Below are 61,511 nucleotides of genomic sequence, written 5' to 3' on the forward strand. Positions count from 1 at the left end.
CTTAATCCCAACTGTCTTCCTCCCTACATTCCCACCCCCCCAAAAAAAAATTACATAATAATATGGGCAGAAAACCCTAAGATGTTCAATGCAACAAAGGGGACTTTCTGATGAAAGAAAAATTGAGTCTGAGATTATTGAAGGGATAAATGAACTGAATCTAGCACATGCAGGAAAGAGAATCCCAAATCACTATAAATACCTCTCTACTTATCCATTTGCATATATTGAATACATATACACATAAATATGTGTATACATATATGCACATACATACATACATACTGCATCAAAGTGTATGTGTTGAACAGCAAGGTGTACGGAGGTGAGAGTTAAATGATAAAGTGTTTTGAACACCAGAGGATTTTATGTTTGATCCTGAAGACAATAAGAAGCTACTGGAGTTTACTGAGTTGAGCAGTGACAAGTCAGATCTGTGTTTTCAGAAAATCCCTTTTGGAATTTGGCAATATCTTAGATATGGGAAATGAGAGATAGTGAGGATACCTAAGTTGAGGGACTTGGAGGATTGTGTTGCTTGTTAAAATAATAAGGAAATTAGGAGTGAGAGGCAATTTAAGGGGATAGAGTGTACCTGTTGAATTTTAAATATCATCCATTTTACGATCTCTGAAAAGCAGTTGGAGAGAAGGTAATTAGAGGTCATCAAAGTAGTTGAGGTCTGCAAGATAGGTGGATTTAAGAACCATAAATATAGAGATGGTCATTCAGTCCATGGGAGCCGATGATATTATCATGTAAAGAGAAGAAAAAAATGGCCTAACAGAATTCAGAGACACCTATGGTCAAAGGGCATAATCTTGTGTAGGATCCAAAAAAGGAAACAGAAAAAGTAGTGAAATAGGTAGAAGAACCAAGAGCGAGCAGCACCCCAAAATCTAGAGAGAAGGGAGTATTAAGGAGAATGATTAATAGTCTCAAAATTACAGCTTGAGAAGAAAAAAATTGAAAAAAGTTCCTTTTGCAGACATAGATGTTTAAGTTGTAGCAGAGTTTCTGAAGTACCATATAAATATAAATGAGGACTACTTCCTTTGAACCTTATGATATCCTTATTTGGCAGGGATTAGGCCCAAGTATATATAATGTGGCAGCTAAAAATGTTATTCAATTAGGCAACACTCTTTCTTACTGTTAGGATCATCTTGCTCATCTATGCCCTTAACAGACAGATCAAATCTCAAGGACTGTGTCTAGTGTTTTAGAAAGGATACTGATAAACCAAAGTGTCTTTGGAGGTGCCAATATGACTTTGTTTTGCCTGGGTTCAGTCCTAGCCTTTTTGAGTTTCAGAATAAATTTCTAAAAGGGGCCTTGTTTTCTATCTTATAATCTCCAATACTAATTCTCATCCGGAATAACTTACTTTCTTCTTACATATCTTGTGTTTCAATTCCCTACTGAGACTCATGATGGCTTGTTTCACAAGAAGGGAAGTATCTATTTATTGTTTCTTGAAAGGGTCAGACTATAAGAGCATTTGGCCACTTGGGAGAGTGTAGAGGACCCTGGTACTGAGTCATGAATATGACATAACTAAGGGCTTGGAATATATGTTCCTACCTGGAGTGATCTAATTGCTTAAAAACTAGATTTGAGTGTTTTAAAAACATTAAAAAAAAAGTGTTATAGAAAGAAAGAAGATCAAAGGAGGGAGCCCTGAAAGGGATAGATAAAATGATAATGGACAATTGAAGACAATTTTTGACTTTTTCTTTTTAGAGAGATGATCTCTGGACCCGAAAGGACAAAACTAAACTATAATTTGAATCATTCTTATATGGGGAAAGTGAACCTAGGGAGTTGAAGATACTGAACCAGTTAATGGCCGAGATGCATTCAAGGAAATGAGAGTCAAAAGTACTGAGCTGATATAATGATCATAGTGGCTTCTCAGAACAAAGAGAAACGGGTTTTGTTAAGATGTGCTAAACCACAAAAGTATGGATTCAGTGAATAATACATCAGCCAGCTTTGTTTAAAGGCTGCCTTATCTCTCCAGGATTGGACAATGGGCAGTTTGTCAATCAGGCATAATCAATTCCCATATTGGCTTCTGGAATCCAATGGATGAGACAAAAACATAATATGTATCTTTCAGGCCCTAACCCTATTTTAAAGAGAAAGTTATTCTTTAAATGATTTAGTTAAAAGCAGGGAGAGTTAAACAGACAGATTTCTCACTATACCCTCTGAGCAAAAAGACTTAAAAAAAGGATAATTTTGTTACCTTACAGTATTGGGAGGAAAAAAAAGATCAAAGAAGTGACAGGACCTTTGCTTGAAGTGGATTAGGCAATCACCAACAATAAAATGAGTTCTTCAATTCTCAATTTTCTCTGCAAAGGAGAATGACCTTTACATTGGAAATGATGACAGAAAAAACGACTAATAGGAGTTGATAGTCAAAATAAGGAGCTACTAGGAAGCACCTAGATACAATGAATTCAAATCATATGGCTCACATGAACTATATTTCTGGCTCCTGGAAAGAAATGACAAATATTGCAATCAGATATCATTATTATCACTTATATCTCAAGACTAGAGGACACCAAATAATGTCCCAATTTATTTAAGGAAAAAAAGAAAGTAAAGATTAACAGTCTGCAAATTGCAAAAAAGTAAGCTTGACTTGGGTTTCTCATTAAAAATTGGAAGAGATCATAAAAGAGATGATTGGTCAACTATGATAGACTTGATTCTTTTTAACAATGAGATGATCCAAGGCAAATTCAATAGGCTTGTGATAGAGACATCCAGAGAAAGAAGTATGGAGACTGACTGAATGTGGATCAAAGTATAGGATTTTTACCTTTTTGTTGTTTGCTTGCTTTTTTCCCTTCTTGTTTTTTCCCTTTTGATCTGATTTTCTTTTCTTTTTCTTTTTCTTTTTTTTTTTTTTTTTTTGTACAGCATGATGAATACAGAAGTATGTATAAAAGAATTGTACATCCTTAACCTATATCAGATTGCTTGCTGTTTAAGAGAAGAGGAAGGGGAGGAAAAAAAGTTTTGCAAAAGTGAATATTGAAAACTATCTTTTGTACACAGCAACAGCAAGATTATACAATGATCAATTCTGACAGACATGACTTTTCAACAGAGGTGATTCAGGTCAGCTCCAATGGTCTTATGATGGAAAGAGCCATCTGTACCCAGAGAGCTATGGGGACTGAGTGTGGATCACAACATAGTATTTTTATCTTTGTTGTTGTTTGCTTACATTTTTTCTTTCTCATTTTTTCCTTTTTGATTTGATTTTTCTTGTGCAGCATAATTGAAAAATATGTATAGAAGAATTGCACATATTTTAACATATATTGGATTACTTGACATTTAGGAGAGGCGTTATAGGTAGATACTTGTTTGAAAGAAATCTGAGAGTTATAATAGATTGCAAGCTCAATGTGAGCCAGCAATGTGACAAAGCAATCAAAAATGCTAAAAGACTATAATCTTGGGCTACATTATTAAGAGGGACATTGCTTCCAAAAAAAGGGAGGAAGATAGCCCTTTTGCACTCTGTCTTCCTCTGAAGCCATATATTTTATTCTAGGTATCATGGAGCAAGATGCTAACAAACTGGAGAGTATCTAAAGGAATTCAACCAGGATGGTCAAAGGCTTTGAATTTGTGATATATGAGAACAGATTGAAAAACTTGGGCATATTTAGCCTGAAGAAAAAAATGGATCTTGAGCATGGTAGCTGTCTTTGTATTTGGAGGACTTTTATCTGGCAAAGAAATGAGACTTTTTCATTTAGGCCTCAGAGATCAGAACCAGGAGTATCGTATATACATTCCAAAAGCATATTTTGGGTTCAATGTCAGGAAAAAACTCCTAACAATTCAAGGTGTCCAAAAAATGGAATAGGTTGCCTCAAGAAGTGGTGGCTCTCCTCAGAAATCTTCCAAGCAGAGACTGAAGAATGTCTTGCTGTATATATTTTAGTAGGGAATTTTTTTTTTTTTTTTTTTTTGCATAGATGGTTGTTAAGTACCACCCAATACAAGTTTGAATGTGCAGCTACAAAAGAACAGAAGAAAAAAAAAATGGAACATGACCTCAGGCCCCTAACTACAGAATGATATAGAAAAGTTATCCTAATATTTACAATTTTTACTTACCTTTTCCTCAAAGACCTTTAAGAAATAAATCTATTGTTTCTGAATGCAAACTGAGGCTATTTCTTTTGAATAGATTTGATGATGAGTCACCAAGTGTAGTATCCTTGGCATAAGCCCCAAATCCACCCTAAAGCTTTAGCACACAACTGTGATAGACCACTGAGCCCATCTCAGTTTCAAAGAATAATTAAGCTCATCTGACCAGTTTAGCAAGTAGGCAAGAGCACAGAAGTGTGAGCAGAAGCCATGACAACAGATGAATCCTCTAAAGGAGAGAGCCTTAGAGGGAAAAAAAAAAAAAAAAAAATCTGAAGTCTAAAAACTAAGCTTCTCTATTTTCCAAATAAAATAGTCCTTATAAAATAGAACTAGGATTTGTTTAAAAAAAAAAAAAAAAAAAAAATTGTGTCCCAATCCCTTTTAGAAGATCCTTTTGGAAAGTGATACCTTCTCAGCATAAAATTTGAAAATACATAAAATACACATTACAAAGGAAACCTATTATACTGAAATACCAATTATATTAAAAAAGTTAAAAATGAAGTTCACAGATCTCAGATCCCTGCTAAACTTTTGCTTCAGACATTTCTTTTGTTTGTTTCCAATTTTTAGTTTTTTAATTATCTTTAAAGTTCTCTCCTAGACCAGTGGTGGAAAACTCAAATAGAAATGTTCCTATTCCGAACATAAAGACTCACTGCAATGTGTTTGGACTTTGGTTTAAAATATAATGTTATCTATGTTTTACTGTATTCTTATTTATTTTGTTAAATATTTCTTAATTACATTTTAATCTGGTTCAGGCTGCACTTAGGAATATTGGGTATAACTGGCAGGCTGCATATCTGATGTCTCTGTTCTAGACAAACTCAAAGTTTTCTCATTCCTAGCAAAGTAGAGGAACTGGAACACCGTGTTCTCAAGAGAAAGTATATAGTTCCAAGACAATGAAAGTCTTTTAGTTCCTACATGACCTATTTAAAAATGATATAAAATAAAATGACTATAGCAATGGAAATGAAAAGACCATTAAAGGGAACCAAGCTCTGAGCAAGTGTAAACCAACAATATTGTAGGAGGGTAGATGAAGAAATATGTCTTCTTCGTCCTGCTGGAAGTGGGAGCCTGTGAAAGCAGAACATTTGATACATTGTTAATTGTAGTCATTGTTTTTACTTACCATGTCTTTGTTAAAATAAAAGCTTCAACTGATCTAGGGAGGAAGGAAGGACACAACACAGAAAAATGACTGCTGTTAAACAAAAGGTATTAACTCTTATTTTTAATTATATGGAAATGTTATGGATGTTATATAAGAAAGCTAGCATGTACTGGGGGGCATAAACTCGAAAAATGCTTGGGCTGAACCAACTACTGAAATAAATAAAAAATGATGTTTTATTACATTTTCCTTGTCAAATACTTAGGGCAAACCCAAAATGTGCTAGTATTTAATTTAGCTGAAAATGTCAAACTTCTAAAAAAGCAAATAAAAAAAAATCTTAAATTATATGAAAACCAAACATTCTTTCCAAGGCACAATACTGGCATTTTCAGATTGACAACAATATGAATGTTTCCTGGAAACAAAATCTTGAGTCCAAAGTCTGCCTTTGAAAAAGTTCCAAGCTTCCTCTCAGAAATTTCCCCAGGCCTAGGGAACTATGCTTGTAGCCTTTCTCAGGGCCAGGTAGCCAGTAACTACATCTGAAGGGAGCATCCGAATGTAAGCAAATTCTTCAATCGTGCTGAATCTTAACTTGCTCTGTGGGTCTGTATAGTTTGCCTGGAAGAGAAACATTAATGATGAATATAAATCAAAGAAATATCTATGCAAAAAAATTTAAAGTGCAAATTATCTTTAAATTATAAATTATTTTGAAAGTTGAATGTATATACATAAATGTTTTATGTTGCCACTGAGAAAGAACTAAATTGTTCACTTAAGTTGAGATTCATTAATCTACCCAAATCTAGTTAATCATTTAGAGCCCTGCAACAGGCTTCCAGCAGTGTTTCTCATTAGCAGAATAGGAAGCCGTTATGACCAACATCTTTATTCCCCATCCATATACATCATGTTCCTCCTCTCTTTCAGCTTTTGCTTCACTATGCAAGACTGAGATAATGCCCACTTCCTATATAGCTCAAAGGAAGTTAGCTGCTCCTAGTGATTTTATGAAAAAGTGTGTCATCCAGAACTCAGTTTAGAAAATTATAAAAAAGTGTTAATATTGTTAACTTCCCATGCATGGAATATTTGCTCCAACACAGATTATCTGTGTGTGAACAAAAGATAAGAATGATTTAGCTGAAAAAGGAATAATTGAGCTGAAACCAATAAAGACTTGTGGTCTTCAATCAATGAAAAGTCTGGTTTTTTCCCCCCTGAGAATTTTTCTCAAAATGCTTAAATTACTTGACTTCTCTGTATCACCATATCTTATCTAGAAAATGTAGTAAAAAAAAAAAAAAGAAAGAAAAAAAACTTTGTATTTTTTTAAACCAAAAATAAATTATTCTATAAATACTTCATATGAAAAAATATGGGGTTAAGATTTTATTGGGTCCAGGTTTCTTCTTTCATCATAATCTAATATCCTTTAATGGAATTTATATTAAGCAGAGCTTAACTAAAGAAATATTAACTAGTAATAAGTTTTACTAGCTTATTAGAATTTATTTTCCCCAAAATGTTAGGATCCAAGATGTGGACATAGACTCTTGTATCTGATAATTATATTTTATATGCATGTATTTCTAACTCTGGATTCCAGACATACTGCCATTTCGCTTGTGATATTGTATCAGTTTGGACAGATATATCATCATGTAATAATTAAGACAAAAACTATTATAAAGAGTTGAATTGGCAACACCCTACACATTGAAATTTTGGACAACTACATCTGGCTCAATTTCTGTCTATGTCAAGGTACAGTTTAACTGTCACTTCTATTATTTTCTAAATCCCTTGACCTTTTTTGAACTAAGCATTTCATCCATTTCATAATGCATTTACACATCATATCTTATATTGTAATGATAAGCATATCTCCCCTATATCTCCCCTACCAAACTACATGCTTTGTGAGGATAGGACTTGTGTCTTTTTCCTTCTAACTCTCAACATGTTTAGTAATATACATTTGTTGAAATCAATATAGATCCTTAGTTTAAATGTTAATAACAAAGATTTCAACTACTGTTTCATTAGGATAACCTAGGAATCATTGAGACTCCCTTTTGAATCTGGTCTACCCAGTATGTAAAACTCTGACAGAAAGACTCAAACTTCGTAACTTGTCACTTTTTAAATACTTAAGACATTTTTGTAAAGCATTCTGCTTTCTGGAGACAACTATAAGAGTAACAGCTATAAAAAGTAATTGGTTCTAAAGTTTTAATAAACATTTTTATGAGCAAAATTAGTGCCACAAATATAGTATCACATATGAAGCTTTTATCTGTATTTTGGTCATTTTCTATGAAAACAGGACTCCTATATTTACATGGGAGACATAAAATTCAGAGCTTATAAGTAATTTTTATCCACAACAAATTGGATGATTTTATTTTCTTTGATAATAGCAAAAGGATGAAAAAGTAAAATTTCAAAAAAATCTTGAAAGGAGCCTTACAAATAGTCTATTCTTTTCCGTTTATAGATGAGGGCATCAAGGACCAGAAAAATTATGGAGCTTGCTTGAGATAACAGAGCTGGTAACAGAGACAGGATTAAAATCTGGGTCTCCTGCCTCCAAGAGGCAATGTTCTTATTACAATATTACATGCTATCTCCATTAAGGAACTTAACTATCTAACCATAAACACTCAAGGATAAGGGCTTTTTAAAAACTTCAACAGTAACCTATATGCGCAAATGGTCCAATTCTCTCCTCTACTTTCATCTTTTGTATAACTGAAATGCTGATTTAATACTCAATACAAACCAGATAATGTACTCAATAAGCAATGCCAATGCAATAATGCACTTGTTTTCCTCATAAGAAAAAAAATTTAAAAGCCACTAAATGTGCAGCAATGACCAAGATAATAGTTTTATAAAAATCAGGTAAAAAACAAGAGGTAACACTATTACTAAATTACTAAAATTAAAGCTTAATTCCTTTTTGTTAACAAACAGTAATCTACCAGAGTAGAAGATGACAGGTACTTCAATAGAGAAGGAAACTGGCTTTTAAGTCCCCCACAACTACAAGTGTCTTTTCCTCTATGTATCTTGTATACATATTTATTTATGTACTTATTCTCTTTTCGATTAAAATGGAAACTCCCTAAGGATATACATTTTTTTTTTGTTTTATTTTTAAATTTTCCTTTGTAATCCTACTACATAGTACTCAGTGCTTGGTGCATAGCAAGTACTTAGTAAATGCTTATTGAAGGGGGAAGGGGAAAAGTTCTAATTAATATTTTCAAACAATTATTTTTAGGTAATACAATTTGTGAGGTATTTTCATATTAGCTGAGATGTTTCTCCTCTGTCAAAATAAAATACATCAATAAATCAAAAGGCAAATTATCTTGAATGTAACACACAGGGAAATTAGAAGATCTTTTGGTTTAGCTGCCCTCTCTACAAATAATCACAAATCTTAAAATTAAAAAGCACCTTAAAAGATAATCTGATTCAAGTCTTTGTTTTATGTAACTAAGGTATTCTTATTCTCATTTTACACAGGTGAAGTAATGGAGACTCAAAAGTGTTCCCAGACTTGTCCACAATCACACAGAAATCACTAAAAGGGCTAGGATTAATCCTCAGGTCTCACAGGAAAACAGATTTAAAGCCAAGTCATTTAGTTAATTCTCCTCATTTTACAGAGGAGGAAACTGAGGCTCGAAAATGTTTGTGTGCTTCGAAGTCCCCAACTACCAAGTATCAGGTGCAGGATCTGAACCTGTGAGCCAGACCCTCTGCCACCCTATCCCAGGTCACTGCACTGACTGGTCCAGGGGTTCACAGTGGGTCAGGAAGTGAAAAGGATACTAGCAACAGGTTTCCTGTCTCTCAGAGCAGTGATCTTTGCATCTGATTGGGCTGCCTTTCCTAGTCAAGACAATCTTATTTTAAAAAAAAAAAAAAAGAAAAGAAAAAGTTTTCAGGTGGAATGGTTCGGTTTCCCATCCATCCAGGATCTGTGATTTCAATTATGTGACTAAACCACATATAGTATGGTCAATACTCCATAGAGGCAAAAAAAAAACAATGCCGCCTGTGCCTGAGTAGGCTGTTTCATGAATTGCTGTGGCTGAAAAAAAAAAAAAATTCATCACCTAGTTAGTGGTCAGTCTTGTTGATGACTGGGCTCTCTAAATTTAGTTTAGCTGGTTCTCCTCACGAAGGCTGGACTCAAAGCCTTTCCAGACTCTGTTTCTAGGGGACAGTCTTCAAAAGCTGACCCTCGCCTCCACTCCCTAGTAAGGCACTAGGAGCAGAACAGAACAGGACCACCAGAAAAACTACTCAAAGGAAATGTCCTTTGGCAAAGTCAACAATATCATTTTCACACATGAAGGATGGATTGTCCAAGCAGATACTTATTAGGGAGTTTGCCAATTTTAGATATAGACAACAAGTAATACTCACAACAAGTCCTGAAATATCAGAATACTTCCTGGCTGGTTTAAAGGAAGGAGGAGCATCTATACTGAAGTCTAAAAGAGGGGGGGAAAAAGACATAAGTGCTTTTCAAAAAATTAACAAGACTCATAAAATTTAGTTCAATTATTACATACTTATAGGATTCTCTAGGGACTAAGAAAAATGTGAAGGAAGCACACCAGCCATGAAATTTTCTCCGCTATTATGCACTGATTCACTGAAAGCCACATTCAAGGCTGGTTTGCTCTTCTACACTGCATTCCTATATTCCTATAAAACTACTATATTCAGAAGATGAGGAAAGATTTGCTACTCTATCTCTTTTCCCATTCTCTTCAGCTAAGCTAGCCCAAAGAAAGATTTTTTTTTTAAATGAAAGATTCTATCCATCTTTAAAATGCTTTTAAAAAATCAGAATGTTCAACAGCACTAGAAATCAACATTCAATGACTGAATGTTTTCATTTTCATTCAGATATCTGGTGTCATAGGATGCTTAAACTTTGCTTTTCATTTTTAAAGATATTTTAAATAGTATTTTATATTCATATAATGATAGTTTTCAACATTCATTTTAGTAATACTTTGTACTTCAAATTTTTTTCTCTCTCCCTTATTTTTCCTCTCCCCAAGTAATTTGATGTGGATTAAATATATGCAATTCTTTTAAATATATTTTCATATTTGTCATGTTATGTAAGAAAAATCAGACCAAAAGGGGAAAATCCACGAGAAAGAAAAATAAACAAAAAGTGAAAATGCTATGCTTTGATCCATATTCAGTCTCCATAGTTCTCTCCCTGATGTGGATGGCATTTTCCATCCCAAATCTATTGGAACTGCCTTGAATCATTGCATATAGTTTGTTGGAAGAAATCCCCTATCAGACAGCCAGAGACAGAGTGAAACATAATATAAGCTTATTGTCTATGCTATATTTCCAAAAGTTATGAAAGAAGTATTATTACTTAGACTTAAACATAATACAGTTTAAGTCATGTCTCTAGGACAAATTCACTAGATACAGCCTCTGTCTGATACAACATGATTTGTTATTCTAAAAAGTGGTCAATCAGTGCTCTAAAATATCCATTAAAGTTGAGTTCCATCCATTTTGGGGCAAAATATATTTTTAAAAATAAGCTCATGTAAAATGGAGCCACATTATGTCAGTACACATTAGTCTAGGATGTAATGAAATATTAAGTCTTACAAAAACAAACCAAAAAAAACCCAACTACTAAGTCAGAAGGAGCTTAGATTTTATCTATCACTCAGAGCATAGAACAAGCTATCTTTCAAATATATAAATATTTCTAGTAAAAAAGAACTTGCGATGATCAATTCTGATGGATGAGGCCATTTTCAACAATGAGATGAACCAAATCAGTTCCAATAGAGCAGTAATGAACTGAACCAGCTACACCCAGAGAAAGAACTCTGTAAGATGAGTATGAACCACTACACAGAATTCCCAATACCCCTATTTTTGTCCGCCTGCATTTTTTATTTCCTTCACAGGCTAATTGTACACTATTTCAAAGTCCGATTTTTTTTGTACAGCAAAACAACTGTTTGGACATGTATACATATATTGTACTTAATTTGTACTCTAACATATGTAACATGTATTGGTCAACCTGCCATCTTGGGGAGAGGGGAAGGAGGGAAAAAATTAGAACAAAAGGTTTGACAATTGTCAATGTTGTAAAATTACCCATGCATATATCTGGTAAATAAAAACTATTAAAAAAAAAAAAAAAAAAAAAAGAACTTGCTAGTCACTATATAAAGGGCAAGTAATGAGTGATCTCTCTGATGAGCTTTTTGAGGACCAAAACTATGTACAAATATAAGTATATGCTTAGGGACACAAATTTAGTACTTTTATGTTTTTTGCCATACACTTTACACAAAGTATAGTTCCATGTGAATATATGCATTCTCTATATAGATTACTACTTTTAATACTAAAGAGATCTATTTTCCAGTTGCACTGTTTTAAAACTGAAATGTGTTTATCAATGATGGTACAGACACACAAAAATAATTTGGTTTTGTTTTAAACAGTTAACTTATGGGTATATCATTTATAAACACATGCAAAGTATCTAAACCACATACAGCTAGGATCGTTGAGTTGCCATGGTAATGCCCTTTCAGAAGCAAGAATCTGTTTTAGGTTCTTCCAGGTCCTGTTCTTCTTGCCTGCTACTGCTCCCCCAATGCCCGAGTGCTGGAATGACAAATGGGTGTTAGAAATGTCACATTCCCAAAGTGCCATCTTATTTGATTTTTCTTCAAACTTCCAAATATTGGAAGACATTTTTTATCCTGCTAAAGAATAGTTGTTACTCAGGTTAATTTAAGAAATAATACATTGTACGCTTTAATTTTGGCTGCAAAAACCACACTGAGGTGATGTCAAATCTAGTTTGCTGGAAATTCTGAGGAAATAAAAGTGCACAAAAAGACAATGCTTAGTCCAATACTGCTAAATTCCACACCACAGGAATTTCCATCACTTTAAAATTATGTACCACAGAGCTAGAACTAAAAGAGCAAGCAAAGTCTTTGGGTGTTAAGTATCTCACTTACATATTATTAGAAATCCTGAAAATATACATGAGCCTACAAAATGTCATTGATGGCACTTTTCTTTTGTGAATTACAATAAAAACGGGAAAAGAGTAATTGGACACAATACTGGCACACAAAAAAAATAAATTGTTTTGCATTTTCAAAGCTATCTAGTGTTGAAAATCTGGTACCAATGATAAAACTAATGTGAATTATCAAACATGATTGTTATGGATTAATTTATTATATCTCTCAAGAATCACAGAAAGAAAAACATTTCTATTTAATGAGCCATACTCTCAATAGCCTGGCAATCCTTATTAGTGGACCTTTAGTCGAATAAATACTAAAAGTAAAAGGAGCCAGGGGTTCCAAGAAACATCATTCATTGTTAGCAATTATCTCATGCCACTTGTCATAACCCATATAAAAATGACACAAGCTGGAACAAAATATGTGCCTAATGATTAGTTAAGGCAATTATTTTACTCTACTCTTAAAAACTGTCTACCCCGATTACCACAACAACTGTTTCTAAACTTCTCTTCTTTCCTTAAGCTTCCCACAGTTCATAACTCAGGCCTTTCAGCTGAGGACCCCATCTCATATATTTTGAAGGAAATGGAGTATTCTCCAAGAGCTACTTCTTCCCTCCCACTCACCGCACTATTCTTTGCTTTCATACTATTTCTTCCTTTATGCCCATCACCAGTCGAAGACATAGTCCTTTCCAGCAAGGCCAATTCCTCTTCATGCAGGATGCATCTCAGCCCTTCCAATCTTCTCCAACAGAGTGCCCCTGCTTTCTTTGTTGCACCACTCCCCTTCCTTATAATCTCCACACTCTTTCTGCAGGATCCTTCTGTTTCCTGCAAACTCTCTAGACTTCAGTTCATCCTACCCACTGCTCCCCAAATGGTTTTCCTCAAGTGAAGACATTTGTGTGTCATTCCCTTACTCAATAAATCTCGATGGCTCCCTCTTACTCTATAATCAAGGTGTAAAACTCCATTTGGTACTTTAAATTCTCCACAGCCTGATCCCTTCTTCCATTTCCAATTCTCTTACACATGGCTGCCTCTACATACTCTACATGCAGCCGTCCTTGCTAGTTTTTACTTGTTTTGCTTTACATATAGTTCCCCATGCACCGATCCATCTGCCCTCTTTGTTGCTGCACTATTTGTCCATATTTGGAATGCTTTCTCTCCTCCCCTTTTCCTCTCAGAATCCCTGGCTTTCTTTATAACTTGGCTCAAGTGCCACCTACTGTGGGAAGCCTTTCCTGGTTCCCCAGCTGCTAGTATCTTCATCTCCTAGTTTGCCTTATATGTGAGTTGTATGTTTCACTTTTGTTGTTGGATTCCTCATGCCCAATATATATATTAAGTACTCAATAAATGCCTCCAATTGTCTGAGAAATGGCTCAACATACTAAAGCACTGTCACCTAATATATAATATTAGTCAGAGGGCCTGGTCTCAGATTCTAACTCTGATGCTTACTCCCTCTGTGACCTTGGGCAAGTGTTATGGGCCAGAATCTGAACTTGAAACAAAGGATTCTTACAAGGTACTAAGACAGTGGAACTGATAGAGACAATAGTTATCTAATTTAGCATGGTTCAGTATGATTGATTTAATCCTACAAGGAGATGTTATGGGCCAGAACTTGAAACAAGGTACTAAGTGGAATTGAGGAGGCAATGGTTAAATCTAGTTTAGCACTGATTTAATCCTACAACAAATAATGGTTTCCTAGTGATGTAATGATTGGTGTATACTTAGGGTAGAGCATGTAAGCTAGAAGCCTCAGCCAGGATTCATTTGGGGAGATTCAGAAGCCAGACAAGGCAGGCAAGAGCTCAAGCTCTGGGAACCAAGAAGAGAGATAGGCCTGCAGAAAAACTAGCCAAGCCCCAAGTGAAGGAGACAAGACTTTGAAGGAGACAATAAAGGATTTGGACTTTAACCCCTGGCTACTCGTGCAGTGATTACTGAACTGAAACGAAGGCTGCTCCAGAGACTCCAAGAAAACTTCAACAGAGAACATTACATTTTAAAGAGAACATTACAGGCAAGACACCTGTTGTTTGGGACCCTAACATTCTCATCTGTAAAATGAGAAAATGATCTCTTAAAACCCATTCCAGCTCCTGAACTCTGATATTATGAGCTCCAAGGGATTGCAGATATGAAAAACTCAAGAGATATATGGGAAGACTTGTATGAACTGATGCAGAAGGAAGAGAGTAGAGGCAAATAAAAAATATATAAAGATTACAACTATATAGGAAATACACATGTAAAAGAATTTAATTTGGATCAAATACAATGGACGATGTTGACACTACAGTAAAATAACTGGCATTTCTATAGGTTTTAAAGTTTATAAAGCAGTCTATGCAGTATCTCATATGATCTTTCAGCAACCCTGTTTAAAACAACAACAATATTGCAAGGCAGTCCAAAAGCCTCCTAGTTTAGGAGTGGGATTGAGAATTTAAGTGATTTTACCATTATCATACATCTAATAAGTGTCACAGGCAGAATCTGAATTCAGGTCTTCCTGACTTCAAGTATATTACTATCTACCACTCCATATTGTCTCAACTATTAATGTTAAAGCATAGATTTTTTTTCTTTTAACAATCCATAAACTGCAAAAGTAAAAAGTGACAAGAACCATCAAACATACACAACAGCACTATTAAGCAGTTTTGCAGAACTGTTTCCAGGGGATTTGTTTTGGTATTCAGTGAAGACATCTGTAGGGTCATAAAAAATATAAGCAATAATTACTTTTTTAAATTTATGCAAAAAATTATCTTGCTAACTTACTCTTTCAAGGAGGGCAAGGTAGTGATAATAAATTAGGATCTCCATACAAAATTCTCCACTAACTTGTTATCCCACATATTGAGGAAACAAATAATGGTCACTTAAAATTCTGATTAACAGAAACTTGTGGTTGATTTGTTCCAGGGGTCATGATTTAATTTGCATTTCATGCAATCCTATATGATGATTTCTATTAGGACAAGGCCCTCTTCTACTTGAAAGGTCAGCACAGAGAAAAGTCTTATGGGTCACAGCATCTCTTGACTTTGTTCTAGTTCACTTGTTCCCTATGCTGCTCTGAAGCTTAGTTATTTTTACTGTTTCTTTTCCTTGGCTGCTCTTCTTCCAAATTTCCTCTTTTGATCCTCTGCTACAGTGATTGGCTTTTCCTGGGCCCCCTGCTGCCCTCCAACTTCAATCTTCTTCTCCCTGTTCTGGAGAGGAGTAACATCTCTTGGTTGCTTGAATGATGATTCCCCCTGGGGAGGATATCCAAGATGCCATTCTCTTCAGTCTTTCTCTTTGTCAGCTGGCCAGATAACAGGACTTTTGCTATACTATTATTGCAGATAAAGATATGCCTAAGCAGTAGAGTTTTTTCTTTTTTTTAACATGGACTGTCTAAACTATGAAATAAATTAAACACCAGCATGGGTAATATTCTTCCTAATTTAGGAATTTAAGAAGAGGCATAACTTTTTGGCACACATTTTTCACTGCACATATTTCCTTTCTTCAACCCCAGCCCTCACAAAGATTTGTAAAAGATCATCCATTTTCTCTATCTGCCCCTATCCTAAATCTTTTACCTTTTTGGGTACAGAAAAGAGAAGCTTCTGTTTGACTTCAAAAAATTTACTAGCTTAGCAAAACCCTTTTCTTAGAAAGGGATAAATAATAAATCTGAAGTGGATATTCTTGAGGCCTATAAGCTAAAATAAGTTATACACTCACAACAAAAAGTCAATGCAAACAACAATCAGCACCTTGTAAGAAAAAAAAGTTTTGAAGACAAAATAAATTCTCTATCATGGTTTCTGTCAGATCTAGAATAAAAGCACCAGAGATAGAGCAAACCAAAGGAGGCCAAAACAAGATAGACGATAGCATGGCAGTGTAGATGGCAAAGCATACAAGTAAGAAGGAGCCAAGTCAAAATAGAAGCTGGTAAAAAAAAGAGGGCACCTAGATACCAAGAATCCTAAAGATCAAGCTGAGGTCAAATAGGCTAGATACACAGCTTAAATAGATAGGTCAGTTAGCATTCAGAACTCCTTACTACACAGTATGGCATAGGAAGAGTAGAATTTGTCTATACAGGCAGGAGTCAGAGTACAGGGTTCAAGGTAGGCATAAAAAATAGATAGAAACCAAATATGTAGGCTGAGAAACTGGGACAGTTAAATAGAGTCCAGTAGAGGTAAGTGAATCACCAATAAGAGCCAGATCAATTTGTAATTAATGACCCTAAAACAGAGGCTGTCTACTCAGTCTTTGACTTCAGAAGTTCTTGTCATTGTAGACACAGGTGCTAACAGGTCTGTGCTGCTGCCAGAACAAAGTGCATGTTGTTGGGAGATAAAGCATTGATAAAAGATTAAGTCATCTGGAGAGTCTTCCTGTGCCTATCATAATGCTTTGCACATAACAGATGCTTAAAGATTTGTTGTTGCTGCTGCTATCTTCCTAGTGTGATTGGTTTTACCAAAATTCTCACTTACTGGTGGGCCTCTGTTCACATACAAGCAAGCATACAGCACCTGACCTAATCAATGCAATGTGTAGATATTTAAAGTTGTTTTTCCACTAGTGGGAATGAATGTATACTGATCCTAATTAACAGTCTTTTGCCTGGTCCCTGTTTTGACCAAAAGCACAGATTCCTGACTGCAGCTGTAGTCTCAAGCAATGGAACAGAGCCAAGCCAACTGCCACATATGGGAAATGAACATCAGTTGTCACCAGCCCCACAATCTAACCAACTGAGCTAATGCAGAACTTCCATCTTCAAGGCTGACAAAGTGATTGCTGTATACATGATTTCCAGCTACAGGCAAAATCCTATTTCAAGGAATATCACTGTAACCTTCAGTGCTATAAAAATGAACCCACTTCCAAGCCCCAGCCCATGCTGCTTTACTGGTGAGGATATATGGAATTCTATTAAATGGAAAACCCTGTATAATACATTCTCAAGTTTCTGTCAATATATTTAACAAAATCATTCTACTTTCCCTCATATTATCCAGTTTATTACATGTGGGTGGACAGATAGTACATTCAGCTAGTCCAACAGTACACATATATCTTGGCCAAACATGTCATATGGACAATAAGCTGAGCCTAGATATGAAAAGAAGAAGATTGAATCTAGGAACCTGCACAACCCTTTCAATGATCCCAAGTGCCTCCCTGCTGCAAAAGCCTTTACTTTTAAATACTGACAATCTCTTCATAATACTATAAGACCACAAAGCATAGAATCAATTTAACAACTACTATTTATTAAGCATCAGTAGGCACTGTGCCTAGCACTAGAGATATAAAAACAAAAATGAAACTGTTTCTACTCACACAGTGCTTATATTCTACTGGGAAATCAAAGTCACAGAAGAACTGAAGTTGTTGGTGACTATTCCAGTTACAGAGGCATAAAAAACAGCTAGGATTCAAACCCTGCTCTCCCGAGTTCGAGTATGCTGCTCTTTCACCCAAATCTTCCTATCTTTTTGATCCCAACAATATTTAGGAAAAGCTGTTTAGAGGGATATAAACATTAAAGTGGTGAGCAATGAACATAGAGGGGTAAGTCAAGGAAAGGTGGTTTGTCATGAAGACCAGCTCCATCAGACAGACTGAGGATGTAAGATGATAGGATATTACTCTGAAGCAGAGGCAAAGACTACAGCAATTGTGAGGAAAAATAATCACAATTATAATGTGAGATTTACATGGAGTACATTCCCTTAATAAAGTATCAGTCTAAAGTGCTCAAAAAAAGCAGGATTTGAAAAATAACATTGTTCCAGGCTAGTTGAGACTCAATAGACACCAAGCACTTCTCTATTTTCAACATCTTTTCTTCAGGATAACTTTCCAAACCTGACACCTCTGTTTTTCCTACACTGAACTATCAAAGATTCCTCCACCTAAGATACCTAAGAGATGTCTTGATTAAAGTCTGTTTCCTGCCTTCACTAGTCACTTCACCATGATGATTGCCTAAGACCCTGCTCAGCTCACTTTATCCTGCTTCATCCAATTCTGGGATCTGGCTCAGAAGATTTTTGATGTCCCCAAACCTTCAAAAGCTCAATATATTTTCCAAAACCTTTCAATTGTTATTAAGCACATATTATATACACAAGGATAGTAAAAAGAGAAGGAACAAATAAATACAAAGCACAGTTGCTCAGGCACTATCAAAAACTCTTGCCCTATCCAATCAAATTACTATTGTTACTGGCAAATTTGTTATATGCTAAATATGTAATGATAAGAGATTTATTATTTGGAACAAGACTTCCTATACAAATTAGCAGAGTCTTTCTTTGTTTCTAAGCTTGAATAAATAGTGCACTAAATCTGAGGCATCATTAAGCTCATTTTACCTGTATTTTAAAGCCTCTTATATAGTTCAAATTTCATAAAATCTGAGATGTATTTTTCCTTTGATATCTGTGGAAAATCCTCTATTTTAACAGAAAAAAGAAAATACTATAAGCAGCTAGTGCCTTCTTCTAAGGCACTAGCCTATATTTTTTAGTATCTATTTATAGGTATACATGATATGTATACCTTAGAATGTAAGCTCCCTAAAGGCAAGGGATGCTTTCTTTTTCTCCTGGCACTAAATGCTGATTGACTATAATCATTTGATACAAAACTGCAAAACTGTGGACACCATTAGAAGTGATACACTTTTCTATCCCATTTCTTTAAAGAGGTACGCAAATGTGCTATACTGCATATATTTTTAGATTTTTTTTCTCCTCCCTTTTTTTTCCCCCACCTTAAAATTTACCAGTGGGGAGCAGAGGTCTACTGGGAGAATTCTGGTGATGTAAAAAACAAAAAAATTTAAAGTGGTTTAACGAACTATGATTTCAGATTCAATCTAATTGGAATCCCATAAAACTATCCTCCAGTGATTATTAATTTTTGGCAAGGGTTTCTATGATAATTTTCCATAAGATATTCACAATCTTCTTGTCAAATTAACATTTATTTTCCAGTGAAGTAACTTTGGATCATGTATAAAATAGAAAATACTTTTTCCTTATCTACAACTAAAATATGCAACCTATGTTTATTATAAAAATCTTTAAGGAAATCACAGTTCTACTTAAACATCCATTTCAATGAATCTCTTAAAAATCAAACAACTAACACTTACCACAAAGTTGGGATCCTTAAATGGTAAAGGCTTGGGAGTGGCTTCCACAGGTCCTGTGCTAAAGTCAGGGGTCACTACCTTATTCTCACTCATAGTCTCCATGCTGACACCCTTGAAACAGAATAATAACAATTACACTTTATAATAAGTGTCTTTTTAGGTGAGGCCCCCAAATTTAACCCACTAAATACAGAAAAGGGAAAGGGAGAAAACCCTGGTGGTATTGGGCAGAAGGAATCACATGTTTGGAGCTAGAAGGGACCTTAAAAACCATCTAGACCAACCCCCTCATTTCATAAGTGAGTAAAAAGAGATTAAATAACTTCCATTGGTAACCAGCAGGAGTGGAAAGACCTGAACCCAGCTCCTTTGATTCCAGAGACAATAACCTTCTGACAGCATCATGCTGCTTCCACAGTGGAAGCTGTCTGCCAGTGAGCACTGTGGAAAAATCAGTGCTTGATGATTCCAAATGCTTACTAAGTTTAAAAAGAAAAAAAGATGAACTTCTCCCAAAGTCGTCAGCATGTGAAGTGGGGCTAGGGTCAGGGAGGTGAAGAGGAGGTTGGGAAATGCAAATGAGACCTTGCAGAGGCAGAAGGGAAAGAGGCAGTTGAGGAAATAGCCTGGAGCAGCAGCTGGTTGCTGTGGCAACTGAGCAATGTCACCGGAGCCTATTAGGAACAGCTAGTAAACAAGCTACCCTGGGTGATCAGGCATCTTTCAGTCTGCACCTGTGCTGAGGATGCAGGCAAAAATACTCCCAGGGTAGCACTCCCAAACTTGGGAGTACTAAAGAAGATGCTATCCTGCTGACATGTTTAGTGGCGAAGGTGAGATGACGTGATTCTACACCTAACTGGAGGCTCTCTGTTCTACGGATGGCCCCCAATGCTTAGACGTTACCAGGTAGTCCACAGATAGCTTTTAACAGTGACATGGAAAATGCATACCAGACATAGATCATCCAAATAGGGATTTAACAAAAATATTTTGTCTTCTCCCTAGGGGGGTGGGATGAGGATGGAGGAACTCATTTCTTGCTCTTCCAAGTGGCCACCAATTCGGGACTAAAGATTCTCCCAAGCCCAACACCCTGGAGTAAATTATACACTCAATCATGAAGGGCAGGGCTAATTAGGCTGGTAATAGAACCCTGAATACCTCAATTATTCCTCACCATTCTATAACTAGTCAGATCCCAGAACTACATTGACCTTTCCCTTCACCGCCAAGCAAGACCAAGAAATAACTACCTGAGCTTAGCACAATGTTTGATATAGTAAGTCTTTTATAAATACTTGCTTATTGAATAATTACATACTCCACTCCCTTCTACTGCTTGCTCAGAGATTAAAAATTAAATCCACATTATAAATGCTGAGGCAGACATGTCCCTTTCTGGATACCACTTCCTCATATCCCTCTCTGGCACAGCTATTCTTTCCATGTTTCTATTACATTTTACTCTCCCCATCATATTCTCTGAAACCTATATTCTTTTTTTTAGCTTTTTATTTTCAAAATATATGCATAGTTTTCAACATTCACCCTTGCAAAACCTTGTGTTCCAAATTTTTTCTTCCTCCCTTCCCTTAGACAAGTAACCCAATATATGTGAAATCTATATTCTTTTAATAAACTGCCTACAATATTAAACATGTGCCTTCTACCCCCTCCTCCACTCCCATCTCCTGAAAATTACTTTGTATCTAAATGGTATTTATTTAATTTTTTACATACATGTTTTATCACCAAATATAAATCCTTCAAAAGCAGGGATTTCATTTTTGTCTTTGTATCTCTAGTACCTAATATTATAATATTTAATAAATGATTGTTGAATGGAAAGTCATATCACCAGAATCTATGCTCAGATTCCTTCTAAGCTGAAAAGGTTTCCAATATAGAACCAGTGATGTACCCTATGATAACATCTGTCTAACAAAGTTCACCATCAGATTGACCTCAGGATAATGACTTTTTTTAATCCACAAAAGTTATATGAGATCTACTAAGTGGTAGAAGAATGGCTATAGATTGAATAACTGGATTAACAGAAAAGCATTTATTAAGTTCTCTGCTAAACTGGAATTATAAATAGAAAAAAAAAAAAAAACACAAAAATTAGACCTTGATCTCAAGGAACTCAAAATTTAATTAGGGTAGATAACACAAATAAAAATATTCATCTGCAAGAGGTTTGGAGAGACTTACGTGAACTGATGCTGAGTGAAATGAGCAGAACCAGGAGATCATTATATATACTTCAACAACAATGTTATATGAGGATGTATTCTGATGGACAGAATCAGCTATACCCAGAGAAGAAACACTGAGAAATGAGTGTAAACTGTTTGCACTTCTGCTTTTCTTCCCAGGTTATTTTTACCTTCTAAATCCAATTCTCCCTGTGCAAAAAGAGAACCGTTAGGTTCTGCACACATATATTATATCCAGAATATACTGTAACATAATTAGCATGTATAAGACTGCTTGCCATCTAGAGGAGGGGATGGAGGGAGAGAAGAGAAAAGTCAGAACATTAATAAGTGCGAGCAATAATGTTGTAAAAAATTACCTAGGCATATGTTCTGGCAATAAAAAGTTTTAATTAAAAAAAATATTAATCTGCAAGATGGATGGAAAGACTCAGAAGTCTTAAGGGTATAGGAACAGGATAAAGGGAAAGGCCTGGGGATACCTAAAACATTCCAGCCAAGTGAGATTAGTGTCAGAAGTCTGGAAGGCACAGCAGCAATACAGATGATAAGACCCAAAGGACTTCAGGATGCTGTAGCAGGAGAAATGATTAAGAATTAGTGGTCCTCTATCTCACCAGAAGGGCTGTAGTTGATGATCACTCCCAGCTTGTCCAACTAATATGAAGTCCCAAAGTCAATGGATGGAGTCTTCAGAAAAGGCAAGAGAGAAGGCTATCTTCCCACTTCATTCCCCTGACAGTAATTCCTACCCAGCTAGCCTGGACAAGGCTCTCTCAGGAGACAGAGTACTCACAGGAGTGGAATCACATTAAAATATACATACTGTCATTTAGATATTTTTTCTCTCAGAATAAAAGATATAATAAAAGATCTAAGAAGCTATGGTATTCTCCTTTTAAAAAAATCTGCTGTTTTAAATGTATTATCTTAATCTGAAGGTGGAATGCTTATTCAAAAGATATTTTTAAAATATCATCAGAAGCCCAAATAACAAAATTGCAGCTATGTACCACTAACACACACCTCAATCCCCAGTACAGATTTATAGAACTTAGTGATAATCAAAATTATAAGTAATCAGGTGTCTAACAGAAATCAAATTCATACCATCTTTAGAGGAATATAATCTTTGTAAGGGCTGAGACTTTTCTATCTGTGGTACTATACTTGATACATAATCGAGATGCTTGGCAAACCTTAAATCACTGTATAAATGCTAGCCTGAAGACTGGCCTATTTCTAGGGTCTAGCTGACAGAAATGACTCCATGTTTGATCCTTCATTGACTTGTCTATGTACCATGAAGTTCCCACACACTCTATAACTGAGGGTTTCCTCAGCTTCATTTAGACAAAGAATTCAATATTTTCCTGATCATAATCGACTTAGCAAACTTTATCTAATCCATGTATTCAATGTTATCAAATTATCCTAATCACAATGTTCTTGTGATTGAAGGAAGGAGTATGAGATTGCAGTTTGGGCTACTTTCTGACTGACTACCCCTAAGGTCTCCCTCCAACTTAATTTTTATGCCCAACCACAACAAGCGGCTATGAGGACAGAAACTCAGTGCTCTGTGCTCTCAGCTGGGATGTACGTCACTATGCCATAGCCACATAACTACTAGTCCTTGTCTATGGAAGGGATGGGGAGCCACACTCTTTCATGCCTGTGTATAATATACTGACTTGTGGTCCTTTGAGTATTTATGTTCCTTCTTAGTACCTCACTCACAAACTCCGCACAGCTGTCCCTGCTGTTGGTATGGTTGTAATAATAGTATTATTATTACTGTAGTTCCTGTTGATTGACTGAATCCATATAAGAACAAGTAGAGAAAGGAGCTGTTAAATATACCAGAATGGAAAGTGAAAACACACCAGCCAAAGGACAAAGAAAGAGAAGCAGCTACAATCATGTAGGTGAGGCTAGGTAATTACTGAAAGAAAATATTACTTTTCTCCATAGCTGGAATAAACAAAGAATAGCATGAACCACAACTCTGGGTCATTATGCTTCATTATCCAGTTGTTCAAATTGGTATATGTCCTCACAATTCACCCATTCAGGTCCTTGTGTTACTAGAATGAAGAAATGGACTCATTGGTCTGTGGGCAGTATATGATGGGCAACCATTGGAGATAGAACTGAATGCCAGACTAGGCCAGACTGATTTCTGACCGAGAAGTACCATGTCTCTATATGTAACAGGCAGCATAGTGAAATTGATGAGGGCTAGGTTTGGAATTAGAAATACTCAAGTTCAAATACCATTTCAGACAAATTTGACTTATATGAACTGGGCAAGTCACTTAAACTCCTCTCAGCCTCAGTTTTATCATCTGCAAAATGGGATTAATAATAGCATCCACCAGGGCTATTGTGAAGATCAAATGAAAAGTGCTTTTTAAACTCAAAGGTACTCGATAAATACGAGATATTATTATGATATACAATATTGTCTTTTCACATGATGCTATCATCACTGGTTCTTTATATCTTCCATGTCCATTATATTTTAACATAAGTTTTATATCACCACCTCCCTTGTTAAATGCAAGGTTTAAGAAGGGCATAAAAACTTCTTTGTTTTTAGAAACTTTCATAAGAACCCGAATTATTTTTGAGGTGCTACCATCTAACAGATTCTTCCAGAAGAGAGGTTAGGCTGTGCATTCTTAGGGTGTCACACCAACAAGTAATAAAGACCTTATGAGAAAGTTTTCCTGATTAAAGGGTAGGTAGAGTTGGGGTCCAGTGCACAAAAAGCATCAAGAAGAAAGGAAAAGAAACACAATAAAATTGCATACACCAGGCACAAATGCTTCTTTGCTTGGCCTGACCTAGTCATTTTTGGCATCATGGGGAACATTGGAAATAACACTAAAGTAGGAAGCATAAGACTACAGTTGTAATGTTCCTTCTGAAACTTACTCTCTGTAATCTCTCAGAAGCCACTTAACTTCTCAAAACTCACTTTCTGCATCAGTGAAGTGAGGATAGTAATTACTTACTTTGGCGTTATTACTTCACAGGGGTGAGGATTAAATGATATATAATGTATATACACTTGGAAACTGTAAAATCAAATTCATATGTAAGGTATTCTGAGTACTTTTATAATTTTAGTGATCATTGCTATTACTAACACAATAATGGGAAGCTCTGGAAATTATGAGAAAAGGAGTCTTCTCCTTGAAGCTCATGAATGCAGCTACTGAGATCGCCATGCAGGCTAACCAGACTTTACTGCTAGGTGGTGGTGGTACCACTCCTGTGCTGCGAGCCAGCTAAGTGACTATGCATTCACTACAAGCCACTCCTCTAGGCAATTATGCCAGAGTGGGGCGGCTGGATGGGCGGTCACTGTCTGGTATCCTGGGAGGAAAATATCTCTGCCTGTGAGTCAGGGGCCTCGCCAATGATTACAGGAAACTTTTGGCAAAATCAGGAGAGTCTGCAGCCCTACTGTCATAGGCAAGGAGGAACTCATTTGGAAACTAGAGAAATTACCAAAGAAAGATAAATATAAACCATTGTTAAAGTTCCCTAATATTAATATTCAATCTATTTTTTTTTGAGCATCTTCCATATACCCAAGATGGTGTTAGACCAGTGGTCCTCAAACTTTTTAAACAGGGGCCAGTTCACTGTTCCTCAGACTGTAGGAGGGCCGGACTATAGTAAAAACAAAAGCTCACACTCTGTCTCCGCCCCTCAGCCCATTTGCCATAAACGTCCTCAGCAGCTGAATCTGGCCAGAGGGCTGTAGTTTGAGAACCCCTGTGTTAGATCCTGCAATGAATTTTGTCTTCCTGAAGTTATAGTCTTGTTAAAGAGATAAGACTAAGACTTATGAAAGAGGTAAATGACAATGAGCCAATAATCATAATTAAATCATAAAATGGGACCGAAAGTATAACAGTTGAAAAGAAGAACTGACCATCTCTCAAACTTAGAATATAAACTACTTTCACTCAATTCATCCAATAAATATTTATTAAGCCTCTACTATGTGGCAGGCAATGTGCTAAATCCTGAGGATACAAAGAAGCAAAAGATAGTCTCTTATCTTCTAGGAGTTTACAATCAATCTAATGTTTGTGAGTAAAGGGGTGATTTTGCTTTTGTCTTTGTAATCTGGGCATCTAACACAGTACCTGGTATACACTAACCTCTTAAATGCTTGTTAGATAAAAATCTTACAGATGAAGAAAAGGAAATGCAGGGAGTTAAATGACTTGCCTAAGATAACCAGAATATTGGATGATAAAGTGGGAATTTGAATTCAGGTCTTCTACCTTCAAATACAAAAGCGGATACCAGCCCCAAAACTCACAGTGAAATAGGTCTGATGAGAAAGCCTAGAAGCAAGCCTCTGAACTGAACTAAACCATTGGACAGTCTGGACGCCCGAGGAGAGAGGTTGTCAGCCACATGAAGGGCTACATGTACTCATGGGACCTAAAGAAGCAGGGCAAGGCCAAACTGGCAGGGCTTCTAGACAAGGAGCAGAAGTCCTCAAGCAAGTGTCAGCGCAATGGCACATCAAGGATGGAACTTTCTTTGATGTTATAAAAAGACTACCAAACCACTGCAAATTTCCCTTCTGCTCCTGACTTTACTCTGGGAATTGCCTTGGATTATTCAAATTACATACCTCTGCCCTTGTCTCACCACTTGGTTTCATCATGAGTGACACAGATTGCCTGACTCTGTGATTGCTTCAGCCCTCAGGACTCAAAACTGCAGAGCTTAAGATTGACTAATATTTCCAGATGATCACTCTAGACAGGAAAAAAAAAAAAAGAAGCTAAGCATTGAGGAAAGGCTGAATGGACAGCATGAGGCTAGACTGTGGAGTCTTGGATGTCAACCCGAGGAATCTGGACTTTATGCTTTTGGCAAAAGGGAACTAGAGATTTCTGAGCAAAGGAACGACATTAGCTGGTTTTCTAAAATTAGTCTGACAATTACATTTGGGCTCTACTGAGGAGAAAGAATAGTGTCAGGGAAATTAGTTAGCAGGCTGTTGCAAAACTCTAGATGTGAAGTAATGAGGGCCTGGATTAGTATGATGGTAGTAGGAATGAAAAAAGGGATAATTATTTAGAAGGAAGAATTGTCAGCACTTATTGGATAAATGGCTCTAAAGCTGGGGTTCTTAAATTGAGGTCCACAGATAGATTTTAGGAGGAATCCATGAAACTGGATAGGAAAAATACATCTTTATTTTCATTAACATCTAACTGAAATTTTGTATCCTTCAATTATTTAAAAATTTTATTAGCCTGCTATTGGGTTCCATGACACACAAAGGAAGGCTAAGATATCCTGACCTAGTGGATTAACAAGAAGAAGAATTAAAGATCATTATGGTTCTGAACCTATTCTCTGTAAGAATGATGCTACACTGCTAGAAACAGCAAATTTGGGAGAAGTCACCTCTGGGAGTAGCCAGAAGCACAAAAATGTGAATTTAAGGTGATGGAAGAGGCAATATAAGCAACTGGAAGATATGATACTGGGACTTTAGTGAAACATCAGTGCTGAAAATATTTTAGCATTGAGATGATAGTTATGTGGTAAAACTGGCTTAGCTCACCATAGAGGAGAGTACTGAGAAAATTACAGGATCCGAAGTTTTAGGAAAACCCACAGCAAGGATACAAAAGGAAAGGAATCGACAAAGATGAGAGAAACAGTAATTTCAGAGGGAAGAAAAGCAAAAAATGTCAGGAAAAAGCAAGGAAGGAGAATTTGAAAAAGGAAAAGGCATCCTACAGAATCCAAAGCGGATTGTAAGTCAAGTAAAAGGAAGTCTTAGAAAAGGCCTTTGCATTTGGCCAAAAGGGCTCCCATCAGTGCAGAGAATCTTAACTTGGGATCTGTGAACTTGTTTTTAAAAATGTTTAAAATTGCAAAAATCTAGAAATTGAGGGGAGAGCCATTAATTAGGGAATGGTTGAAAAAACTCTGGTATATGAAAACAAAAGAATACTATTGTGCAATAAGAAATGAACAGGCAGATTTCAGAAAAACTGGAAAGACATATAACTGATGCAAAGTGAAATGAACAGAATCAGGAAAGCATTATACACAATATCAGCAACATTGATCAACTATGACTGATTCAGCTTTTCTCTGCAACACAATGATCCAACACAAATACTTACTTACTTACTTATTGAGTAAAATGCTACACATAACCAGATAAAGAACTGATGGACTCTGAATGCGATCGAAGCATATTTTTTTCCACTTACTTTATTCTTTCTCATTTTTTTGCTTTTTTTTAAATCTATTTCTTCTTTCACAACTATGGTTAATACTGAAGTGTATGTTACTTACTATCTGATAGCACATGTATAAATTAAATCAAACTGTCCACCATCTTCTGAAGAGGGGAGGGAAAAAATACTATTGTGTTAAAATAAATGAATGCATTTCTTTTTAAAATTAATTTTATAATTATAATTTTTTGATAGTATATATGCATGGGTAATTTTTTTTTTTAACAACATTATCCCTTGTATTCATTTTTCCAAATTTTCCCCTCTCTTCCTCTACTCCCTCCCCTAGATGACAGGCAATCCCATACATATTTAATGTGTTACAGTATAACCTAGATACAATATATGTATGTAAAAACAAATTTTTTGTTGCACGGTAAGAATTGGATTCCGAAGGTATAAGTAACCTGGGTAGATAGACAGTAGTGCTAACAATTTACACTCAATTCCCAGTGTTCCTTCTCTGGGTGTAGTTGTTTCTGTCCATCATTGATAAACTGGAAGTGAATTAGATCTTCTTTATGTTGAAGATAATCAGAATATATCTTTATACAGCATCATTGTTGAAGTACATAGTGGTCTCCTTGTTCTGCTCATTTCACTCAGCATCAGTTCATATAAGTCTCTCCAAACCTCTCTGTATTCATCCTGCTGGTCATTTCTTATAAAACAATAATATTCCATAACATTCATATGCCATAATTTACCTAACCATTCTCCAATTGATGGGCATCCATTCATAAAATAAATGAATGAATAAATTTCGAAGATTGTATTTCGTCTCTCTTTTGCAATTACATGTAAAACCAAATTTTTATCATTTGGGTTTTTTTTTTTTTTTTAGTTCCCAAAATCTATCCCTCTCCCTCCACCACCCTTGCTTAGGATAGTAAGCAATCTAACTTGGGTTATACATAGGCCATCATATAAAACATATTTCCATATTAGTCATTTTGCGGAAGAAAACAAACTAAAAAGAAAGGTGAAAAATAGTATGCTTGAACTATATTCAGATACCATCAGTTCCTTCTCTGTAGTGGATAGCATTTTTATCACTAGTCCTTTGGAACTGTCTTAGATCACTATGTGGTTGAGAATAACTAAGTCATTCACAGTTGTTGACCATATAATACTGCTGTTGTTCTATTCTCCTGGTTCTGCTCACTTCATTATGCATCAATTTATGTAAGTAATTTCAGGTTTTCTGAAATCATCCTGTCCTTTATTTCTTATAGCACATTATATTCCATTGCAATCTTTTACTGCAACTTATTCAGTCTTTCCCCAGTTGATGGACATCCTTCCAATTTCCAATTCTTAGTCACCATGAAAAAAAAAAAAAGGTGTGCTAATAGGTCCTTTTCCTCTTCTTTTTTAATCTCTTTAGAATATTGCTCTAGTAATGGTATTGCTGGGTATGCATAATTTTATGGCCCTTTGGGCACAGTTTCAAATTGCTGTCTCCTCAGAATGGTTGTATTAGTGTATTAGTGCCCTAGTTTTCCATATTCCCTCCAATATTTACCATTTTCCTTTTCTGTCATATTAGCCAATCTGACAAGTATAAGGTGGTAGGTATCTCAGAATTATTTTAATTGGCATTCCTACAATTAACATTTTTTCAATGGTTATGGATTTCTTTGTCCAAAAAGTACCTGTTCATATCCTGTGTTCATTTATCAACTGGGGATTAATTTGCATTTTTATAAATTTGACTTAGTTCTCTATATTCGAGAAATGAGGCCTTTCTCAAAGACAGCTTTTGTAAAAGAAACTTTTTTCACCACTTCTCTGTTTTCCTTTCTAATTTTGTTTGCATCAGTTTTGTGTAAAACCTTTTAAATTTAATATAATCAAAATTATGCATTTTATATTTCACAGTTTGGTTCCAAAGTCTTCCCTTATAAATGTGTGTATACATGCATATGTATGTGTGTATACACCCACACAAACACATATACACACATACACACACACACATATATATGAGATTCCATGTATGTATGTATAAATCATGTACCATTTTGACCTTACCTTGGTATACAGTATGAGATGTTGGTCTATAGCTAATTTCTACCATATCATTAGCAAAGAATTGAAAAAGGAGTTGAGATGCCCATCAATAGGGGAATGGCTTGACAACTAATAATAATGGTAATTTCTGCCATACCACTTTACAGTTTTTGAAAAATAATGAGTTTTTGTCCCCAAAACTTAGATCTTTGGGTTTATTAAAACTACATTACTATGGTCATTTAATACAATATATTGTGTATCTAATCTGTTCCATTGCTCTACCACTCTCTTTTGATAGATATTTCAACATAATTGGTTTCTTTTGTAATTGTATGTATTTTATATTATGCATTTCAAAATAGCCTGAGAAATGGTTCATAAGTTTCAAAAAACTGATTATGATAGGAACACAAAAAAAAGTTTAGAACTTCTGTATTAATGAGATCTCTAAGACTGGTTTCAAGAGAAGAGTCGAAAACTAGTAACAGGGGATTAAGAAGGAAAACGGAGACAATGGGCAGAGAATAAATAAATGTTCATGAAATCCATGTAGCAGTGAGAGCAGAAAGAAACAGGAGAGCTATATCAAAGAGAAGATTTTTTTCATCGTGAAGGAGACTTGAATATATCTGAAAGCAAAGGGGAAGGAGACAATAAATTGAAGATGCTAGTAAAGTAGCATAGGATAAATATCGAAGCAAATAATTGCTAAGGTATGGAATCTACAGTATAAATGGAGAGGTTAACATTTCAGGAGAGGAAGGACAAATTATTTCTGAGATGAAAAAGAAAAAGAAAATTGTTGTAGAAATAGAAATCTGTTGAAGTGAAGAGATATGTTATCTTATACCAGATGCCTTCTTATTAGTAAAGTCAGAAAAAAAAAATGGTAAAGGGTAGTTAAAGACCAGCTCTCCCTTTGGTAGAAGTGACTTGTTTTTCTGGATTGATGCATATTTAATGATATACTACAGTTAAAAATGTAATAAAGGAGCTTTTGAAAGAATTATCATAGAAACCACACAGGCAATGCAAAAAAAAAAAAAAAAAAAAAAAGGAATGAAGTAGAGTCAATTCTACAGGAAAAGAAAGTAATCAATTTATGAGGTGTCAAGTAAGCTTAGCAGACCAGAAGAGTAATTGAGAAGGTAGTTTTAGATCTAGAGTCATCTCCATCAGCTGATAGCAAGAAGAGACAAGTCTGGGTGGAGTACTTCATGGATCAAAGCACTACCTTCACTCACAGTCATCCTGCTAGACAACTTACTTGGCCTTTCTTGGCTTCAGCTTTTTCACTTTTTGATGAGATGACCAGATCTGAATAGATAATTCCTCAGGTCCCATCCCATTCTATGACTAGAATATATACTCCAAGGAGATATAGGAGCCCAAAACAAAACAAAACCCAAACCCAAGATAAAATCAAATAGGATTCAAGCAGGGCAAGACTCATGAATAAATTATTTTCTATTCAGGTAGGGTGCTGGCTTCAGACTGGGTCCATGAAAAGCTTAAGAAATTAGGATCAACATTATATATTTCAAGAATACTATATGATGATCAATTCTGATGGACGTGGCCCTCTTCAACAATGAGATGATCCAAATCAGTTCCAATAGAGCAGTAATGAACTGAGCCAGCTACACCCAGCGAAAGAACTCTGGAAGATGAGTATAAACCACTACATAGAATTCCCAATGCCTCTGTTTTTGTCCGCCTCCTTTTTTAATTTCCTTCACAGGCTAATTGTACACTATTTCAAAGTCCGATTCTTTTTGTACAGCAAAACAGCTGTTTGGACATGTATACATATATTGTATTTAGTTTATATTTTAACATATTTAACATGAATCGGTCAACTTGCCATCTGGGGGAAGGGGTGAGGGGAAGGAGGGGAAAAGTTGGAACAAAAGGTTTTGCAATTGTCAATGCTGAAAAATTACCCATGCATATATCTTGTAAATAAAAAAGCTATAATAATAAAAAAAAAGAAATTATGATCAAATATATTTCATAACAGAAATTAGACTTGGAGGAGTCTAAAAAAACTAAATTTTCAAATTAATATTTTTATTAAGAGCAGAGAAAGACAATTGAACAACCTATACCAACCTGTTCCCCACTTTTACAAACATGTCTATCTCTCTCCCATCTTTAAAAAAAAATCTCATTTGCTTCAGGCACCTCTGCTAGTTATCTATCATTCTAGAACTCTTCTCTGGCTAAATTCCTAAAAAAGTCTGCACTTTTTTACATCTGATGCCTCCATTTTTCTTAATCTTTGGTCTAGCTTCTAACTTCATCATTTGCCTGAAATAGTTCTCTCCAAAGTTACCAATGATCATTTAATCATCAAAACCTAATGGCCTTTTCTCAATCCTCAATTTTCTTGACCTCTTTGCAGCCTCTGACACTGCCAATCTTCTGTTGAATACTCTCCTCTCCAGGTTTTTCTTCTGGTTTTCCTCCTACCTGTCAGACTGCTCCTTCTAAGCCAACAATCGGATCTTCATCCAGCTCAAACCCTATTACTGTAGATATCCCCCTGAGGTTGTCTCCCACCTTTGTCTCCTGGATTTCTTCAAATCTTAAATTTCTTAAAATGCCATCTTCTGTAACAAGCTTTTCCCAATCTCCTTAATGCTAGTGTCTCCCCTGTAAATTATCTCTAATTTATCTTTCCTATATCATGTTTGTGTATACATAAAGGTTTGATTGTTATCTCTTCCATTCAACTATTAATTTTGAAAAGAGGAACTGTTTTACTGGTCTTTGTATTCCAATCACTTAGCATAGTCCTGATACAGAGTAAGTACTTTAAAAATGCTCTTTGACAGACTTTTTTTGCTCCTTCCTATATATGTATCTCACCCCCAAAAAGAAAGTTTCTTGAGGGCTATTTTCACTTTTATCTGGCACACAGTAGGTATTTAATAAATGCTTGCTGAATTGAACAAAATCCTTAAAGGCCTCCCAGAATATCCCCACAATAAGCATAAAAATAATCTTGGAGGTAGTCATTCCTAAATTGAGAATAGCAACATGACTTCAGTATTTTATTTTCAGACTTTTCTCTGATATTATTGAAAAGCCACAGTGATACATTTGTTTGTTTTTGAGATTTTCCCCTTTCTCGTGTTTACTCACCAGCACCCCAGTTATCTGGTCTATTACAATAGACTTGTCATCTGTGTCTCTGCCTCTGGTCTCCTTACCATTCTATATTTTACACAATTTCTAAATATTCCAAGTCTACAAATACTACCACATGATACAGCCGTATATGAGATATGGAAGGGATTTTGAAAGTCACCTTTCTAACTAAATCATATAAAGATAAGGAAACCAAGGCTCAGAGAGGCATGCTGGTAGTCAAAAGGATTAAGAGGTGGACCATTCTGAACCCTTCCTATGAAACCAGGCTACCACTCATTAGCCTTCTCAAAAAGCTACTCATGATGGCCTCTAAGGAGCTTAATCTGATTCATTAATATTTTCTTAAGTTTAAACAACCAAACAAACAATAAATCAAGCTGATTTGTGACATTTGCCAGTTTCAGAGGCATAAATGCTCACTTTGAAAATTTAACAATTATCTTCCAGAGCATGCCAGTTCTTTCTAGCTAATTTCATTCTACTCCCCTTCACCCTCTCTACTTTCAAGGAAATTCCTCCAATCCTGTCTTATCTCCAGAATTCTTTAGAGCTCCAGGACATGAATACCTCTTCTTTTAAAGCTTAGCTAAGATTCCCCCTCTTTTAATAAATCTTCCCTGATCTACCTAGCTAAAATAATCTCCCCTTCCTCAAATTTCCCTGGAGTATACATTATCACATTCTTATCTGTGTAAATGTCATATTACCATCTCCACTTAGATTTGAGACCAAAGTTACATTTCTAAGTTTTGCTATCCTTTTGCCTAACAAGACACTTCAATATTTCCAATCCAATAAGCATTTATTAAACATCTACTATGTACAGAGCACCAAGCTAGATGGTTGGACTATAATGATAAAATTTTTTTTTAAAGCCTACTTGAATGGAATTTACATTCAGGAACCCCTAAATTCTATGCATAGACTCCTTGGAGATCTACAGATCCTTGTTTAATAACCTTTTTTTAAATCAGAAATGTTGCAAATAAAAAGATATATATATATAGATATGTAAATATATCTATATATAAAAGATATATATATATATATGAAAGAAATAGGACAGAACACTAACAACTTAAGGAGATGAGGAAATTATTCCCAGAGGTGGCACAAGAGCCAAGTCAAAAGCCAGGGGTAGAAAGGGAGGACATTCAGACATGAGAAACAGCTTTTGCAAAAGCATCGAACTGGCAGAGGGAGTGACAAGTTTGGGAAATAGAAGTTAGATCCTTTTGACTGAAATGTAGAATATATATAAGGAACTAATGTCAAATGGGTCTAGAAAGATAGGTTGGAGCTAGATTATGAAGAACTTCTATTTTACAGCAGAACAACAGGGAAACTGCTAACAGCTATAGAAGAGGGGAATAATAAGTTTAGACATGCTTGAGGAGGAGGATTATGGCATCTTTATGAAGGACAGATTAGAGAATGACCCAGGAATCCCATCAAGGTTTGTACCAACAGTCATTCATTGAGAGGGATGAAAAGAATAGGTGTCTCAGGTGACAAAACTGGAACCTGGGCAGATCAAGGAAGCAACAGCCAAGAAAACAATATAGGATATTTTAACAGTTTTTCATAAATACACATTCTTACCTTCTCTAAAGTCCTAGACCGATGCCTTATAATGTGGAAGTGATTTTTGGTTTTCAAAGGCCACATTAACTATGAGAAAATAAGGGCATGCATCCATATACTAAGTGTGTGATAATGTTTATTGAAAATATTAAAATTTGAATATTTCATGTTTTATATGATTTTATATAGTCATTATTGCTTGCTTTTTTCAAAAAGTGGAGAAGAGATAAGAGGGAGGAAAAGAATTTGAAACTCAAAATTTTAAAAGGAATGTCAAAATATATTTTAAAATATAATTGGGAAATATTTAATTAAGTAAATAAAAAAATTTTTTAAGTTAAATATTTCAGTTTAAAAGATGTATTTGCATACTGTGGAGATAGGTGGCAGAGGATCTGTTAAGTGACAATCACACTCTAGGATCACCACAAAATTGGGGGGGGGGGGAGAGAAGATGTCCCCTAGTAGAAGTATCAGGTGGCTTTGTAGAGGTAGATCTTCCCTGCTAAAAGAAGCTTGTGATAACAGCAAATCAAATTGGCTCCAAGAGGGAACTCTTGTCAGGAGGGAGGAGGAGGGCCAGAGACAATTGGCAAAATCATAGTGCAGAGTGGGCTGGTAAATTATCAAGGGGGGGGAAAGATTGCTGGGAAGCATCTAAGGCTCAGTTTCTTCCTCCCTCCTTCACTGTTTGTCTCAATCTCACATAAAGCTGTGGAGAATTCAGTTCTCAAACCCACAGAGCTAATATTTACCTTTCCCATCCCCCACTCCTCCCTCACACCCACACCCAGCATCCCACAGCCCCAACTGCTAAAGGTCAAACTGATGACTGTTCTTTAGAACAGTTGTTCTTTCACTCACCTTTCCCATCTACTGCCAAAAAGAAAGGAAGAAAAAAAGAAAAAGCAATGTTTTTGCTATACTTTCCCAACACCACCATCCTGACTGAGAGCCAGCAGGAGAAAGCCTCAAACCTTGTTTTTTTCTCCCCCACCCCCTCTCACCACACGCTCAGCGTTTCCCTTCCTTCTTGCTGAGGTCCCAGTGGAGATGACCACATTTATTAATTACTCAGCAAGAGGAACTCCCCTTTGGCCACTGGACTCTCAAATGTTCAAGACATAGATGCAATAAAAAGGATTTATGGCTTTCATTTTCTTATTTTTACACAATCGCTAATGCTACTGAGATGCCCAAGAGGCATTGACTTGCAGCCGGACCCAGAAGGAGGGGAAGGATTGCCTAATATTACACTTCTCTTGGTTAAAGATATTTTGGCTCAGGCAAAGTCTCATGGTGAGAGAGGAAAGAGAGAAAGGGACAGGACTGTATCATACAGGAAAATAAAGATAAAAAATGTTTTCCTTTGGGATGAAACAGAACTGGGAGGGATCTGAAGGGTAGGTGTCTCAGGTGATAAGGCTAGGTAGGTCAGGGAAGCACCAGCCAAGAGAACAATATGGGGAATCTTAATACTTTTTCATAAATCCGCACACTCTTACCTCCCCTAAAGTTCCATTATTCCAATGCCTTAAAATGTGAAAGTGACTTTTGATTTTCAAAGGTCATGTTAGTCAAGCTCCAACTCTCAGAGTTCCTATGAAGCTGAAGGGTTCAAGGGAGCCATTGTGAGCCTGTCCATTGGACCTGTCAATAACTGGTATCTACTGTCCAAAGACCAGCCTCCATAAGTTCAAAGAGGCACATCATCAGATGATTGGGTACGAAGGGATGATCCCCCACCCCCAGCAATTCCTGCAGAATACTAGGGAGGAGTTATGAACTGTTTCAAGGGATGGAATCCTCAAATTTCTGAAATTAAAGATCTTAAAACTATTTAAATACATATTTTTTAATTTTGATTTTATTTTTAGTTTATGGAATAAAACAAGCATTTCCATATCAGTATTTTATGATTACACATGAAAATACAAATTTATTATGTACAAAACTGCTCTTCCTTTTAAATTTAAAATAGCTATTATGTAATTTTTTTTTCTTTTTTTCCTTCCCTCACCTCTCTTCCCCTCCACCCCCTTAAAAAAAATATTTCTTTCAATACAGAAGCAACATAGTAGAGTGGAAAGAGGACTTTCTGAAATTGGAAAACCTGGCTTTGGATGGCACCTGATGCCTATCATCTTGGGCTGTTCATTTAAACTTCTCAGGGCTTCACTTTCCTGACCTTTAAACTGAGGCAGTTAATGAGATAGCTCTATGAGATCTTTTAGTTCTCAGAGTATAATCATATATCAATATTGATTTTGTGCAAGTCAAGTTACATATCTTATAATGAAGGCCCCAAATTTTCAGTGAGCAACAAAATACAGAGGACATGATTTTCAAATGCAAGGAGGAGTAATTTCCCAAATCTGACCTAGAGTAAACAAATACCATGTATCAATTCTCCTGGAAGAAGCTGAAGTCTAACAGAAGTCCATGACTCCTGAAGAATATCTAGATCTCTTGCTGGCTATTAAGGAAGAGAAGCTGCCCAGCTGAGAATGCCAAGTCAGAAGCAGGCAAGGGACCTCTCACAGGACTGAGGGCCTCAATCAAGGAACACCTAAGATACCTTTATTTAAGTCTTGATCACACTGGTGACCTTGCAAACCCCTCAGCGTCCCCAATTGTAAAATAAAGATGTCCTCTAATACTACTTCTAACCAGCATTCCTTTATCAGGCTGATCTTTAGCAACATCCTTACTTATAATGAACCTTGTTGATGGACCTAGCAGCTTTTTCCCTTAAAAAGAATGCTAAACTAAATCCAGGTCCTAACTATCCTATTTTATTTTACATGAAAACAACTTTACTCTAAAAATCCTCCTAAAGAAATTTGAGCTCTCAGCTGCACTCCCTAACCATTAGCTTGAACAAGTCGCTGTACCTCCCTAGGCCTTAGTTTTTATCTCTGATAGAAGGCTGCTAAAGTGCCTTTTTACTCCAGATCTAAGGATTCTATGAGATCCAGTGGCATTGGAAAGGATCTGTTTTCGGTCCTGATTGTGCTGACAACTAGTGATGTGACTGTGGACACGTCAGCAAATCTTGCTGGGTTTTCATTTCTTTATCTATAAAATGAAGGGATTTGACTCTGAGATCTCCTCCAGTCCTATCATTCTGCAAATCTAAATAAAGTTGTTACAGCATCTTCCAGCTGCCTCCTATTACTGTAATGCCTTGCTGCCGTCATCTGTCCTCCTAATTATCCTTTTAAAGAAGCATCTGTTGGCTTTCTTTTTACTCAGTTGTTTTGTTGATTACTTACAACCCATCTTAAATTAGTTTAATAAGGTAATTATTAGTCTATAAAAATTAATATAACCTAGGTGCCAAAAGCAGTGAAAAGTCAAAACCACATAAGGAGCAGAAAGTAGCGATGTTGGAATATTCTAGCAAGTGATCTTTGAGCTTGCTATTTTGATCTGGCTTCTGTATCTAGTGATACACAGTCTAGAACCAATTATTTATAGGTAAGACCTGAAAGGAGAAATCAGGCTCAAAACCCCTGGTCTAAGAGCTGCACGCTATGTGTAAACGGCTCCCTTGCAAAGGTATACTGCTTAATCTGACTCGGGTAGAGTCCCCACCTATAAGCCCTTTGAGTTGTTGAAGCAGCCAGTGATGCCCTCCTCACTTGCCCTCAGCTAAAATGCCCACAGAATTCTGCAAGTCATTCCCACTCTCCCCCTGAGATGATTTCCATTTATACTGCATATATCTTGTATGGACATGGATCACACAGATATGGACCTTTGCACACTGTCCTTCCCATCAGAATGTGAGCCCCTGAGAGCAGGAACTGGTTTTTGACTTACTTTTTATCCTTAGAGCTCAGCACAGATTAAATGATAAATAAATATTTGTTGAATCACTGACCCCACCTAGCCTGGACGTCTTCATGGGCTTCAAATATAAACAGCTTCCTGGTATACCTGGAGCCTACAATATTGGAAAAAGTTGACTGTTATGGCTGCCAAGCCAAGACATCTAAAGAACTTGCTATGACAGTTGCTGGAGTTTTCAGGGGTACTCAAAAAAGATTTTTGACTGTATCTGGGGAGACAAGTCTTTCCATGTTGAGTTCCCCCAAATCCTCTTTTGCTTTCTTCCTTTTCTCTTAATAATACACAAGCACTAAGGCACTGGACAGTCAACCCACTACACAGGCTCAGTTTAAGATGGGATAATCCCCACCCCCAAATTCTATGACAACAGTGGGGAGATTATCAAAGACACTGAGACAGAAAAGGCAAACGTGTAGGAACAGGATGGAAGAAAAACAGCAGTTTGTAATCACAGAACTGAGATGCTTATCTCAGCTTGACACCCCTCCCCCTGTGAATCAGAAGCAGGTACAACTGACGCTGGTTGTGATCCAGCTGCTTGCCTCTCTGGGGAGAGGGGGGAGAGGGGAGGGGGACAGGTCATGACTGCACAAAACTACTGCTATGCTCCCAGCTGGAAAACTTGTAAGATCATGCAAAATAGGGTCCTCTTCGCCTGCAGTGTTGGGGTAGTGCACTGTGTAAATTAGTATCTATCCCTTATTTACCAGCTCTGAGGAGCCATTTGGAGTTCTGTTGATCTGTCTGTGAACAGGACAAAACTAGCAGAGGGGCGGGGGCCAGCAGAACTACAAACCACATCTCTGAATGATGGAACTTGACTTCAAGAGGACAAGGCCAACTCCCTTTTGAGAATATAAGTACGAGGCACTCCCTACCTCTAGTCCTGACATACCTAGCATGCCCTCAATTGTGACCCAGCTCATTCTTCTGCCAGCAGGACCGAGTACTTCACTTGCTGGCATCCACTCTTGATTTCTCAATATAATGACCTTTCTTCTTCAGCCTGGCTCAACCTGTGAGAGAGAACACAGCCTTTTCCTATTTGTATTTCTTTAAAAAAATCCAGAAAACAAAAACAAACATACAACCCTTCACATAAGAATTTTTTAGGGTTTTTATTACTCAGAACTAAAATTAAAATTCAGTTTACTCATTATTCTCATCGCTCTCTAAATTCTACCTTTTCCTCCTCCTCCTCCTGGATAACCACCTTCCCACCCAGGAAAAACCTCCAGGTTTCCTGGAAAACCTCTCCCTATTCCCCTGAGTGATGAATGTCTACCAGACTAATATTTTGGGAGGGTCCCCAGACATATTTTATTTCCCTCATGGTTCAACCCCTCTCCAGACTGTTTCTCCAATAAGCCACAGGCCACATAGTAATTGCCTAATAAAGACTTTATTTACCTAAAACTGAACATAGAGAATTAAACTAAAATTAAGGAACGTATAAATTTAAAAGTCTCAGGAATTGATCCTTCTCCTTAGTAAAAGAGAAAAAGTAGGCTTTAAATTAAATCTTTTTAGATCTGCCTCCCCCATCCTGTGCTTCCCTACCCCTCTACCCCACCTTACCTAAGGTCTTCTTCCAGCTCTTTTCTTTGAAGTCAGCCAACCTAAATCTGTCTAAACTGAATGTTGTCTAGCTTTATGCTTCTAGCCAAGAGATCTGTTTTAGCAAAGCTGTTAGGTATGTTGGCCTTTCTAAAATGTGCTTTAATTCATAATCCATGGTAGAATAGCTCTAGCCTGCAGCTGATACCTTTCTCCATTTCCTATCCCCTTCTCTTCCAAGCTAGGGTAAACCTCATATTTACCCAGACAGTCTGAGGATCTCCTAAGGTAAAGGTTAGTCCTGCTTTTGGGAAGTTGTCTCCTCTACCTGCTGCCTTTGACTGTCAATTAAGTCCCCCTCCTTTCTAGAAGCCTTGTGGCCAGACCATCATGGTCTTATCCTTTTTCTGTAAGCTTGGCATCCCCATGTTGTCTTTTTCCAGTTCTTATGACCCTTTGGCCCTTTCAAGGCTTTTCCTGGCTTCAAGGTCAAGTTGATACCAACATCTTATGGTAAATGAACACAAGACATCTGTAGTTCCAGCATTCAGCCATACCTGAAGACCCTTTTCTACTGAAAGTGATTTACCAGATTCCAAGTTCACAATTACAGAAATTCCTTAAAGCTACAGTATATAATGACAGAGAATACTCAACATGAATATCAGTAAGACCTGGCACCTCAATCTTATGCTGGTGTATTTAAAAATCATCTATATAAATGCGGAGTTAAGAAAATAAAATTACCCAAAGGGCTATCAAACTATGCATATTCTTTGATCCAGCAGTGGTTCTATTGGGCTTATATTCCAAAAAGATCTTAAAAGAGGGAAAAGGACCCACATGTGCAAAAAATAAATGTTTGTGGCAGCTCTTCTCATAATGGCAAAAAACTGGAAACTACGTGGATGCCCATCAGTTGGAGAATGTCTGAATAAATTGTAGTATATGAATGTTATGGATATTATTTTTCTGTAAGAAATGACCAACAGGATGAATACAGAGAGGTTTGGAGAGACTTACATCAACTGATACTGAGTGAAGTGAACAGAACCAGGAGATTATTATATACTTCAAGAGCAATATTATTGGAAGATCAATTCTGATGAACATGGCTCTCTTCAACAATGAGATGAACCAAATCATTTCAACAGTGAGATAATTGAGGCCAGTTCCAATGATCTTGTGGTGAAAAGAGCCATGTATATCCAGGGAGAGGACTGTGGGAATTGAGTGTGGCTCACAACATAGAATTTTCATTCTTTTTGTTATTGTTTGCTTGCATTTTGTTTTCTCATTTTTTTCCCCTTTTTGATCTGATTTTTCTTGTGCAGAAAGATAATTGTATAAATATGTATCCATATATTGGATTCAGCATATATTTTAATATGTTTAACATATTGGATTGCTTACCATCTAAGAGAGGCTGAGGGAAAAGGGAAAAAAATTTGGAAAACAAGGTTTTGCAAGGATCAATGTTGAAAAATTATCCATGCATGTTTTGAAAATAAAGTTTTAATTATAAAAAAAAAGAAACAGAATTAAAGCACTATTCCTTTTGTCTAGTGTAATAGTAGTCCTTCTGGAAACATTAGGTTGGATTAATAAAATGTTTTCAAAAATGTTGTCAGTTGTGTTGTCTGTGCTGAAAAAAATACCACGTGATGTAACCTTCTGGTGATGAATCTTTCTTTAGAAAAAAGTTTTATTCCTTGGAAAATGGTTCCATTTTCCTCTGGCTCTCAATAGTTTCTACATGAAAACCCCATATCTTGTTAAATTACTTAAAGAGAGTGTTTGGGGTTCAGAAAGGGGGTTGGAGAGAGGAGAAACTGTCTTTATCAATTTATACTTTCACAAAGATTCTATTTTGTAGCTATCCAAATGTAAACAGGATAACCAAAATATTTGTGATATTAAAGTACACTAATGTACACTGCTTAATTTTAAAGGGGGAAAAAGAATAAATTATTGAAGTAGCAAAAATCAACAATTGGTTAACAACCTTCATTTGGATAAAATAAAACCCCTTTAAAAATACTAACTTCTTTCTAATTAAATCTAAGGCAGTGGAATATACTCCATACATCCTGGTCTCCCTACTTATATTTCACTCACCTCTTCCCACCTATCCAAGTCCTTCTACCTGCCCCATTACCATTCAGGGGAACATACTTCCCAGAATCTTAGATTTTTTCCTATCTCTAATCCCCCATATTCAAGCTATTGCCAAGGCTTATCAATTTCTCTTTTATGACATCTTACCCTCTTTTCTCCTCTGATAGTCACCACTCTAATGTAGGCCTTCCCAGTTATCACCTCACATTTCTCCACTCCAATCCATCCTCCATTTAGCCACCAAAGGGATTTCCCTAACATGGTGGTCCAACTATATCATCCCCCTATTCAATAAACAACAGTTACCAGGAGCAATAACAAACTGCTCTATTTGGTTTTCAATTGTCTTCGTAATCCAAACCTCTCTTACTTTTTTAGTCGTCTCACTGCTCACTACATTCTCTTCAATTCGATGAGTCTTGACTTCTTACTATACCACAAATGAAACACTCCATCTCTCAGGGCTCGACATGTTCTCTAGCTGTCCCTCTTCCATCTCATTATCATCTACTGGCTTCTAGGCCATTTCTAATCCCTCTTAATTCTATGGTTTCCCTCTCTTAAATTTTTTTCTAATTATCCTATATATAGCTTGTTGGCATATTTGTGTGTTTGATGTTTTCCCACTAGATTGTGAGCTCTTTGAGGACAGGGACTGCCTTTTTGACTGACTATTTGTACTTCTAATTTCCTCTTAAAATAATACAAGAAAGCTTTCCTAAAACTCCCTTCTCCAAAGTAGTTCCTGCCCTCCCACCCCACCCCCAATTACTTTGCACATATTTTGCATTTTTCTTATTTGTATACAGATAAACACTCAAAAGATTTTAAATTTGAAATTAGGGAGTCATTTCATGCAATCTGTTTCCCTGGTACCTAATATAATGCCTGGTATACAAAAAAAAAAAGCTTTAAAATTCTTTTTTAATGTATTTTGCTTCTCAAGACTCCTATATCACCTTATCTCTACTTCTTAACAGAGATGCTTGCTTCTACTTTAATTGAGAAAATAGGCAGAATGTTCTGAACTCCCTTTTTTTCTTAGACTACACATCAAGATCTATCATCCCCAACTCTCTCCTCCTTTGGTCCAATTTCTGCCTAAGAGGAGGTCCTTCTCTGCCCAGGTCAAACCTCCAATTTGTGCCTTTGGGACCATCAGCTCCTGAAGACTAACTTTTCTTTTTCTTTCAGGAAGCAGATATAGTGGACAGAGTCCTGGTTCAGGAGGCAAAGAATCTGGGTTCAAATTGTACCTGTGACAACTAGTCATATAACCTTACACAGATCACTTAACCTTAAACACCTGGACTACTTCTGAAATTCTTTCCAACTCTCGATCTATGTTTCTAAGATCTAATCTTTAACTGTTCCTTTCTCTGACGACTGCACATTTAGATTGTGTTCAAATCTTTCTATCCTTAAAAAACCTTCTCTTTGTTCATAACCAAAAAATTTAGGCAAACTAAAATACTCACCTCTGCCCTCTCCCCACCTCCTTTTTTTCCCATTACTTTTCTCTCCTCCCACCCTCCCCCTTTTTTTCTCTTACCTTTCCACACACACACATTTCTATTTTTTCCATTTTCATTGTACTGTCTTTTTTCATAGACCATAATCATGAAGTGACACATTTTGCAAATTACATACTGTAGTCACTGAGTAAAGTATCATATTCCCATTTCTGAATTTGAAAAGTTGGTGAACTTATATTTTTCTCTAAAGAAAAACTGAAATAAGTTGTTTTTTATTTGGATGTGCATTTATATGGATCTTATTCTCTGGTTCTTGAAAAAAGATTCTTCACTCTAGTCATTACTGGGAAAACAGAAAAAGAAGGAATGAGGAAATGTGGTCTAAGAGGGTGACAAGGCATCATAGTAGGGCTTATTTGTTTTTAGAGTAGAAAAGAACAGCACAAAGATTTACTGGAGAAGTTAATACTAAATCACACATTACAAAGAAATCATTTTCTTTCATAGGGTTTGGTTAAGATGAACAGCTTTCACTCCCCCCAGGAAGAGACAAGTTCATGAAAGCCCAACTTGTTTTCCAGTGGTCTAAAAAGCCCCTAACAACAGCAACTGCCAAAATCGTGAAGGTCTTTAAATGCTAAACAGAGAAACTTGTACTTTTTCAGGGACAATAAAGCCCCCAAAACTTCTTGAGCTGGGAAAGACAAGGCCATATTTGCAGAGTCAAAGATAGATTAGAGAGATGTGAGGACAGAGACTTACTGCAGTAGTATATTGAGGTCTAGTGTCAAACTCAAATAGAAATGGGACCTGTTAAATTGTACATAAATTATCTATGCTTTACTGTATTTTTATTTATTTTGTTAAATATTTCCTGGTTCACTTTTTACATTTTAATCTGGTTGAGGCTGCAGCAGGTTTGGCTGAGTGCTTGACATTTCTGATTTGGGTGAAAGATGGTAAGGGCCTGAACTAGGACGGTGGCCATGAGAGTGCCCATTTCTAATCAATACTTCCCGAAAACCCTCTGAATAAATAATTTCAATGTTTACGTCTCAGACACTCAGCACAGAGTCTCCAGGCTTTGTATGCCTCTGCCCTGTGTGAAAACTGGAGGATCTCAGTTTAATATAAGTGTTGGATTCATGTCATAAGGATTTCTGGGTGGCAGATGTGGGATCTAAGCTCAGAACAGGGGTAAGAAATGTTGAGAAGGTAGAGATGGCAAGACTTGTCAACTGACTAGTTCTGTGGAATGAGAGGGAAGAGTCAAGAATGCCACAATGGCTGCAAATCTAGGTGACTAAAACAACTGTAGCACTCTAAAAATAAAAAGATAAGTGAGAAGGGACAAACTCCAGGAGAAAGTCTGACTGCCCAGCATCTCTTCTCACATTCTTTACTCTGAAGCCACCCTGGCCTCTGGGCTGCTTCCCAGACACCAGTTCTAAGTTGTCTCTGTTGCCTGCAATGCCCTCCTTCCTCATCCCACCTCTCAGAACCCTTAACTCTCCTTAGGGGTCAGTTCAAATGCCATCTCCTTCAAAAGGACAGAGAAAGAAAATGACTATATTTTAGGCATTTACTATGTTGTCAGGCATGCTGCTAAGCACTCAGCCAACATCTCATTTGATTCTCACAACCACTTTGGGAGGTTTTGGTATTATTTCCATTTTATATAAGAGGAAAGTGAGGTTAAGAGACTTACCCAGGGACAACATAATTAGTCAGACAGAGACTGGGGTCAAACTTGAACTAAGGTCTTCCTGATTCTAAGCCCAGTGCTCTATCTACAGCACTTCCTATTGTTCAGTCATACCTAACTCTTCCTGACCCTGTAGATCACACTGTTCATGGGAGTTTCTTGGTAAAAATATTGGAGTGATTTGCCATTTTCTTCTCCAGTGGATTAAAGCAAACAGGATTGAGTGACTTGCCCAGGGTCATATAGGTAGTGTCTGAACCTGGATTTGTCTTTCTGAGTCTAGGCTGAGCATTCTATCCACTGAGCTATCTAGCTACTTCTAACTGTACAACCTAGGTGCCCTTAAAGGATTTTCAAAAGGACTTTCTGAGTTTCACAAATTATTAGTGTCCCACCCTGCAAAATAATTTTGGATTTATTTTGTATATATTCTATGTAAAAAGTGAATGTTATCCCAACTACCAGAAGACCATAAGTTCTTTGAGGGCAGGGATTATCTAGACCACTTTTTATAGTTATTATCATGGTCCAGAGCCCAGCATATAAATGTTTACAAAATGTTTTATTCATTAACTATTCTGTAAATTTTTTTAAACCCAAATCCTCCATCTGCTTACACTTATAGCTGTCTGCTATGGCTTTGGTTTATCTGGTTCTTTGCTTCTCACACCCCAGGATACATTCTATTCTATCTCAAAGTAAACTCTGAGAATACATCTTCAAGAAAAAGGTAGAGTGGGGGGGAAGAGGCAAAGAAAATTAGAGAGAAACAAAGTTGGCAGGCCAAATAAAAATGCTAGAGAAAAAACTGGAAGAAAAAAAAAAACAACCCCAAATCCAGTATGGTCTTTCTTGCCATACTGGCTTCCCCTTTAGGAGTCACACATATCAAAAATAATCCACATTTATTCATAGGCATTCATTGTTGTTTTGCCTAAGCTATAAAGTGTTAGTCACTTCAAAACATTCTGACTGTTACATAACCATATTTGTAGTAAGGAATCTTTTTACAGAAGATGCCAGAGCCTTCTGATTTCCAGAAGTATACAAATATCAAAGGCTGGATATTTGGGGGAGGTATGAGGCAGGGTACTGGGGGTTCATTTTCTGCAAAGGCAGCTTTTTCCCCCTCTCCCCTCACTGAAGAGTTAAAGAGTTGCTCCCCCCCCCATCTGCTCAAGAAGCTGCTGCCCATTTCTAATTAAGACCCTGAAAAGGGCTTCCAAATTCTAAAGCCTTCTAAACAAACCATTTAGATGTTTATATATCAGAAACTTGGCCTAGAGTCCTCAAGCCTCATGTGCCTCTGCCTTTGTGCAACCTGGAGACTGGAGGTACTTCTAATGTGGGTTCTGTCATGTGGGTCATAGGATAGCAAATGTGGTTCTTAAGACCTGGTAATTCTGAGTTTGTTCAATTTTAACCATTTAGCAAACATCTAAAGGACTTGTCTCAACAACTTTTAAGATTCTCCATGAAACAAAATGGTAACTTCATTTTGCTCATAATCAAAACGGCCTATTCTTAAACAAAACCCATAAATCTAAGCCAAATCTACCCCCTGGCAAGTCATCCTCCTCTGTTCATTATCATGCTTCGGCAGTTTCTTTACGCTGTCCCTGTGTACATAAGTTGCCCATATTTGATTGAAATAAGGAGAAAATGATGTCATGGAAAGATAGCAGGAAGGGGACTTAGGTATGCCCTTGATCAATGCTCAAAGTGCTTCAGGCCTACTCAAACTCTGAAGTAGAAGAAGCCTTACTCGATTTTCACAACTGTCTTGAAAGATCTCACCTCATCTTGTTCAGTCTTTGAATGCCCAGGAGATTCTCTGGGCAGTTCTTCTCCTGGGGCCTTGGGTCTTGGTTTATGTTTCAACCTTCCCTGAACTTTTTTCTATCAGAATTTTCTAAGAGCAGTCCATCAACTCAGAGCTCTGCTCTCTCCTAGATAACATGAGCTGATGAACCTGGGACTAAAGTATTTTAATGTGCAATCCTAGAACTGTTTAACTTAAAACAATTTGATAATCATCTTCATATAAATCATATTTAGGAACACACTGTAAAGAGCAGGCTAATTTTGTAGCTATCTTTGCTATAATAGTCATGCTGCATTTCGGAGAAATCTATATAACTATCACATTTTTTATGACTTATTAAGACCAAAAAAAGTTAAGGAAAAACTATTACATAGTAAGAGAGATGAGTATTTCTCTCTTATAATAATAACCAATTATTGAACTAGAATTGCATTTTTTTCCCCCTTCCTAATTTTTTACTCACTATTAGGTCAAATCAGGCTCAGATTAATAGGGCTGATAATGAGATTGAATTTAACATTTTCCTCAATCTAGTTCAGACTCTACCCAACTGGGGAAGTCCAGTAGTGTTCTACTCAGACTCTTCCAATAGTGAGGAAGGCAGGGGAAAGTGAAAGGAAGAGAGTGTAAATCCTTTGGATTGCCCCAGGCTGGGGGTGGGCTGGGTAGACCTAAGTAAGAGTGACATAATCAAAGTCACACTCCCCAACCCCTCTTTAGAATAAGGTCCACAAATCATTACAATATTCATTCTTCTCATTAATTGTTAACCAAAGTTGATTGCCACTGTTTGAGAACACCCGTTCTTCCAAGGTCAAAAGGCTGCCTAGATGGGTCTTTGTCCTTTAAGAGACAGCCAAGATAAGATCAAAATGGGTTTATGATCTAGGCATAAAGAATGAGATTATTAAAAAAAAAAAAAAAAAAAAAAAAGAATGAGATTATAAACAAATTAGAACACAGGATAGGTTACCTCTCAGACCTGCGGAGGAGGAAGGAATTTTTGACTACAGAAGTACTAGAGATCATTATTGATCATAAAGTAGAAAATTTTGATTATATCAAATTAAAAAGTTTTTGTACAAACAAAACTAAGGCAGACAAGATTAGAGGGAAGCAATAAACTGGGAAAACATTTTTACAGTCAAAGATTCCAATAAAGGCCTCATTTCCAAAATGTATAGAGAATTAACTCTATAAGAAATCAAGCCATTCTCCAATTGATAAATGGTCAAAGGACAGGAACAGACAATAGTTCTGGTCATATAAAAAAGTGCTCCAAATCATTATTGATCAGAGAAATACAAATTAAGACAACTCTGAGATACCACTACAAACCTCTCAGATTAGCTAAGGTAACAGGAAAAATTAATAATGAATGTTGGAGGGGATGTGGGAAAACTGGGACACCGATGCATTGTTGGTGGAGTTGTGAAAGAATCCAATCATTCTGGAGAGCAATTTGGAATTATGCCCCAAAAGTTATCAAACTGTACATATCCTTTGATCCAGCAGTGCTACTACTGGGTTTATATCCCAAGGAAATACTAAAGAAGGGAAAGGGACCTGTATGTGTCAGAATGTTTGTGGCAGCTCTCTTTGTGGTGGCCAGAAACTGGAAACTGAGTGGATGCCCATCAATTGGAAAATGGCTGAATAAATTGTGGTATGTGAATATTAAGGAATATTATTGTTCTGTAAGAAATGACCAGCAGGATCATTTCAGAAAGGCCTGGAGAGACTTACATGAACTGATGCTGAGTGAAATGAGCAGGACCAGGAGATCATTATACACTTCAACAACAATACTATATGATGATCACATGGTTCTCTTCAACAATGAGAATCAAATCAGTTCCAATTCAAACATTATTAAGGGTTCACAAAGTATAAAGCAATGTGATGGGACACCAAGTATATAAAAAATAAAAATGACATGGTCCCTTTCCTCAAAGAACTTGCAATCTATTAGGGAAATGAAACCCAGAAGTAACCAAATAATGAAAAAACATGATTAAGTAGATGGAAAGGTGGCTAAATGCACAAAATTTCTCATATCTTCTCTTTCCATAAGAAATCCCCAAAGAAATTAAAAGAATCCCAAAGCTCCAACATTTGCCAATTATCACACCAGTTATTAGCTAGAAAGCTGTCAGTGGTTTTTTTTCTAAAGGTCTGATTATCAAGCCTCCCTTTCCCAACAACCCAAAGGGCTCCCTATTGCCTAAAGAATCAGTTAGAAAACCTCTCAATCTGACATTTAGATCTCCTCACAACTTATTTCCTTCCTTTCTTTCTATCTAGTCTTCTCTTTGATTCCCCTCCTCATATGCTGCACTTCAGCTATACCAGCCTACATACACACACCCAGCAACCCAATTCCTGTCTCCTGCCTTTGCACTGGCCCTCACCTTAGAACACACACAGGTCTTCATGTCTGCTTCTGAGAATCCCTGATTTCCTTAGATGATGCTCTGCTCAAGTGTCACCACTCCTCCTCAGAAGATAGTGCCCTCCTTCTCCAAACTCCGGTGGATTAATTTAGTGTATGTGTATATGTATATGTGTGTGTGTGGTATGTATGTGTATATGCCAATACTATCTCATCCATTAGAATATAAGCTCCTCAAGGGCAAGGACTTTAACTTGTCTTTGTATTTCTAACAACTAGGACATTATTGTGTGTCTGGCACACAATAGTGATTTAATAAATGCTTACTGCTTGATTTATTGAAAGACAAGTCCTTTAGCTTACCTGAGCGTTAAACTCATCTGTAAAATGTAATTAATAATAAGCTACTTCATTTACAAGGTTACTGTGGAGGAAAAAAATACACTTTGAACAAAGCACTACTTAAAATATGAGTGATTAGTCTTGTTAGTCTACAGCCAATGCCCTGACCCAGGTTGTCACTACTACCTCCCCAACAATCTCCTAAGTTTTCTCCACCTTTGTTTCAAAACTCATGTTTGATCACCATCCTAACAGCCAGGCTTCTCAACTCCTTTTATATCTATCTCCTCTTTATTACATGACCCACTCCACAAAGAGTCACATCTTAGACTTTATCAGCTATAGAAACTCTTCAGCCTATAAAAGGTAACCTTAGAAACCTCTTCTCGAAATACAATCTCCTGTAGCTCTACCTTTCTAGATTCTAATAACTTCTGAATAGTAACAAATGTAAATACATCGAGAGAGGGAGGAATAACAACAGGGGAAGTGGGGATGGTAGCATTTGAGTTAGGCTTGAGAGGATGGATGAAGAGTTCATAGAGGATCATGGGATGATGACAAAACAAATACTGAAATCAACTAGGGATGAAGACAGGAAACAGGAAAGACAGGAAGACAATCAATCAAATGATGAAGTACTTACAAAAGGTTAAAAAGTGTTCTACAGCAGTTAGTGCTTCTGATTTTTTGAGGTCTCTTTTTATAATAAAAAAAGATTTACTGGATTCTAAATGACAGTATTAGTATCCAATAATCGAAACAAAACAAAACAAAAACATCTTGTAGCAGGAATATGCAAGTGGCTACACAATCCTTTGATGTTTCTTAAACTCCTTTTGATCACTTGGGGTTCATCATGTAACTCATATTTGTGACAATCTTAATCTGCTGTGGAATTTTACCAGTTAGCTTGCTTAAAACACCCAGATCTAGGCCTCTTGTGACTATGTATTCTAATAAGCTCCCATTCCACATACCCTGTTCCTGGGCATAAGGCCATCACTGGCAAGATGGTCTGAAGTTGGAACATTATGTGATCCTTAATCTACTCTACATTTAGATGTAGATGCTCAGATGCTTAGAAGGAAATGCCCTCTCCTCAGTCAGAAATGAGAGAGTAATGCCTTACTTCTGTTCAGATGATCAGGAGAACATCATAAAAAAATCCCAAATAAAAGCTCTACTCAAATCCCCACTTCTGTCCCACTCCAGGCCAATGCTTAGATGTCTACTCCCACATCCCAGGGAGATCACTTAACTCCTTGGTACAATACTGTCCCTCCCCTTCCCTGTTTAGGTACCACTGGGCCACTGACTTTTGGACCCCCCAATCACTGACAATACTGAGGTCAACAAAGCATCCTATAAGAATCCTAAAGTTGTCTCTTCTTAACATAATCCAAATAAACAAGCTGGATTGATAGCAAGTCATGCTAAACCACAGGGAACTTCCTTTACTTCATGAGCTGCTGACCAAAGTTGAGATTAGGTGTCCTAGCAGCCAGAAGGCCCAGTCATTGAACATTATGCTTCGTTAGTAGAGGGAATCCCTCTCCCCTAACACTCTCATTGTCTAAAACTGGGACAACTTAACCACTTGGACACACAGTTATCCTGAGAGGCAGCCAACAGACATCCTGATAAGCATGGCCTGTGAGTGGAGGGAATTGATATTTCAACAGAAAGCTCTCTTCTCTCCCACATATGAGGTGATATCCTGATAAGCATGATTCAGTGATTCAAGATTCTAATTCAAGGGCAGAGGCTCTTTGTACTGTCCTTCAGTGACAAAGAACTCATTCCTTCTTTTTAGATCCATGAGTATTGACCAAGGCTGTGATTAGAGCCCTTATCAGGGCCTGGGCCATGAGCCTAAGCAACTGGCAGCCCTCCTTCTCTTTTATCCCCTTAGATTCATAAGCCACGGAGCAGTGGCAGGCTTTCAAGTCAGCTGTGCCCCAGTAGTAGAGAACTCCTGCTCAAATGTGGTCAAGGAAAGGTTAGAGAAATACCTTTTAACAAAAACTACAATGAATTCATGAACAGTTTTAAGTGTATTTGTCCAAGATTGATGAGTAAACAAGTTTGACATCTTATGAAATTCAACAATAAACAAGTCAGATGACCTATTCCAGAAGGAGCAGCACTAAAGGTCATGTTTCATTCTGAAAGACAGAAAAAAAAAAAATGTTTCCTACTTGGTATAAATAAATGACGCAAAACCTATTATTCATACTATATATTTTGCTGTGCTAAAGAACAAAACTTGGTAAACATAGAGATCACTTCAAATAACTGTTCTCTTGAAGGGTCCACAGCACAAAGGTTGGAAACCACTGTATTAGAGGTCTGTAGATGACAGACCCAAAGATTAGAAATAGGCTTTACATGAAAATAGCTTCAACTTCAAAGAAAAAGAACTCTCTTTTCTCTCCTCTTCATTTAAAATCTACATTGTCTATTTATACTACCATCCCCAAATAATGAATTTTACTGTCTATCATTCCCTCTGGACTTTTTTTTTAAGAAAGCATGGTTAAAAACATTGTTCCTTGAAATCATATAACAAGCTCTAATTTTGCTTAGTAATTTCAGCAGCCCATAGATTTATTGATCATTTCCAGATCAATGATTGTCAGATATTTTTGTCTAGCCCAAATATCTTTCCTGATTGCATTCTGTAACTGTCTTAGAGAACATCTTAAACTGGATGCTCACAGACATCTTAAATTCAACTGAACTCATTATCTTTCCCTCCTAACCCTCCCATCTTCCTAATTCCCTTATTACTGTCAAGGGTAAGACCATTCTATCGGTCTCTTAGGCCTACAAAAAACCTAGGTGTCATCCTCAATACTTCACTCTTTCCCACCTCCCAGATCCAATCATTCGTCAAGTCCTATCATTTCTATCTTTATAATAACTCTTGTATATGTCACATTTATTTTCTCTGACTGATACCACCCTGATTCAGGCCCTCATCACCTTAACCCTGAACATCTATCTACAAGAGCTTTTTGGTTGGTCTCTCTTCCCTCTATACATACTCTTCTCAGCTGTCAAAATGAGCTTCTAGGGATAACCATGTCACTCGATGATTCAATAAATGCCAGTAATTCTTTATTACCACCAAGATCAAATATAAAATCCTCTGTTTCGCTCTGAACGACCTGGTAATTGAACTATTTTCTAATTTCCCAGGCTGCTTATACCTTATTTCTCTCAATGTGCTCTGTGACCCAGAGACACAGCCCTCCTTGCTATCCCCCTGAGCATCTTTGAAGGCTATCCCTAATGCATTCCCTGTCCTAGGCCCCTCCTCCTGGTTTCAAGTATCAACTGAAATCCCACCTTCTTCAGGACAACTTTCCTGGGCCATCTTTACTTTTAAGATTATCTCAGAGTTCTGTATATATCTTGTTTGCATACTGTCTCTCTCATTAGGGTGTGAGCTCCTTGAACATGGAGGCACGTTTTTCCTGCATAGCATAGAGAAGGTGCTTAATAAATGCTAGTTGACTTGATCTGACTGGGTATGAGCAAGTCAATCTCTCAAAATCTGTTTCATCATTTGTAAAATGGGTATAATAATACTTCCACTTCATACAGAGCTCTTGTAAGAAAAAAGCTTTGTAATTCTTATATGCATGATGCAAATGTTATTTATTTTTATCCTTAGCATAATGTTCATATTTCCTTTCTACCCTACAACACACTTCACTTTCCTGAATTTTACAACCTTCTGTTTCCACCAGACATCAAACATAAAACAAGACCACACCTACAGTTGCCTGAACCAGTTTCCAATCTTTTAATTTCCCAACTGGATTCTTCCTGTTTTCTGATTTCTCCTTTTTCCCATACTTCCCCGTAGTTTATCTTTTAGACAATAGGAGTACATGGACCTGATATGACTCTTTTGTATCTCCTCTAGTGCCTAATAACATGTTGGGCTCAAAAGAGAACAATGAAGACTTTCTGATTCAACAGAACTTTATAATAGAATAATAAAGAGAAGAAAGAGAAGCAGGAATGGGGAAAGTAAAAATGACTTTTTTACAAAGGGTCATTTCAAGATGTTTTCTGAGCTGTTTTCCAGGGCAGCATGTGTCAGACACCTGCAGATATTTCAAAATAGAAGCTGTAGTGGACAACTACTTGGACCAGCTCAAAAATGTTAACAAACTTTTTCTAATATGAGAGTAAAATTTCTCTAACTCACAAAAATGCTGATTGACAAATCCAACATCTTCCAAAATCTTTACCAATCTCTCCAATAAGACATGTTATCTCCTACCTATAAATTCTTATGAAATTTACTTACTTGTTTATACCATTCATGTGGCATTTAATATACACTGTCCAATATTATAGTCACTCTCATAAATATCTTATCTCCTCCTCTATTGCATTGAGGGCTCATGGATGACAAAGATCATAGCTCATGGATTTTTATATGCCTTGCAGTAAACAAAACAGCAGCTTGCACATGAGAGATGCTCAACAAAAATTTGTTGAATGAATGACTCAACATGTGATAAACCAATTTGTAAGGAAGCAGTATGTAATGAAAAGGATGTTGGAGTTGATGCGAAAAGAAAAGAACACCACTACAATCATCAGATTTAAAAAAAATCTTTAAAAAAAAAAAAGGATAGTCATTTCATAACTCCCATTTTAAATGCAATATCCATTTTTTTTTTTTTTTTTTTTTTTTATCCCTTGTATTCATTTTTCCAAATTACCCCCCCTCCCTTATTCCCTCCCCCCGACGACAGGCAATACCATACATTTTACATGTGTTACAATATAGTCTAAGTACAATACATGTGTGTGAATATCATTTTCTTGTTGCACAATAAACATTAGAATCCGAAGGTACATGCAACCTGGGCAGACAGATATTAGTGCTAACAATTTACATTCCCCTCCCAGTGTTTCTTCTCTGGGTGTATCTACCTCTGTCCATCATTGATCAACTGGAAGTGAGTTGGATCTTCTTTATGTTGAAGATTTCCACTTCCATCAGAATACATCCTCATACAGTATCGTTGTTGAAGTATACAGTGATCTTCTGGTTCTGCTCATTTCACTCAGCATCAGTTGATTTAAGTCCTCTCCAACCCTCTCTGTATTCCTCCTGCTGGTCATTTCTTACTGAGCAATAATATTCCATAACTTTCATATACCACAATTTACCCAACCATTCTCCAACTGATGGACATCCATTCATCTTCCAGTTTCTAGCTACAACAAAAAGAGCTGCCACAAACATTTTGGCACATATATGTCTCTTTCCGCTCTTTAGTATTTCTTTGGGATATAATCCCAGTAGTAGCGCTGCTGGGTCAAAGGGTATGCACAGTTTGATAACTTTTTGGGCATAATTCCAGATTGCTCTCCAGAATGGCTGGATTCTTTCACAACTCCACCAGCAATGTATTAGTGTCCCAATTTCCCCACATCCCCTCCAACATTTGTCATTATTTGTTCCTGTCATCTTAGCTAATCTGACAGGTGTGTAGTGGTATCTCAGAGTGGTCTTAATTTGCATTTCTCTGATCAGTAGTGATTTGGAACACTCTTTCATGTGAGTGGATATAGTTTCAATTTCTTCCTCTGAGAATTGTCTGTTCATATCCTTTGACCAGTTATCAATTGGAGAATGGTTTTGTTTCTTATAAATTATGGTCAGTTCTCTATATATTTTGGAAATGAGACCTTTGTCAGAACCTTTGTTTTTAAAAATATTTTCCCAATTTGTTACTTCCCTTCTAATCTTGTTTGCATTAGTATTATTTGTACAGAAACTTTTTAGTTTGATGTAATCAAAATCTTCTATTTTGTGATCAATAATGATCTCTAGTTCTCCTCTGGTCATAAATTCCTTCCTCCTCCACAAGTCTGAGAGGTAGATTATCCTCTGTTCCTCTAATCTATTTATTATCTCCCTCTTTATGCCTAAATCATGGACCCATTTTGATCTTATCTTGGTATATGGTGTTAAGTGTGGATCCATATCTAATTTCTGCCATACTAATTTCCAGTTTTCCCAACAGTTTTTTCCGAATAATGAATTTTTATCCCTAATGTTGGAATCTTTGGGTTTGTCAAAGATTAGATTGCTATAGATGTACCCTTTTTTGTCCTTTGTATCTAATCTGTTCCACTGATCTACCGGTCTATTTCTTAGCCAATACCAAATGGTTTTGGTGACTGCTGCTATATAATATAGCTTTAGATCAGGTACACTTAGACCACCTTCCTCTGAGTTTTTTTTCATTAGTTCCCTTGCAATTCTTGACCTTTTATTCTTCCATATGAATTTTGTTGTTATTTTTTCTAGGTCATTAAAATAGTTTCTTGGGAGTCTGATTGGTATAGCACTAAATAAATAGATTAGTTTGGGGAGTATTGTCATCTTTATTATATTCGCTCGGCCTATCCAAGAGCACTGAATGTCTTTCCAATTATTTAAATCTGATTTTATTTTTGTGGCAAGTGTTTTGTAATTTTTCTCATATAATTCCTGACTTTTCTTTGGTAGATGGATTCCCAAATATTTTATACTATCAACATTTGTTTGGAATGGAATTTCTCTTTGTATCTCTTGCTGTTGCATTTTGTTAGTGATATATAAAAATGCCGAGGATTTATGTGGATTTATTTTGTATCCTGCCACTTTGCTGAAATTTTGAATTATTTCTAGTAGCTTTTTAGCAGAGTCTTTGGGGTTCTCTAAGTATACCATCATGTCATCTGCAAAAAGTGATAGTTTGATTTCCTCATTTCCTACTCTAATTCCTTGAATCTCTTTCTCGGCTCTTATTGCCGAGGCTAGCGTTTCTAGTACTATATTGAATAGTAATGGTGATAGTGGGCAACCTTGTTTCACTCCTGATCTTACTGGGAAAGGTTGCAGTTTATTTCTATTGCATATTATGCTTACTGACGGTCTTAAATATATACTCCTGATTATTCTAAGGAATAATCCATTTATTCCTATACTCTCAAGAGTTTTTAGTAGGAATGGATGTTGGATTTTGTCAAATGCTTTTTCTGCATCTATTGAGATGATCATATGGTTCTTATTAATTTGATTATTAATATGGTCAATTATATTAATAGTTTTCCTAATATTAAACCAGCCCTGCATTCCTGGAATAAATCCTACTTGATCATAGTGTATTATCTTGGAGATGATTTTCTGAAGTCTTTTTGCTAATATCTTATTTAAGATTTTAGCATCAATATTCATTAAGGAGATTGGTCTATAATTTTCTTTCTCAGTTTTCGATCTACCTGGTTTAGGTATCAGTACCATGTCTGTGTCATAAAAGGAGTTTGGTAGGACTCCTTCATCCCCTATTTTTTCAAATAATTTATATAACATTGGGGCTAATTGTTCTTTAAATGTTTGGTAGAATTCACATGTGAATCCATCTGGCCCTGGGGATTTTTTCCTGGGGAGTTGATTAATAGCTTGTTCTATTTCTTTTTCTGAAATGGGACTATTTAAGCAATTTATCTCCTCCTCTGTTAATCTAGGGAGCCTATATTTTTGGAGGAAGTCATCCATTTCACTTAAGTTATCAAATTTATTGGCATAAAGTTGGGCAAAGTAACTCCTTATTATTTCTCTAATTTCCTCTTCATTGGTGGAAAGATCCCCCTTTTCATTTGTAAGACTATCAATTTGATTTTCCTCTTTCTTTTTTTTGATCAAATTTACCAAAGGTTTATCTATTTTATTGGCTTTTTCATAAAACCAACTCTTGGTTTTATTTATTAATTCAATAGTTTTTTTACTTTCAATTTTATTGATTTCTCCTTTTAATTTTTGTATTTCGAGTTTAATTTTTGGTTGGGGGTTGCAATATCCATTTTTTAAAAATCCCAAATAATCTTTTTATACTAAAATGTTCATGTTTGCTGATGACTACTAAGCTCAAAATAATGAATTTTAATTAAAAAAAAAAATTAGGCCTGGGATCTGGGGAAAACTTTCTTTTTAAAATGGGAATAATTATTGTTCTGTAAGAAACAACCAACAGGATGATTCAGAAAGGTCTTACATGGACTTAACGTGAACTGCTGCTGAATGAAATGAGCAGAACCGGGAGATCATTATATACCTCAACAACAATACTATATGATGATCGATTCTGATGGACGTGGCCCTCTCCAACAATGAGATGAACCAAATCAGTTCCAATAGAGCAGTGATGAACTGAACCAGCTACACCCAACAAAAGAACTCTGGGAGATGAATATGGACCACTGCATGGAATTTCCAATCCCTCTATTTTTGTCTGACTGCATTTTGGATTTCCTTCACAGGCTAATTGTACACTATTTCAAAGTCCGGTTCTTTTTGTTCAGCAAAACAACTGTTTGGACATGTATATATATATATATATATATATATATATATATATATATATATATATATATATATATATATATATTGTATTTAATTTATACTTTAACATATTTAACATGTATTAGTCAACCTGCCATCTGGGGGGGGGGGGAAGGAGGGGAAAAATTGAAACAAAAGGTTTGGCAATTGTCAATGTTGTAAAATTACCCATGCATATATCTGGTAAATAAAAACTATTAAAATTTTAAAAATTAAAAAAAAAAGAAAGAAAATGGGGATAATAACAGTAGTACCTAAATCAGAGATTTCCTGTGGGAATTAAATGGGATAATTATGTAACATGTTTGCAGATCTTAAATGTATGGATAACTTAAATAAATGTATAAATGCCAGTTATTATTAGTACATCTTAAAAAGGTAAGGAAGGCAGAAGAATCTGCATGGGGCCACATCAAGTTGTATTATATGTTAAAGTATCACATGATAGTTTTTCCAGATCAGTTTGTTGCAGTGAAAAGAGTGATGAATGTGTGTGAAAGAATCTGACCTAATCTTCCTGGTCCTCAATTTCCTCATCTGTAAAATTCATTATTTGTTCTAGATGGCTCTCTGCCAATTCCCTGTAGCCTTAAATCTTCACTGGACTTTGGGTAAATCCTTTAATCTTTAATTTTCTCAGGTGTCAAAGATCGTACTGGACTGGATGACTTCTAAGATAACTTTCCATTTTAAAGCTGTGATCATATATAGTTAAATAATAAATTGCAGTGAACCAATTCAATAGGAATCTGTCTTCTCAATTCCCCATAGGGGAACCAACGAACTAAAAAAAATCAGGAATGGCAAACTGCTGGCTACTTTGATAGCGCTGTATTAGATACCGGGAAAACAGACACGGGGAAGTTTAAATCAGAGTCTGGGACTTTTAGGAGATGTCACTTTACTAATGAGGACAGCTAATACCTACAACAAGGAAGAGTTAAAGGAGCTCAGGGAGCAAATGATGATGTGAAGTTCATAAAAATCTGGAGTTGTGAGATGGAAGAGACATGGAAAAGGAGGGTAATACATGAATCTTTTTAAAAAATAGACAGAATTTGGCGGAGCGGATATAAAATCAATGAGTCAAACATGATCCCACTTTCTATCAAGAGTGATTAAACCAAAGCACAAAACAACAACAAAAAAGCACCAAAAAAAAAAAAAGCACAAAAAAAGCCTGCTGGTTCCATTAGCAGAGGAGCGCAGTCTTAGCTCCATTTGATATCAGAAGACACTGGCTTTGTGTCCTTTACCACCTGTGGGAATTCCGGTTATCCCTTCCAGGGATTCCCAAACTAAGGCCCGCTGAGGACTATGCAGCCACCAGGTTATGGCAAATGGGCTGAGGGGCAGAGACAGAGTGTGAGCTTTTGTTTTTACTATAGTCCGGCCCTCCAATAGTCTGAGAAACAGTGAATTGGCCCCTTATTCAAAAAGTTTGAGGACCGCTGATAGGTTAACCTTATCCTCATCTGAGACTAAGAGACCCGGCCTAATCTGCGGCCCAGACACCTTTTGGCTCTACATCTAGGTTCCCCCCAAATTTAGAGGGATCGCTTAATTTGGCCGTATCACAAAGTTCGGGTTTCCCCAGATTAATTCTGTTCATGGGGGACCGAGAGAAATGTCCTCCGTCCCCCAGTATCCAGTTGTCTACAGGACATCAGGGCCAACGTAAAAGAGCTACAGAAGAGCCTGGTTTTGGCTTAGTTTCTCGTGGAGTGGGGGAGGGGGGCAAAAGGACAACTTCCCCAGGTAAACTAAGAGCCAGCCCCCTTTTACACGCGGTCCCACTTCATGAGCGCATGCGCACAACGCCGCTCCAAGGAGGCGTTCCCTTCCCCCTCTCGCCCTCACTCGTACGCATGCGCGGAGCTCCGCGGAGCCGGTACCTGGGGGAAGCCGGCAGCCCCCACTTTCTTCTTCTTGCTGCTGCTGTAGCCGCCGCCGCCGCCGCCGCTGCCGTTGTTCGCTGGGCTGGCTGGCCTTTTCTTGCTGTTTCTCGCCGTCGCTGGAGTGGCGGCCGTAGCGGCCACTATAGGGAGTTGCGCGGCCATCACTCTCCCGTCCTCGGCCCCTCCCCTCCCCTCCCCTCCCTCTTTTCCCACTCGCCCCCTCCCCCGGGTCTCAGGCGTGCGAGGCCGCTTCCGCCAAGCCGGGTAAAACCCGGGCTGGATTGGAACGTGCTTGCGTAGTCCTTCTGGCCGCAGACAAAACCCGGAAGGCCGGATGCGTCCGGGATCGTGGACTGAGCAAGCGAGGCTTGAGCGCTGACAGCGAAGGAGCCTGGATCGCGCTCCCCTCCGGTGTTAATTGTTTTGGCGTAGCGTAGTCCCTGGCTAAGGTTTTGGTGGGCGCTTAATAAATGCTTTATTGCAAACCATTCCCTTAATGTTTCCTAGGAATTACATGGGTGAATCTGCTTCCACTATTAGAGTTTTTAAAAACCAGGGGGAATTTGTTGGCTTAAAAAATTTATATTTAAAAACAATCCTCCCTTCCCCCTACAAAACGTGTAAGACATTTTCCCTACGTGCTCCGTGGGCTCACATTGGAGATGAATGTCTTTAAAAGTCCCGGGATACCTCTTATTGTTAATCTTATTTGTGTCTGAACACTTAATATGGGCAGGGCCCGCATTGACTTCTTTAGGTGTGTCAGTGTGTGATGATGGTGATGATGATGTTTTTGACTACAGCTGTTACTCTTGATAAATAGTTACTCTTTCCAGAAAATAATATAAAATGAAAACATTTCACACAGCTCCCACGGACGCCGCTTCCCACCCCCACTTTTTTCCCTATGGTGAACATGAGAAAAGCTGGGGAAAGCCACAAGTAACAAGACTAGCCCCCTTCTAGTCACTCTTCAGATTGTCAGCCTCTATCCTCGTTTCCCCAGGCTAAACAGTCCTCATTATCATTTCTTTACCACTGACAGA

General features: G+C 36.8%; 1 protein-coding gene across 4 annotated transcripts; it reads right to left on the reverse strand.

Moving 5' to 3' along the window:
• Window positions 1–5,414: 5,414 nt before the first annotated feature.
• INO80C (INO80 complex subunit C) lies at window positions 5,415–60,723 on the reverse strand. Of its 4 annotated transcripts, none has more exons than XM_074279215.1 (6): window positions 60,463–60,593; window positions 26,485–26,611; window positions 19,597–19,707; window positions 11,905–12,016; window positions 9,767–9,834; window positions 5,415–5,938 (listed from the first exon to the last, which is right to left on the reverse strand). In XM_074279215.1, the coding sequence occupies exons 2-6, from the start codon at window positions 26,515–26,517 to the stop codon at window positions 5,807–5,809; spliced, it is 456 nt and encodes a 151-aa protein (XP_074135316.1). In that variant the 5' UTR covers window positions 26,518–26,611; window positions 60,463–60,593; the 3' UTR covers window positions 5,415–5,806. The 4 variants fall into 4 exon arrangements, with proteins under 4 accessions (XP_074135316.1, XP_074135317.1, XP_074135314.1 ...); XM_074279216.1 differs by lacking the exon at window positions 60,463–60,593 and adding an exon at window positions 35,738–35,755; XM_074279213.1 differs by lacking the exon at window positions 26,485–26,611 and having other exon boundaries at window positions 60,463–60,723.
• Between the last annotated feature and the right edge of the window lie 788 nt (window positions 60,724–61,511).

The sequence above is a fragment of the Sminthopsis crassicaudata genome, chromosome 1, assembly GCF_048593235.1.
Source record: "Sminthopsis crassicaudata isolate SCR6 chromosome 1, ASM4859323v1, whole genome shotgun sequence".
Lineage (NCBI taxonomy): Eukaryota > Metazoa > Chordata > Mammalia > Dasyuromorphia > Dasyuridae > Sminthopsis > Sminthopsis crassicaudata.

Bases quoted from the DNA above. Each gene is read 5' to 3' on its own strand.
- INO80C (XM_074279213.1), bottom strand. From the start codon at position 60,627: ATGGCCGCGCAACTCCCTATAGTGGCCGCTACGGCCGCCACTCCAGCG. The intron at 9,835-11,904 runs GTATGTGGTTTA...CCCCTCTTTTAG, and splicing joins GCAACTCAACGATCCTAGCT to ACTTCAGTATAGATGCTCCT. The intron at 5,939-9,766 runs GTGAGTATTACT...TTTCTCTTCCAG, and splicing joins CTGATATTTCAGGACTTGTT to GCAAACTATACAGACCCACA.